Below are 58,238 nucleotides of genomic sequence, written 5' to 3'. Positions count from 1 at the left end.
GCAGTTGGCAAGAAAAGAGAGGCCTGCTGCGCCATTTAGGTCAGCTCCCTGGACAGGATAGAATGCAGGCCATAGCGGTGACAGCCTGAGACTTAACCCCTAGCCCCCCGGGGAAGTCCCGGGGTCATTGGTTTTGATGAGACAGTGAACGTAAAGCCAAGTCAAGGAAACAACTATAGGCATGCTCCAAAGTGTTTCCAACTCAGCAAGAAACTGCTGAGAAGGCAGCAGTCTGTTTTGTGAGTGTCCTGTGCTGGGAGTGTGGTCCTAACACATTTGTTGATATTGTTTGGGTTATCCTTATGTTATTACCAGATGACAATAAATGCTTGGGATTATTTTTATTTAAAAAAAGAATAAGCTGGGCTTCCCTGGTGGCGCAAGGGGTTAAGACACAACCTATGAAGCTGTACGCAGCCACTGCATCATGAGTTTGATCAGGGAGTTACCCACATGGTGCAGCAGACCTCTCCTGTCTTGCCCGCTGCTCCCCTCAGCAGTGTGTTTCAGTCAGTCTGCCTGCTCTGGGTCTCCCTGGTGGTGCAAGGGGTTAAGACATAACCTATGAAGCTGTCTACAGACTCTGCAGCACAAGTTTGATCCCCAGCTGGCCAGGGAGATACCCACATGGTGCAGCAGACCTCTCCTGACTCGCCCATTGTGCCACTCAGCAGTGTACGTAGGTCAATCTGCCTGTTCTGCTCCCCACTCTGTCTCTGGTGAATCCTCTCACCCTCTCGCACCTCTGGCCTATACCCCATTTCTTGTATGCATAAATAAATAAATCTCTAAAAAAAAAAAAAAAAGAATAAGCTGAAAGTGAAGCAGAAAGACAAGGAAGGGGAATACCCCAGTGTCTTAGGAGAGGCTGGAGCAGCCTTAGCCTGAGTTGAAAGCACTGATGATGAGAGGTGCCTGGACTGAAAACATATTTTGGAGGCAGGGCCAAAGCACTTGCTGGATGATTGGATGAAAAAAACAGGCACCCAGAATGACTCATGGGTGTTTTACTTGAGCCACAGGAGAAGATGGAAGGAAGGCATTTAAGGGTAGAAATCAAGATTTCTCTTTGGAACATATAAGTCTGAGATGAAACTGGACATCAAGGGAAATGTCAATGGGCACATGGACATACCGGTCTGGAGTTCGGCCCTAGAAGCTGGGCGTAGGGTCAAGGATCAACAGAAAGGTGACACTTAGCATTATGGATGTAGTGGGGAGAAATATCAGGGTGAGGCCACAGACTTGGGGGTAAAAGACTTCACCAGAGACAGTGAGGAACAGAAAAGAAAGATTTATTGAAATACACTGCTAAGAGAAGCAGCAGGCGAGATGGGAGAGGTCTGCTGGCAAAGGATTTGGGGTGCCCTCTTATAACCTATTTTGGTGGGCTTTTCGTGACTGGAAGAGTCTGCCGGTTGCTATCTGCTGGACATCAGGTTTCAGGGGGCTTTCTGCACAGGAGGTACCATTTGCCCTGTTTCTGCATTTCCTGGAATTCCCTATTGGTCACATGGCCCCATGGCCAGGTCCCCATGGCAACTCTGTGGTTCTCCTTCCTTAACTAGTTTGTCTCCCAGCTTTGTTCAGCTGCACAAAGTGCAGGGCCTGCATTTTAATTTTATTAAATGATACTCCTACAGTAGGGGAGGAAAAAATCCTTTCCTTCTACACTTCTAAGTTTTTTGATAGGGTGCCTGCAACAAAAGGCAGATTAACAAAAAACAAAAAACAAAAAAGATGGGAGTTTAGTAATATGTTCGTCTGACAAAGATGGGGAGAATCCGGAACAAGCAACTCAAGGAGTTGCTACACTGCACTGCAAAGTGTAGTTCATGGGTGAGAAGTGACAGGGGGAAGGAAAGTGGGTTCGGGCTCCCCAGTGTCAGACTGTGCAAAGGTCAATATATGGGAAGAAATGGATGGAGTTAAGTTTGTTTGCAGATTCCTCCCACCTCTGGGCCCGTAAGTCTAGAAGCCTCTCCAGTACAGGAACACTTATGTCCAGACTTGAGACAGAAAGGGGGAGGGCAGAGAGTGCTTCTCTTGCATTGGCTGCTTCTTAATTGCCTTTGGCTAAAAATAATACTTATGTCAAAGAAATAAATTTGGGGGTGACATATACTGCTTTCCTTTAGCATCCAAGGACTATAGAATTACCTAGGAAGAGATCTTAGAAAGTGTGAATGGGGAAGAGAGTACAGCCCTGAGCTGTGGGGTGGGGCTACCCCAAAATGCAGAGGTAGGTCTGGCAGAAGGGGCGCAGCAGTGACACTAGGTGAGTGACACCCACAAGGGAACCATGTAAAAGGATCTGAACTTGATCCCAGGGGCAGTGGGGGTGAGCAGTAGAGAATTCTGGAAATTAAGCCTCATGTGTGGGGTGAATGAGGGTTTAGTCAAAATTTTTATATAAGAATTTTTTATTTATGCTTCTCGCGTATCTGAGTTTGGGGAGTGAGCGTTATCCTCATTAATAATTACATGCCATTTTATATTTACATAATTAATTCTTTTTAAAAGATTTATTTATTTATGCATACAAGAGCTGGGGTACAGGCCAGAGGTGCGGGTGGGGGGGGGGTGAGAGGATTCACCAGAGACAGAGTGGGGAACAGAACAGGCAAATTGACCGAAGTACACTGCTGAGGGGAGAAGCAGGCCAGTCAGGAGAGGTCTGCCACACTATGTGGGTTGCTCCCAGGCCGGCCTGCGGATGGAACTAGTGCTGCAGAGGCTGCGGGCAGCTTCATAGGTTGCATCTTAACCCCTTGCACCAGCAGGGAGGCCCAATATTTACATAATTAATGATGATGAGTTAATTGGTGTTCTGAGGGCAAAGAAGGGGGCAACAAAGATGTCCAGAAGGGGGCTGGCTGCAGATGTTGTGGGATCTTGAGGGAGGCCTGCCTGAGAGACCGCAGAGAGGACAATCCAGTCAGAAGCAGTGAGCCTGACAGAGAGGCTGACAGAAAGAGGCCAACTCAAAACCCCGCGAGAAAGGTAAAAAATCCCCTGAGGAGGCTTGTGGGGAAAATGGGTCTTCAGTGAAAAGAGGGAGTTAATCATTATTTGAAGTTTCAAAAAAGCTCAGGAGACCGACAGACATTTCCCCATGGTGAGCTTCCTGGGAGCCTCAGCTCAGGAGACATTCAAGCGACGCTCTCGCTTCTCACAAGAAGGGTGAGACTCTCCAGCTGGGGTCGTTGTTGGGGACACCCAGGGAGAAGTTATTGAATTCCAGGTGCAACAACAAAGCCAGTGCCCTGGTGTAACAGGGTGGTCCCCAGGAAAGGGAAGGTTCCAGGTTTCCTGCCCCACCCAAGGGAGGGTGGAGCTGAGCAGGGAGAGAAGAAGCTGCAGAGGAGACTGAGGAAAGAAGGAAGTAGGATGGAGAGCCAGGAGGAGACCTGGAGGAGGCACATAGAGCAGAGAGGCATGTGAAGAAACTGCGCTTGCCTTTTGGTGGTGGACTGGGTGACACAGATGTGGGTGAGAGACCCGTGGGGAGGTGACAATGGTGGTTTTTGTCTTAATTTTGATTTTGCTCTTTTCCCTCCAGATTTGTCTGGTTATTTCTGACCCTTTTCTGTGGGTCCCCACTGGAAGATGCTTTAGACTTGTGGCAGGCTTTGGGGACTTGCTCTGGGCCAATCGCATTTGGAGGGAGTTTTACCCACGAGGGGACGGGTAACTTTGGGTGCTTGATTTAGAAACTATATTCTTTGCCTTTCCTGTATTGTTTCCTAATTGTATTAAAGTTCCTTCCCATTAAAGTCTCATTTGTTTTGTGTTGATGCAGCGGATGGCAGAACCCATTTAAAGGAGGCAGGTTTGCCGGGTCTGGGTGCCCCTCTCCCTGCCCTGTAACACTGGGAGCCCCCTCCTTGGCCGTTGCACAGATTTGCAGTCTGGGAAGAGGCTGAGCACAACCTGCTGCCTGCGGGCTAAGCGCCTTTCACCCCCTGATGCCAGTGAGATTTGTCCACAAGGACTCAGCGTCCTTCAGGCCACAGAGAGGGACCCCCCAGCACTGCTCTCCTCTGCGCAGAGACAACACCCACTTTCTTTAGGCCAGATATTAGGAAAGAGAAGGATTTCTCAGAAGGGAACCAGAAACCCCCATTTTGACATCAGTGATTCACTGTTCCTGTCAATATAAACTAAACTCAGACTTCAGTTTGTTGGAACAGCTCTCACAGAGCAAAAGCGGTCACACTGCTTCCTGGGTTCGAATCCTCACTGATTTTCTGATAAACTCTACCCACTGCTGAGACTTTTATTCCAGTCAACACACTGTGGATGCCACAGGCCACTGGAGCCTAGAAGCGGTTGAGATATGCCTCTAGGCGAGACAAGTGCTTGAAAAAACAGTGACAAAACAGAAAACACGGACTGGAGTCTAGCATATAGAACAAGAGCGGAGCTCTCACCTAGTGGGACCGCAGGCCTTACAGACCTTGCAGTGTGATCTTGGCGAGGAGAGAAGGCCCAACTCTTAGCCCATCACCACGCGCACTCTCTCGGCCCATGAGCATCATGGCGCCCACTCATTGCCCTGGGGAAGCCCATTCTGCAGCAGTGACCCACTCCTCATCGGCCCTCCCCCAAAGCAGTGCTGGGGGTTTCTGGCCCATACAGAATGCCCGGTTACGTGCCCACATCTCTGCCCACTCCGATTCCTTATTTCTCCATTTCCCAGGCCTCTCAGCCAGCTCTGCCTCACTTGGTGTGGGCAACTACCTCTTCTTCAGCTTCTCAGAGGCAGCATTGCAACACAAGGTGTCTGTCCTGCACCCTCAGACCCACCCAAACACACCTTCCTGCTTCCCGAAGCCCCACATGCCTCCTGGTTTAGGCCCTTCCTTCCACACACTTCCAGGAGGTTGTGTTGTGACTTGATCTTATGGGTCTGCTGGCCCAGAGAGGAGGAAGATATCCATCTTGAGCAGGACCTGGGCTCTCTAGCAAAACAGATCCTCCACACCATCTTCAAATAAGTAAGAGGCACCAGCCTTTCATGGGTGGGAAGGCGAGGGCCCCTTCTGTAGGCCCGGAGGGTCAAGGAAATCAAGAATTTGCAATTTTCTGGTGCATCAAACCAGAAACCAGTGCCCCATCCAAAGCCTGGGCCACTCACTCCTCCCTTTCAGAGCCCTGAGCTGGACACAGCAGACTAGACAATGTGGAGACACCAACCTTCTCTGCACCTCTGCTGCTCCTCCAAGGAGACCCGGGTGGGGATCTATATCTACGCCTTCAGGGAGTACATCCATGTCATATGGAACATTTTATCGGTGAACAACAAGCCCCAGCCTTTGTCTCTCTGGCCCGAAAGAGCAGTCCCCCAATTCCAAAATTCCTTCCCCCAAAACACTTAAACCTGAGTGGTCATAGCTGCTGATGCATCAGCTTCCATCAGTGTCCCATCCCATTTGCTCATCTGTGCAAGTTTTAGCAGTAGCCCTGGAACTGCTGGCCAGGGCCAAGAGCTCCCCATTCTTGCAGGTGGCCAGGTCTGAAGCCAGCAATTCACTGTAGAGATGCTCCCGGGCCCACATCCAGGACCAGCTATCCAAGGTGGGTATCGCCACTCTGAGATGCTGAGGTTTCTGTGCAGAGGTGATTGGGTGTCCTTACAGAAACAGCACCTGCAAGTGGTAAAGGAAGAAAGGGCAGGTAGAAAAGAGCTGACCTGCAGTACAGTCAACAGAAGTCTCCTTCTGTCCCCTGGGGAGCTCTGGAGCTGGGCATGTCCTTCTGATATGCCCCAAATTGGATAAGGCAGACAAGCCTTTGCGCCTACATGAAGCCGTCTTGGGTGTGCACTGTCCGGGAAGAAGGACTCTAACCGTGGGTGAAATGTCTTTGCTTGACTGAGGACTGTTGCAGAGAGCAGTGAGAGATGGCAGCAAATTCTTGTTAGATCCTGGGCAGCTGGAAGCATAAAGAGCATCCCAGTCCCCAGGGGACAGGTGGCACAGCCCCCTCCAGGCTCCACAAAGCTGGGCCAGGATGGTTCCCTGCTCGCCAGCTGACCCCATCATCTCTCCAAGTGAGCAACTGACTGAAAAAGAAGTCTCCTCACCATCTCCAGTTATACCCCTCGCCCCCTTCTCTCAAGTCAGTATATTATTTTCCTACCAAAATTTTTTTCTAAAGTCAATTTTATTGTTTCTCCCCAATTTTGTATTTATGGTGTCTTTCAGTGTTTTTTCATAAAAAATTACTTCCTAAAATAGGCCATCAAAAACAAAAAAAAATTAGTTCTATAATCTGGGGCTCTATAAAGTATAAAATTCATTGTTGTTTTAAAAATTGAAAACTGCTCTCAAAAAATGTTACCAGTTCAAAGGAGGTACAGAAATGAATCATGCAGTTTTTAATAATCGTCAGTAGAGGGAGTAATATTACAAAGAAATAACACAGACAGCCCTGCAGTCTGAGCCTAAACACACTTGAGACACGTGTCCACTAACCATCTGTACAATCTGTCTGGTCAGTGTGCGCATGCACCGTAAAACTCAGAGACACTTTCTATTGGAAATAGAAGATTAGACATTAAAATGCTAACATGAGCTTGAAATTGGACCTTTCCCCCAAAGAGTTTGGAACATGTGAGGTATTTGGTTTGTGTTTTTGTTTTTGTTTTTTTTAAGATATATTTATTTATACAAGAACGGGGGTATAGGCCAGATGTGCGGGAGGGTGACAAGATTCACCAGAGACAGAGTGGGGAACAGAACAGGCAGACTGACGAAATATACTGCTGAGAAGAGCAGCGGGAGAGGCAGGAGAGGTCTGCTGAGCCATGTGGGAGTCTCGCCGGCAGGTCAGGATCAAACCCGGCTGCAGAGGCTGAGGACAGCTTCACAGTGCAGCGCTCAACCGCGTGCAGCGCTCAACCGCCTGCGCCACCAGGGAGGCCCTGGTTTTGTTTTTAAGATTTATTTTATATATTTATTAATATAAGAACTGAGATCCAGGCTAGAGGTGCAGGGGGTGAGAGGATTCCCCACAGACAGAGTGGGAGCACAACAGGCAGATCTACTGAAATCACTACTAAGGGGAGCAGTGGACAAGACAGGAGAGGTCTGCAGCACCATGTGGGTTAGCTCTCTGGTGGGTGATCAAACTCTTGCTGCAGTGGCTATGGATAGCCTCATAATGCTGAGACTTAACCCCGTGAGCCACCAGGGAGGCCCACATGTGAGGTATTTGTGCAGTAATTCTAGTGGCTTCACAGATAGGGTGTGACTTTTCCAGCTGAGGAAGAGAAAATCAAGTCTCTGATCTATGAATTCCCATCCTACTTTAACCTTCTGTGACCTACGAAATGTGACATTTGGCATATGAAGCATAAGAGCATACTTCACGGAGGCAATCTTAGAAAGCCATTAGTTGTGAGTTATTTTTAAATGCCTTTGTAGTAAATGGAGAGAGGACAGAAACTGTAAGGAGTTTAGCATCTCTGGATTTCTTAAAGATTTATTTATTTATGCACACAAGAACTGGGGTACAGGCCAGAGGTGTGGGGGGTGAGAGGATTCACCAGAGACAGAGTGGGGAACAGAACAGGCAGATTGACTGAAATACACTGCTGAGGGGAGCAGCGGGCGAGCCAGGAGAGGTCTGCTGCGCCATGTGGGCAGCTCCCTGGCCGGCTGGGTATCTAACTCGTGCTGCAGAGGCTGTGGACAGCTGCACAGTGCTGTGCTTAACCCATTGCGCCACCAGGGAGGCCTCTGTTAAACAAGTTTAATGGCATTTGATTGCATTCTGGAAAGGTCTGAGATTCTGAGAGACTGTGAGGTCATACTGTTCAAGGTCATTCTATTAACTAGTCCTTCTAGATATTAAAACATTATATATCCACAATAATTCACATGGGCAGTAAGGAAAAAATGAGGGCAAGGAGGGAGGGAGAGTGGAAGGGAGGAAGAAAAGTACATTTCAGTGAGACAGAATAGAGAGCACAGAATCAAGCATTGGATTTTAAAAGAACTGAGTAGATAATAATCACTCCTCAACAGGAAAGAGGAAAATTGCTCTATTTGTTGCATAAATCATGTTTTAATGTAATCTATTTGGTGACCTAAAAATTACAAATTCCAGGGCCTCCCTGGTGGTGCAAGGGGTTAAAGGACCGCACCATGAAGCAATCCACAGCCTCAGCAGCATGAGTTCGATCCCCGGCTGGCCAGGGAGCAACTCACATGGCAAGGCAGATATCTCCTGTCTCGTCCCCCGTATCTCTGGCCTGCACCCCAGCTCTTGTATGCATGAATAAATAAATCTTAAAAAAAATTGCAAATTCCAGACAGTATCAGATAGAAAACAGAAATCAACATGAACATTTATCTTCTCTTTGAATGGGAAAGGACTTAAATAATTAAATACAAGATGTCACTGTTCATTTGACAGTTTAAACATTTAATACGTTATGTATTATTAAACATAGAGCACAAAACAGTTGAAAAATTTAACAGAGGGTTAATATCCTTTATATGCAAAGAGTTCAGGTAGCCGTCTGTCTGCCCACCTGTGACTACGCAGGTGCTTTCTTTCACCAACTCTCTCCTCTGCAGGGCAGCAGCTTCCTGCCTGCCGGTGACCTGCACCATGCCAGGACTTCTCTTCACTGGCCTCCCTCAGCAGAGGCAGCTCTCCTCAAGGCCACCCGCTTGCAACCATGCAGGCTTCTCTCAGCAAACCTGTCCTTTTTGGGGCAGGAACTTGTGTCTATGCAAGTGTCTTTTACTTTTCTGTCCCTTTTCTAATAAACCTGCTCTTTAAATATTTTTTTTAAAAAAAGTTCATATAATAAATTACTAAGAAAAACACTAAGATCCCCAATAAGAGAGTGAACAAATTATATCAAAAGGTTTCCCAGAAGAGGAAACACAAACAGAATAGAGACGTGACCAGGGGCAGGGGAGTGAAGGGGACAGGACATGGGCATTTGGTAGAGGATGAACAAAGCATGTGCACATATGAAGGGGCAAAATAAGCCATGAAATTGACTGACAAAAAAATTTGAGGATAAACAGAAACAAAAATGTTTTTAAAAGGAAAAAGAGGGCCTCCCTGGTGGCGCAAGGGGTTAAGCACAGCACTATAAAGCAATCCGCAGCCTCTGTAGCACAAGTTTGATCCCCGGCCATCCAGGGAGCTACCAATGTGGTGCAGCAGACCTCTCCTGTCTTGTCCACTGCTCCCCTCAGCAGCGGATTTCAGTCAGTCTGCCTGTTCTGTTCCCCACTCTGTCTCTGGTAAATCCCCTCCCCCACACACACACCTCTGGCCTCTACCCCAGCTCTTGTATGCATAAATAAAAGGAAAAAGAACTTATTCATGGTCTGAGTTGTCTACTGAAAATAGCATGTTCAGAGAGGTGATTTGGGTCTTTAAGGGGAAACAAAGGTGGAAATGTCAGATTGCATTTGGGATACCAAACTTTAATGTAGGGCCTCCCTGGTGGCACAAGGGGTTAAGCACAGCACTATGAAGCTATCTGCAGACTTGGCAGCACGAGTTCGATCCCAGGCTGGCCGGGGAGCAACCCACATGGCGCAGGCAGACCTCTCCTGTCTTGCCCACTGCTCCCTTCAGTGGTGTATTTCAGTCTGCCTGTTCTGCTCCCCACTCTGTCTCTGGTGAATCCTCTCACCCCACCCCACCCCTGTACCTCTGGCCTGTACCCCAGTTCTTGTATGCATAAATAAATCTTTAAAAAAAAAACTTTCAGGTAGTGTAATGTTCATAAAAGATCTCATGAATTGAAAAAGGGAAACACGAAGGAAAACTATCAAGCACAGGACCGAGCATCAACTTATAATGTCAACCATGGACTTTGGATGGCACAGATGTGTCAGGGTGGGCTTGTCAGCTAGAACAAATGTCCCCTCAGCTGGGGGTGCTGGGATTGGGGAGGTCAGGCATGTGGTATGATCCATTTGTACAGGGGCATTCTCCATCTTTCTCTGAATTTTGCTGTGAAACTAAAACTGCTCAAAAAATATCTTGGAGAAAAGTTAACCTTTCTAGAGAGCAAATAAAAGCAAAAATTTTAAATGGTAAAATGCCCACTTTTCCTGTGAAATTGCGAAGACTCAGTGGTGATGAAGGTGTAACATAAGTGCTTTCACCTATTTCTGATGGAGTGAAAGTAACATTCCTGGAAAGCCACTTAACACTCTCAAGCATGTTTATCTTTTTTTTTTTTATTTTTTTTTTTTTTTTTTTTTTTTTTTTAATAGAGGCATGCTTTTTTTTTTTTTATTTATTTGTTTGCTGGTTTGTTTTTGTTTGTTTTGTTTATACATGCACTGGGTACAGTCAGAAGCGCGGGAGGGTGAGAGAATTCACCAGAGCCAGAGCGGGGAGCAGAGCAGGCAGAAGGACCGAAGTACACTGCTGAGGGGAGCAGCGGGCGGCAGGAGAGGTCTGCGCGCCATGCGGGACCCTCCTCCGGTGTCCGGGGAGCAGCTGGGGATCGAACCGGCGCCACAGAGGCCGCGCGCAGCTTCGCAACCCAGCGCTCAACCGCTGCGCCACCGGGGAGGCCCTATCTTTTTTTTTTTTAAGATTTATTTACTTATGCATACAAGAAATAGGACACAGGTCAAAGGTGTGGGGGTGAGAGGATTCTTCAGAGATAGAGTGGGGAACAGAACAGACAGATTGACTGAAATACACTGCTAAGGGGAGCAGAGGGTAAGTCAGGAGAGGTCTGCTACGCCATCTGGGTAGCTCTCTGGCAGGGGATCAACTCGTGCTACAGTGACTGCTGAAAGCTTCAGAGGTTGTGTCTCAACCCCTTGCACCACCAGGGAGTCCCACGTGTTTATCTTTTAATCCAGTTTGTCTACATAATACTAACATATTGCTGCTTAAGAAGCACCCCCAAATTTACCAACTTATAGGACAATATCATTTTTAATTGAAATGTCATATAATATTGTACAAATTGAAGATAAACCACATGCTAATTTGACAGATTTATATGTAATATGATTGCCACTGTAGCAATAATTAGTATCTCTAGCACATTACATAATTATCATTTTCTTTTAGTGGTCGGAATAATTGAGTTCTCGCCTCTTACAATATCATTGCCTCAATACAATATCATTGCCTATGCCCACTAGAAACAGTGGATTTATTATCTGACATATTTCTCAGATAGGAAGCTTTGCAGCAACCCAGCTAAATGATTCATTATTATCCAAAGGAAACACTATTTAATCATGTATTCATTGTTTTAGATTATTCTGGAAAATGTTTATGCCATGGTATTCTGCAATGAACGAAAATGGTTTATAATTATAATACTGAACACTATAATATGCGAGGAATTGTTCTGCATTACATGTAATAATGAACTTCATCATCACAATAACCCTACAAAGTAGATCACTAGTACTAGTCCATATTCCAGCTGGGTGATGAGTAAATCACCCAGATTACCATAATGAGAAAGTGGAAAAGTCAGAACTCAAGCCTAGATTCTGATCATATTAACCGCAAAGCTATTGCTGCTTCTATATAGTATCATCCTATCATGTAACATGTGTGTTATTTCCATATTTCTGTGATTATATATATGTTCATATGGAAAAAGGACAAGGATCTCCTTGGAGGCCTAGGGGTTATCTCAGCACTACACCAAGGCCCACTGAGATGACCTGAGTTTGACCCCAGGCCAGGGAGGTGACCCACATGGCCAGACCCTCCTGTCTTGCCTGCTGCTCCCCTCAGCAGTGTATTTCAGTCAATCTGTCAGTTCTGACCCACACTCTTGTCTCTGGGGAATCCTCTTGTAACAGGGTGGTGCCCAGGAAAAGGGGAAGTTCCAGGTTCCCTGTCCCATCCATGGGAGGGTGGAGCTGAGCAGGAAGGAGGAGAAGCTGGAGAGGAAACTGGAAAAGGAAGGAAGGAGGATGGGGAGCCAGAAGGAGACCTGGAGGAGGCACGTGGAGCAGAGAGACATGTGAAGAAGCTGCACTTGCTTCTTGGTCCTGAACTGGGTGAAACAGATGTGGGTGAGAGACCCGTGGGGAGGTTAACAATGGCAGCTTTTACATGGATTTGATTTTGCTCTTTTCCTCCCAAACATATCTGGCTGTTTCTGACCCTATTTGATGGGTTCCCACTGAAAGGTGCTTTAGACTTGTGGCAGGCTTTCAGGCCTTGCCCTGGGCCAATCCCCCTTGGGTAGAATTTAAACCAGGAGGGGATGGGTAACCTTGGGTGCTTGATTTAGAAACAATTATATTCTTTGTCTTTTATTTGTATTGTTCACTAATTGTATTAAAGTTTCTTTCCATTAAAGGTCTTACATGTTTTTGCTTGATGCAGCGAATTGTAGAACCTAGTTAGAGCAGGCAGGTTTGGGGGTTCTGGGGTGCCCCTCCCTCCCCTGTAACACTCACCCCCACAACTCTGGCCTACACCCCAGTTTTTGTATGTGTAAACAAATAAAAATCAATCTTTAAAAAAATAATAATCCTTTCAAGGAAATACTAACACCACCAAGGCCCTGTGCCTAAATCCTGGTGATGAAGGGGCGTTGCTGAAATGACTTCTTTTCCACTGAACACACTGCACAGTCATGTTGTAGGGGGAGGGATGTGTTAGTCAGAGTGCACGAATGACGTGCACACTTATAAAAAAAGAATGCCGTCTATTTTTAGAGTGCTTTGTTCAGTTTGCAATGCTCACTCACATCGTCATTAACTTGATAAGCCTCTCACTTCTGCAACTAACCCGGCATTTATATCAGCCAAGATGTCTGGCAAATAACCTTTGTTAGCCTGGAGACCCAACAAGGCCTAGTTTTTCCAGGGCACGTGGTTGTATATCAGTCGAGCAAAGCAACCAACTGTACACGTGCCTCACAGGCAGGGTCTGAGAGAACTGAAATGGGGTTGAAAAGCATCTTTTCCTTTTCTGCTAAGCGGTCATAATTTTAACTGTTTTCTTTCCAAAGCTTCCTCTGCACAGCCATGAAAACACTAGGCTTAAGCCCGTGGAGGGGAAGCAAGTAAGGGCCTCATTCTTTAAAGGTGCATTTACCCTCCAGGTCAGGTTGCAAGGACCAAAAGTCCCTGCAAAGTTGAAAATGGAGCTTAGGGTTGAAATTGCCTAACTATCTTAGCTATTCAGCTTTCCTCAGTGAAACTTGGTGGAAGGGTCTATTTTTATTATTTCTTGGCAAATATTAAAGCATCGTATGGTATATAGCAAAAACTAAGTAATTTTCCCTTTTGGGGGGAGGGGTACCAATTACCATACTGCCTGTTCTATATTCTCTTTGCTATTTAAGAAAACATGAAGATATTGCCAGGGAGTAGAGGCTGTTATTCTGAATCTCAATGACAAAGCCACCTCTTTTGAGGGTGTATAAGCAAGAAAAAGGAGGAAATGGGGTATTTTTCCAAGGGTTTAGGAATGGTTATGTGCATAGGAATAAAGGAAAGAGGCATTAATTTAAATTGCAGAGCTAATGCCTTCAAAACAAAGGTGTCATGGGAAAACCAATGAAAACTTTTTTTTTAATACTTGATAGATCTGGTTTGTCAGATTTAACTGATTCATCACCAAATCTCCCCTTTCTTACAAAGCAACCAGGTGCAATGTGGCAGGGAAGACCAACATGACCTAGGACGTGTCCCACCGGCTCCAAACGTGAGATTCCAACTCAACAGCAAACTAAACTGCCAGGAGCTTCATGTTCCAAATGACCACAGTCAATGGAAAAAGGGCCAATTTCACAACACCTTTCACTCAATAACTTCAGATCAAACAATGGGCTAATTAAAATGTTCTTAATTATTGATGAAATTCATATGTAATCACCAAAAACCCCAAATAGCCAAAGCTCTCCTGAAAAAAAAGAAGGGAATGGAGGCATCACACTCCCAGACTTCAAACTATACTACAAAGCCATAATCATCAAAACTGCATAGAATTGGAACAAGAACAGACACACAGACCAATGGAACCAAATAGAAAATCCAGAAATAAACCCACAAATTTACGGTCAACTAATCTTTGACAAAGGAGCAAAGAATATGCATTGGAACAAAGAAAGTTTGTTCAATAAATGGTGCTGGGAAAACTGGGTGGCTACATGCAAAAGAGTGAAGCTTGACCACTACCTCACACCATACACAAAAAACAACTCAAAATGGATTAAAGAACTAGACATAAGACCTGAAACCATAAAATACATAGAAGGAAATATAGGCAGAACACTCCATGATATGCACATCAAAGACATCTTTACAGACACATCACCCAAAGCAGTGATAGTGAAGGCAAAGATAAACAGCTGGGACTACGTCAAATTAAAGAGCTTCTGCACAGCAAAAGAGACAATAACAAAAACAAAGAGAAACCCCACCAACTGGGAGAACATTTTTGCACACAACACTAATGATAAAGGACTGATCACAAAAATCTACAAAGAGCTGATGAGACTCAACAACAACATAGAAAATAATCCAGTCAAAAAAATGGGCAGAAGAGCTAAAAAGAAACTTTTCTGAAGAGGAAATGCAAATGGCCAACAGGCATATGAAAAAATGTTCAACATCACTTGTAATCAGGGAAATGCAAATCAAAACTACCATGAGATACCATCTCACACCAGTGAGAATGGCACATATTAAAAAAACTAGCAACAACAAATGTTGGCGAGGGTGTGGAGAAAAAGGAACTCTCCTGCACTGTTGGTGGGAGTGCAAACTGGTCCAACCACTATGGAGAGCTGTGTGGAGATTTCTTGACCTACTAAACATAGAGCTTCCATATGATCCAGCAATTCCACTCCTAGGTATTTACCCAAAGGACACAGAAACATCAATTCCAAAGAGCACCTGCACCCCTATGTTTATAGCAGCACTGTTTACAATAGCTAAGCTTTGGAAACAACCCAAATGCCCAAAAATAGATGACTGGATCAAGAAGATGGGGTACGGGGCCTCCCCGGTGGCGCAGCGGTTGAGCGCTGGGTTGCGAAGCTGCCCGCGGCCTCGGCGGCGCCGGTTCGATCCCCGGCTGCTCCCCGGCCACCGGAGGAGGATCCCACATGGTGCGCAGATCTCTCCTGCCACCCGCTGCTCCCCTCAGCAGTGTACTTCAGTCCTTCTGCCTGCTCTGCTCCCCACTCTGGCTCTGGTGAATTCTCTCGCCTTCCCGCGCTTCTGACTGTACCCAGTGCATGTATAAACAAAACAAACAAACAAATATAATAAATTAATAAATAAAAACATGCCTCTATTAAAAAAAAAAAAAAAAAAAAAAAAAGAGATGGGGTACGTATACACCATGGAATATTACTCAGCATTCAAAAAAGATAAACACATGCAATTTGCAGCAACATGGATGGTGCTGGAAGGGATCATGCTCAGGGAAATAAGCCAGAAAGAAAAAGGAAAATACTGGATGGTCTCACTCATAGCAGGAATCTAGAAAACCTAAATAAGGGACCAGGAAAAAGAATAACTATAAGAAAGAAAATATCAAAATCAACAAACAACTATGAACTAGACACACTCTATGGGGGGGAGAGGGGGTGAGGAAAGGAGAGACTGGGGTCAAAATAAGGGGGTTGTAATTGTATGGGGAATATAAAAATAAAATTTAAATAAAATAAAAGAAGTAAAAAAAATAAGTAAAATGTTGTTCTTGAAATTATATGCTTATATTACTTGACAGGGAATTGTGCAAGGAGATATTATGAAAGTTCTGAAAATGAAAACACTTCTGTCTAGGTCCTGGAGGAACAGTGAAAAAGAAGAACTGTTACGGAGCAGCCCCGATATAAAACGGGTTGCCTGACTGTGCGTCCTCACCCGCGCGCTTAAAAGGGACTTAATACTCCACTGCAGGCACACACAAAAGGTTAATAAAAGATTTATTCACAAAGGAAGGAGAAATGAGGAAATGTACAACTCAGGGAGAAAAGTGGGAGATAAAGTCTTAAATGTGTCCTACCCGTTTCGCGATCTGCAATCCCAAATGGCCCTCTGAGAGCTGGCGGTGAGCCAATAACCGTGAAGCCAAGAGGCGAGAGCCCCCAAGGCCCGTGTGTCTGGTTTTATACCAACCCTGGCTGCTTAACTCCACCCTTAGGTCCCAGCAATCCTCCCTTTGGTGGTGATGGGATTTGTCTTTCCCAATGTCCTGATGGCTTTGGTCTGGAGTGGGGGCGGAGTCCACAAAGCCTGCATGGAATTAGCTCAGGACATCCTTTCCCCCTAACAGTAAGGCAATAATAGCCTTAACAAAATACAATAGGGCCCCACTGGCTGTGTCATTGTGCTTATTTACAAGTCAGTTGTCTTGGAGTCTGTGTTAGCACATCAGTCGGTATCTGGCATATGGCTGGTGCTTAAGAAGTAGCTCCTGTTGGGGCCTCCCTAGTGGCACAGGGGTTAAAGTCTCAGTTCAGCGTTATCAAGCTATTGCCAGCCACTGCAGCATGAGTTCTATCCCCAGCCAGGGAGCTACCCACATGGAACTGCAGACCTATCCTGTCTCACCCGCTGCTCCCCTCAGCAGTGTATTTCAGTAGATCTGCCTATTCTGCTCTCCACTCTGTCTCTGGTGAATCTGCTCACCACATCCTCCACCCCCTACCTCCCTACCCCCAGCCAATGATGTGGTTTTTGGAGTCAGTGGGTTTGGAGTGTGGCGTCCTTAGGTTTACTCTGGGAAAGGTTTCACCAGAGCTTCCCTTTCAGAGGCAAGCGGCGAGTTTCCCAGGCAAGTTTATATTTAAAGAACAAGTTTATTAGGAAGAGGGGACAGAAGAATGAAGGACACTTGCATAGACACAAGCAGGCAGAAAGCTGCCCCAAGAAAGACACGTTTGCTGAGAAAGGCCTGCATGGTTGCAGGCGGGTGGCCTTTGTTGTGCCCAACGTCGACCAGTGCAGCCCCCAAGGACACACAGACAGCTGATGCAAGAACACAAAGGAGTTTATTACGGGCTCGAGACTGGGCTCTCGACACACACCGATGTAACGGCGGAGGTCAGGAGCCCTAAACAAAGGGAACAGGATCTTATATAGGGGTACAAGTAGATTTCTAAAAATTAAATCATGTTGGCAATCATTCGTTAGTTACACAGGCATCATTCATTGGTTACACAGGTGCATTTCCTAACAACGGTGGGTACACAGTTATTTTATGGCTAGTTTGACCCCATTAGTGGCCCTCATTGCTCGGTCCTATTTTATGGCCAGTTAGACCCGTTACTCGGCTCTGCTGTGGCTGGCCGTCTGAGATAAGACCAGAGTGGGGTGGGGGTCATAAACCCTCTTTGGAATGCAGGCTATTTAGTCTTGAGTAAGCAAAACTTGAAATACTAAGATGGTGGTTATACACAAGATGGAGGAATAGTGGCTAAGTCTCACAGCCTTGAGGAGAGCGGCCTTTGCTGAGGGAGGTCAGTGAAGAGAAGCCCCGGCAGGTACAGGTCACGGGCAGGCAGGAAGCTGCTGCCCTGCAAGGGAGAAAGTTGGTGAAAAGAAGCACCTGCATGGTCACAGGTGGGCAGATGGAGTGCTGCCCGGTGCCACTGCAGAGACTGCACTGATACAGTCTTCTTCTGTTTGGGAGGGGCTCACTCCTGCGTGGAGTGGCCTGTTTGCTGCTGATTTTGGATAACTATGCAGAATCTGAAAGGGATGGGAATTTCACAATGGGCCCATTCTTTATATCTTTACCTTTGGGGTCTGTGCTCCAGACACTCCCTACAGCGGTCTGACACCTGCTTGGGTCTTATGCCTTGTGATAAGGCACTGGCGCTAAGGATCATGATTCTATAGCTGGGTTAATGGTTACATTAATCCCCTCTACCCCTACCTCCAGCTCTTGGCATTGTGTGAGCCTGGTGTTAGTTTTGTGATGCCTCCTTTAGGTTTTCTATTGTTTCCTCCATCACCCCCCACCTCTGACCTACATCACAGTTCTTGTACGCATAATTAAATAAAAATAAATCTTAAAAAACAAAAAAGAATCCTTGAATGAATAAATGTTAAGTGATAGTTATGTTCCTGGGCCTATAGCTGGAAAGAAACTTGATGTGCTTTGTCATGGTTAGGCCATAATGCCCAACTATTGAATTAAACACTAATCTAAATGAAGATATTTTAAAAAATAGTATTAACATTTACAATTAATTAAGTATTCTGGGTGAGCCTCACCCAGTCAGTTAAAAGGCATTAAGAAAAGGAGGGCCTCCCTGGTGGTGCAGAGGTTAAGTCTGAGTGCCATCAAGCTATTGCCAGGTCCCAGGCCTGAGTTCATTCCCTGCCAGGGAGCTGACCCACATGGCACAGAAGACCTTTCTTGTCTTGCCCGCTGCTCCCCTCAGCAGTGGATTTCAGTCGATCTGCCTGTTCTACTCTCTACTTTGTCTCTGGTGAATCCTCTTGTTAGGGGGAAAAGGATGTCCCAAAGCAAATTGCGCGCGGGTGAGGACCCACAGCCAGGAACCCGTTTAATATCGGGGTTGCTCGTTAACACTCTCATCCCCAGCACCTCTGACCTTTACCCAGTTCTTGTATGCATAAATAAATAAAATCTTTAAAAAAAAAAAAAGAGAGAGGCACCTGCAATCACAGGTGGGCAGGTGATCTGCCTTGTAATTCTCAATTAAAATATGGTTATTTATAGTCATCCTAGTTGTTATGAAGTGGCATCTCAGTGTGGTTTTGATTTCCATTTCCCAATGACTAATGAAGTAGAACAACTTTTCACGTTTAGTTGCCATTTGTATATATTCCCTAAAGAAATATGTTTATTCAAAACTGTGGCACATTCTTTTTTTTCCCCAAAGATTTATTTATTATTACAAGAACTGGGGTACAGGCCAGAGGTGTGGAAAGGTGAGAGGATTCACCTGAGACAGAGCGGAAACAGGACAGGCAGATCTACTGAAACACACTGCTGAGGGGAGCAGTGGGTGAGTCAGGAGAAGTCTGTTGCGCCATGTAGGTAGCTCCCTGCGAGGGGATTGAACTTGCGCTGCAGAAGCTTTGGACAGCTTCACAGCGCTATGTTCTAGACACTGTGCCATTATCAGAAATTTGATATCCAAATGTTTCCCCCCATTCTATGGTTTATCTTTCCATTTCTCAATAGTGTTTTTTATAGTACGAAAGTTTTAAATTTTTATGAAGTTCAACTTATTTTCTATTTTATTTTGTTCCTTATTCTTTGGGGGCCATATTAAAACAAACAACTGTCACCTCATCCAAGGCCATGAAGATTTATACCTATGTTTCCTTCTAAGAGTTTTATGGTTTTAGTGCTTACATTTAAGACTTTGATCCATTGTGAGTGAATTTTTTTATATTGGTGTGAGGTAACAGTCCATACCCATTCCTCATATCACTAAATCTTACACAATTGTATGTATCTATTGATACTTTGAGCATATTCCTACAAAGTGTATAATGATACTTCTGTATTTTTATTTTATTTATTTATTTTTAAATAAAAATTTTTAAAGGTTTATTTATTTATTTATACAAGCACTGGGTACAGTCAGAAGCACAGGAGGGTGAGAGAATTCACCAGAGCCAGACTGGGGAACAGAACAGGCAGACTGACAAAATACACTGCTGAGGGGAGCAGCGGGCACAGCAGGAGAGGTCTGTCGCGCCATGTGGGACCCTCGCCAGCAGCTGGGGATCGAACTGGCACTGCAGAGGCTGCAGGCAGCTTCTCAGCCCAGTGTTTAACCACTGCACCACCAGGGGAGACCCTGTGTTTTTATTTTTTTTAAAGATTTGTTTATTTTTACACAAGAACGGGGGTACAGGCCAGAGGCATGGGGGCGGGGTGAGAGTATTCACCAGAGACAGAGCGGGGAACAGAACAGGCAGACTGATGAAATACACTATTGAGGGCAGCAGCAGGCGAGACAGGAGAGGTCTGCTGCGCCATGTGAGATTCTCATTGGCCGGCTGGGATCGAACCTGCGTTGCAGAGGCTGCGGACAGCTTCACAGTGCAGCCCTCAACCCCCTGCACCACCAGGGAGGCCCACTTCTGTCGTTTTTTTTTAAAATATTTATTTATTTATGCATACAAGAGCTGGGGTACAGGCCAGAGGCGTGGGGGTGGGGTGAGAGTATTCACCAGAGACAGAGTGGGGAACACAACAGGCAGACTGACCGAAGTACACTGCTGAGGGGAGCAGTGGGTGAGACAGGAGAGGTCTGCTGCGCCATGTGGGTTGCTCCCTGGCCAGCTGGGGATCAAAGTTGTGCTACAGAGGCTGCGGACAGCTTCATAGGTTACATCTTAACCCCTTGTGCCAACAAGGAGGCCCTTCTGTGTTTATTTTTACAGCTTTGTTTATGCATGCATGCAAGAATTGGGGTACAGGCCAGAGGTGTGGGGGGTGAGAGGATTCAGCAGAGACAGAGTGGGGAGCAGAAGAGGCAGATCTACTGAAATCTACTGCTGGAGGTGAGATAAGAGAGATCTGCGGAGGGCCTCCCCGGTGGCGCAGCGGTTGAGCGCTGGGTTGCGAAGCTGCCTGCGGACTTTGCAGTGCCAGTTCGATCCCCGGCTGCTCCCCGGCCACTGGAGGAGGGTCCCACATGGCGCGCAGACCTCTCCTGCCGCCCGCTGCTCCCCTCAGCAGTGTACTTCGATCCTTCTGCCTGCTCTGCTCCCCGCTCTGGCTCTGGTGAATTCTCTCACCCTCCCGCGCTTCTGACTGTACCCAATGCATGTACAAAAAAACAAACAAATGAATACATAAATAAATAAATAAAAATACATGCCTCTCTTAAAAAAAAAAAAAAAAAGAGAGATCTGCGGAGCCATTTGGGTCAACTCCCTGGCCAGCTCAGGCTGCAGTGGCTGGCAATAGCTTGATAGCACTGAGACTTAAACCCTTGCGCCATCAGGGAGACCCATGGTTGCTTTTTATATATCCCTCAGAAAACTCAGATCCAGAACACATACAAAATTCTTACAATATCAATGAGAGACACTATCATAGGAAAAGATTTCACAAGAGGATATGTGAATTGCCACTATACATATGGAAGTCTCAACTGATCAATCATAGGCATATTGATTAAGACAAAAAGGTGGAGGTCTCCCTGGTGGCCTAGGGGTTAAGTCTCAGTGCTATCAACACTGTGGCCTGAGTTCAATCCCCGGCCAGGGAGCTAACCCACACAGGGCACAGCAGACCTACCCTGTGTCACCCACTGCACCCCCTAACAGTGGATTTCAATCAATCTGCCTTTTCTGCTCCCCACAACTCTCTCTCTGGTGAATCCTCTCACCCCCTGCACCTCTTGCCTACACCCCAGTTCTTCTATGCAAAAATAAAATTAAAAAGTAAATAAATAAAATCTTTTTTTAAAAAAAGAGAAAAAGGCAATCAGAATGCCTGAAAAGATGTAGAACTCCCAGTATTGAAATACCTGGTACTCTCCTACCTGCTAGGGAGTAACTGACATGAACACTAGGGAGAGCCACTTGCCACTATCTACCAGAACTAAACAAGCACATATGCTATGATACAATGATTCCACTTTCCATTTACACTCAACAGAAATTCATCCACATGATCACCAAAAGACAAGCATTAGAATGTTCATTGAAGGGCCTCCCTGGTGACGCACGGGGTTAAGCACAGCACTGTGAAGCTATCCACAGCTTCTGCAGCACGAGTTCGATCTCCAGCAGGCTAGGGAGCTACCTACATGGTGCAGCAGACCTCTCCTATCTCGCCCACTGTTCCCCTCAGCAGTGTATTTCAGTCAGTCTGCCTGGTCTGTTCCCCACTCTGTCTCTGGTGAATCCCCTCACCACCGCACCTCTGGCCTGTACCCCAGTTCTTGTATGCATAAATAAATACATCTTAAAAAAAATATTCACTGAAGCTGCTCAAATATCTATGGAAAGACTGCATGATGAAACATCACTCAGTAGAATGATCTAAAAAGATGCAAAATATAGATGAATCTCACACCAAAAAAGCCATAGAGAAAAGAGTACAGGTGCTACAATTTCTTTATTTACATAAAGTACATCTACATTGTCAGAAGTCAGGGGAAGAGAGTCACTGGAAGTTACATGGGTATGCTTGGTTCTTAAACTTCATCACATCCGGAACAGTACATTTATATGACTGTGCCCTTCTCTTTGTGTATTATACTTTGATGAAACATTTGAAAATAAATGTACTGGGAAGTTTAATTTTTTAGTGGCTAGATTCTTTATAAATGCTTTTAAAATTATTTTTTAAGTTTATTGGATTTCTACTTACAAAATTTTTGGTACTGACACCAAGATTGTTTCTTACTAGCTGGCCTTTTGAGTCTTTTTTCTCATCTGTAAAATGAGAACACCAGTAGAGTTTGTGAAATAGTCTAGTTTCAAAGTAGAGTTGATCTGAAAAAGCAATGTGATTTTGGGGGGGAGGGGCATAGAAGAACTGGGGTGTAGGCCAGAGCTGCAGGGGATGAGAGGATTTATCAGAGACAGAGTGAAGAGCAGCAGAGGCAAATTGGCTAAAATCCCTTGCTGAGGGGAACAGCAGGCAAGACAGGAGAGGTCTGCTGTAGCTTATGTGGGTCAGTTCCCTGGCAGAGCATTGAACTTGGCTGCCGTGGCAACAGCTCTGAGACTCAACCCCTAGGCCACCAGGGAGGCCCCAATGTGATTTTTAAAGGACTTTGCATGGTGCCCTGGCACAAAATGCTCAATAATTGGCAATGTGATACCTGCCCTTAGCCCAGTGGGCCTAGTTTAGAATCCCTGCCATGAGACAACCGGCACCCTGTACTTAACCCTCCTCATCCTTACTCTGTATCTTCTAAGGCCATAAGACACTTGAAGACAGGGCTATAATCCACAATGATGTTCCTGCTGCCTGCTTCAGCATCTGGTATAGAATAAGAACTTGGTATTTACTCAACTGGTAATTGAATAAATTTCTGAAACTTTGCAATATTATATTATTGCCGAGTTCTGAAATCATTCATTTTCCCTGAAGCAAGGTTTCTTGTTTTCTATTATCCACAAATTTCTACCAAAATGTTCTCATTTGATTCTGTGCCAAGGGGAACCTCTTTCCACTGTTTTCATATTCCTTATTACATGTCACATCAGGATTCCCTACCCTCCTCTCTCAACCTTCCTTATAGAACCTCACAAGGAATTTTATCTGTCCTGGCCCATTTCAGTACCCTCAGTAGTTCTGTCATGTAGATATTTACCCTTGATGAATACAGCAGTATGGTCATTTTCTATGAAGCTTCAACATGCTTAAGAAAAAATAATCTGGGGCCTCCCGGTGGTACAGCGGTTGAGCGCTGGGTTGAGAAGCTGCCCACAGCCTCTGCAGCACCGGTTCGGTCCCCAGCTGCCAGCGAGGGTCCCACATGGCGCGACAGACCTCTCCTGTCACTCCCGCTGCTCCCCTCTGCATGTATTTCATCAGTCTGCCTGTTCTGTTCCCCACTCTGGCTCTGGTGAATCCTCTCACCCTTCCACGCTTCTGACTGTACCCAGTGCTTGTATAAATAAATAAATAAATAAATAAATAAATCTTTTTAAAAAAAAAAGAATTTGGATTAAGAATTGTGGATTGGGCCTCCCTGTTGGCCTAGGGGTTGAGTCTCAGCTCTACCACTGTGAAGGCCTGTTTGATTCCTAGGCCTCCATAGGGTGCAGCAGACCTCTCCTGTTTCGCCCTCTGCTCCCTTCAACAGTGTATTTCAGTAGATCCGTCTGTTCTGCTCACCACTCTGTCTCTGCGGAATCCTCTAAAGCCCCACCCCACCCCTCCTCTGGCCTACACCCATGTTCCTGTGTGCATTAATTAAAAAAAAAAAAAAAAATTGTGGTTATTCAACTGAATAGAAGGCAAAGGGGAAAAAAAAAATCTGTAAGTCCCCAGGTAAAGTCAGGTTCCCCTCCCCCTTTTACACTAATGAGAAGGTACTAACAGCACCCCCAAGGGAGACTATCCCATTCTGAAAAACATACCAGGCTGTGTGATAAAGGCAGGGCCAGGATACACCACACTGTGGGAGAGGAAACAACCGTTTGATAAGTGTGTAATACAAGACAGTTCAGGCAACTGTTAATTCTCCATCTCCCTCAGATGCAGGAAAAGCCATGAGCCTGCTGTCTCTAATATTTAACCAAAATGATCTCTTGGACTTGAAAATAAAGATCCCAACTCCCAAACTCTCTATCACTCTCTGATCTCTAGAATGTGATCTTAAGTTATTTTGAAAGCAAACTTTTGTCACTGACATGCAATGCAGAAGTACCCAACTCTTCTCCAAATCTTTTTGACCTCTTTCCAGTAAATAAACAAGTATGTATCCCTTTTTAAAAAAAGAATGATATATAGGTAGCACCTGTATTAAGTGTATTAGTATTAAGTGTACATCATAAAACATAAAGATAGGAGGAAAAGAACAGAAATAGGAGTTCTAATTTTTACTTTGTATACCTCAGTGGGTCAGCCTTGCCATCTACTTTGTAAGCCACAGCTGGAAAGACAAACTGCATTCAGAAGCTGGTCCACACCAGGTTCAGGAGAGGGCTGGGTAACTTCTGGTCTCAATTATGTGGCATCAACTTAATCTCCAAAATACACTGAGCAACCAGGCTGTGGCCACAACATTTGTGATGTCCAGGAATTGAGTCCCACATAGCATGTATTAATCCACAACAGCAGTCTTCTGGGATAAGGGCTTTTGTAGAAAGAAAACACAAGTAGGTTTTCTTTGTCTTTTATGATCATTTAAAATCAATTGCAGAAAACCGTAAGGGTCAGCCTTTAGTTCTTATACAAGATTAAACTTATCTTAGTCTTAAGGACATAGATTCTCCAAACATTTTAAGTTTCTAAGGCTTACATTTAGTTAAGTGTCTCTGGCTATGTTCCTCACTTTGGATGAAGCTATGGATTAGTGGGGTGACATTTAGCAGAGGGTCAGCCTATAAAGTTGTGACTAGTGCCACCTTGTGGTCATTCACGTGGCAATAGCAGTAAGGGAAGCAAGGTGGCCAAGAAAAGCTACTGCTTAAAACAGCAACAAAGAGCTTCCTTCTAACAAATGGACAGACTGTCATACCAGCAGGCTCTACAAACAGCAGGAAATGTCTCTCTGACCCCATCGCTGGCTTATTTGGAAAAGAAAAAGCACATCACATAGACCCACAATCTGTCTAAAGGGGAGTTTAGATGCATGTCCCTGAATACTAGAGTCAAATGCACCTTGAACTTGTGTGTCCTCATTGGGGTGTCTTCAGCACTAGCATGGGGGGACACCTCTTTCCAGGGTGAATGGTGCCCCCTAGGAGTCCTCCTAGGCCAGGCTTACCAGCCATAACAGGCCACCTGGTCTGGTTAAAAATCGAACTAGGGATTTTAAGCAGAGGCTGAGTGGTGTCACTGCATTACAGTGTGGTCAGAACTGGCCGCAAGGGCTGTTTAGCACAGGCACACGACACCCTTCAAGAATCACCCCAGGCACCTACATTGGCCACGCCCTGGCTTCAGCACACTTCTGTACAGATAATCACATCTGGCACCCCTTCATGTCCTCTATACCATTTCCTAATCTTTGATTCACATGGCACCAAGGTATTATCGCAGAGTGAATACATTTCCTCCTCTAATCCTTGAAACTTAAACTGTAGGGATTTTTTTCTGGGGTGGGAGGGGTGTCTTCATGTGAATTATTTGAGACCTCCCTTTGTTGTAACTGTAAATAGGAAAGACGTTTCCTTGCTATGCATCCAGTAAGGCCTCAGACTCAAGACACATCACAAGATGGCACCTCCATCCCTGGGTCCCTACTAGGTAGGCCCTGTGAATACGGGTTCATTTTATTCCTCAAACTGTTTGCTGTTATATGATCCTTTTCTTTTTTTTTTTTTTTAAGATTTATTTATTGATGCATATAAGAACTGGGGTACAGGCCAGAGGTGCAGGGGGTGAGAGGGTAAGACAAAGTGGGGAGCAAAACAGGTAGATTGACTGAAATACACTGCTGAGGGGAGCAGCAGGTTAATCAGGAGAGGTCTGCTGTGCCATGTGGGTTAGCACCCTGGCCAGGGATCAAATTCTTGCTGCAGTGGCTGTGGAGAGCTTCATAGTACTGCATCTTAACCCCTTTGTGATACCAGGGAGGTCCCTATTCTTGTTTTTGTAAGAAATGAGCTCCAAAAAAATTTATCAAGAGTTCATAAAGCTATGAATAGCCAAACCATGACTTGAGAGTCTTTTAACTCCAGTTCACTTGTTTAACCAATTTGAGCCAAAATAAGCCCTCCCCCAACCCACCTCATCTGTATTTCTGAATGGAAACCAGAGGAAGCAACAGTCGCATGCAAGTTAAGTACACCTTCCTAAGTTGATGCTAAAGGACTTAAGGATTCAAGTCACATGATTTCTCAAGTGTCCAGGGGCATTTAGGGGACTTAGTGGGGCCTTGGATAAATGTGCTGAGAGAACTCTTAAAGACAGTTTGTTTCAATTATTAATTTACAGAAGGAAAAATGTAGTTCGAGATAGAATGATCCGGCAAACACCATCTTAACCAAGTGATCCATCTTTGTGTCACCAACATTGGGGACAACTGGGTGTGATGCAGTAAGAGCTCCACCACAAAACCTACACTGCATCCTTGACAAAAAGTGTAACCCAAGTCCCAGGATATGCGACAGTATACAATTTGGATACCTCAAAAAGTTCAATGTCATAAAAACAGAAAGCAGGTAGATTATACCAGATTAAAACAGGAGAGGCATAGACCAAAGTAGGCACCAGCCTTGACTACACCCTAGACCAGGGAAGTTTTCAAAGACAAAATTGGGGGAACATCAGGGTAATTCATTCCATACAGATCGGTATTAGGTATTATTCAGTCACTTGAGGGGTGGCATTTGTGTCGTGGCTGCAGGTAGGACAGTCTTATGCTCATGTACTTGGGGTGAAGTGCCACGATAAAGAACACAGGTAGAAGGACCAGTGGGTGGATCTAGGTGAAGGGGACACTGCTTCACTTCCCTTTCAACTTTTCTGGATATGTTTCAAAATTAAAAACTTCTTCATTCTTGAATGAAACATCAACACTGCCGGCATAATCCACTCTTCTGTGAACTTGACTTCTGAAAACACAAAGTAGTAACCAGTCAATATTTACCATGTTAGGCTCTGGGAGCTGTAGTGGTGGAAAAATCAGGTCCCTGTTTCCGGGAACCTGCTTAGCGTATAATCATGTTGGGGGCTGGGGTAATTCTGGAAGGCTCCCCAAGTAGCCTGAAGCCTAAGCAGGGACTGCCTACAGGGTGGAGGAATGGAGAGTGGGTCTGTTGGAGAATGACGGGAATGAGCATTCCTGCTGCTCCCCTCCTACTGTTTGCACACAGCCTATCAAATAGCCTGTCTCCTGCTACTATTAACCACTCCCTTTCCTCACCCTTCAGACCTTGGGGCAGCAAAGGACACAGTCAAAAAAATGAAAAGGCAACATAGTGAATGGGAGAAAGCATTTGCAAATCATGTTAAGTGTAAAAGATTATTATCCAAAAGGGCCTCCCCTGGTGGCGCAGGCGGTTGAGCACCGCACTGTGAAGCTGTTTGCAGCCTCTGCAGCGCAGGTTCAATTCCGGCCGGCCGGCGAGGGTCCCACATGGCGCGGCAGACCTCTCCTGTCTCGCCCTCTGCTCCCCTCAGCAGTGTATTTCATCAGTCTGTCTGTTCTATTGCCTGCTCTGTCTCTGGTGAATCCTCTCACCCTCCCGCGCATCTGGCCTATACCCTGGTTCTTGTATAAACAAATAAATATTTAAATATATATAAAGAATTCATTCAACAGCAAAAACAAAAACAAAAACAAAAAAACACACACAATTAAAATAGGCAAGAGATCTGAGACATTTAAGATTGGCTACACAAGATTGCCAAAAGATATATGAAAGGATGCTAATCATCATTTACTAGGGAAATGAAATAAAAACCACGACAAATTCCCTTATACCTGTTAGAATAGCTGTTATCAAAGATACAAGAAATGGCAAGTGCTGATCAAATCATGGGAAAAGTAACTCCTGTAACATTGATGGGAAATTCAATTGGCATGACCACTATGGAAAGCAGGAAAGTTCCCAAAAAAATTAAAAACAGAACTACCACGTGATCCAATAGTTCCATCTCTGAGTATATCAAAAACAAAAAACAGGGCCTTCATGGTGACCTGGGGGTTAAGTCTCAGTGCTATCACTGACAAGGCCTGAGTTTGATCCTTGGCCAGGGAGCTAGCCCACAGGGCATAGCAGACCTCTGTCTTGCCCGCTGCTCCCCATTCTGGCTCCGGGGAATCCTCTCACCACCAGCCCTGTACCTCTGCCCTTGTACCCTGTAACCTACCCCAGTTCTTCTACATAAAAAACAACAAAAAACTGATAAAACACTGCCTCACATTTTCTAGGAGTAATATTTACAATAGCAAAGTTATGGAAACAAGTTAAGTGCCCACTGATGGATGAATGGATAAAGAAAGTGTGTCAACAAACACATTATACAAATGGACTATTACTCAGCCATTAAAAAAGAACAAAACCTTGCCACCTGCAGTAACATGGAGTATTGTGCTTAGTGAAGTAAGGAGGAAGAAAAATAGCATATGGTCTCTTGTGTGAGATCTTAAAAGAACCAAACAAGTCAAGAAAAAAACCCCAGGGCCTCCCCTGGTGGCACAGCAGTTGAGTGCTGGGCTGCCCGCAGCCTCTGCAGCGCTGGTTCGATCCCCGGCTGCTGGTGAGGATCCCACAGTGTGACAGACCTCTCCTGTCTTGCCCGCTGCTCCCCTCAGCAGTGTATTTTGTCAGTCTGCCTGTTCTGTTCCCTGCTCTGGCTCTGGTGAATTCTCTCACCCTCCCGTGCTTCTAACTATACCCAATGCTTGTATAAATAAATAAATAAATCTAAAAAAAAAAAAAAAGAAAAAGAAAAAAAACCCAGCTCAGATACATAGAACATATTGTTTCCAGAGGCCAGGGGGCTTGTGGAGTCATATGGGGAAAGACTGACAGGTACAAGATTCCAGTTACAAGAAACTAGGTCCAGGGATGTTATGTATAGCATGGTAAATTTAAGTAATAATACTGCACTGAACATGTGAAAATTGCTCTGAAAATAATCTTCTAAGTTCTCATCACACAAAAAAATTTCTAAGTGTGAGGTGATGTATTAACTACACTTGCCATATCATTTAGCAATAATACAAATATTGAATCAGTATGTGTTACACCTGAAATTAAAGTTATATGCAATTATACCTCCATCAAAACAAAAACCAGCATTGGAAGCACATTAAAGCTAATATAAACTTTGAAAGTATTGAGCATTAAAGTTCTAAAGAGGGAATTATCTTCTCCCTTCACAGACACTAAGACAAAGGGCAGGCTTGACAAAATCTTTTCAGTGTCTGTGATCTGAAAGGACGAGCTCTTACACTGAGCTCTTACACTGAAGTCGCTATTAAGTATGTCCAAGGACCTCTACTCAACATAACAAGCTGTTTCCAACCAGGGTGTAAGATATTTGAAACCTCCAACATTCTCATCACAATGAGTAACCTAACTCCACAGCTCAAGAAATTGTTCAACAGAAGCCTCAGATCCCTTTCTTTGCAAACATGAGCCTGTGAAATGATCTAGCTTTGATCCAATTTGGCTTTCTCCTCCCTTCCCAGTTCAGTGAACATCACACAATAATGGCTGGGGCAGCACAAAGCTGAATCTGGGCCTCCAGGGGCCGCTTCTCGGGCTCCCAGCAGAGCCAGCGGCAGATCCTGATGCCCCTCAGCTATGTATATATAGGATATCCAGTTGTTTCATGAAACTTCCTGAAGGCAGATTGCTACACTCACAGGAATATGTAACATGTACTTTCAACATCATCAAAATTTTAACACTTAATGAACTGATTCAGGGTAAAGTAAGCGTTCCGTCAGGGCAGAATCTGCTCCTTGTTTTGGGCCTTTAGAAAAGATGAGGGCACCCCTCTAAGACCCATTGCAGGGACAGGGTCCAATGGGACATCAACAGCTTTAGGATGAAAAAGCAGGTTTTAAGTTAAGGTATGTGAACTCCTTGCACCTCCACTTACTCACCTGTGAATTTTCTTTGAACTTTGAAAGGTTGTTCAAACAATATTTAAAATGGCCTGGCCCATAGTAGGAATTTGTAACCCCCCCTGCCACAGTGTTTGATGCTTAACACCCTTCACTTGAAAGCTGGCAGGACCTGAGAAGGCCTGGTCCTGAGACCGCTGGCTAGATGCAGTCAGCCCTGCCCTGGCAGACACACCCACTGACCCCTCCACGGGAATAGACCTCCAGCCAGAAGTCCGGCCTTTCCCTCCCACGCCACAGGAAATTAATGCTGCAACCATCTGAGTTAAGTTTGGAATGGATGACTCTCAAATCACGTCAAAAGAATGCTGTGTAGGTGACACCCTGCTATGGCTTTAGACCTGGAGCCACTGACCCAGCAAAGCTGTGCCTGGACAGAGACAGAAACAACTTTCCTTGGAGTCACCCAATCTGTGATTTATCACAAATCTGCTAACTTCACAGATTCGGTGGTTTTTAACCACCTAGACGACCCACAAGCAGATTTAAAACACAACCTGTGAAACATTTGGTTAACAGGGTATACCTTTCCCACATAATAATCTTTTAAAACACTCTGATAGTGGAGGTCTCCCTGGTGGCGCAGGGGTTTAAGACGCAACCTATGAAGCTGTCCACTGCAGCACGAGTTCAATCCCTGGCTGGCCAGAGAGCAACCCCCATGGTACAGCAGACCTTTCCTGTCTAGCCCGCTGCTCCCCTCAGCAGTATACTTTGGTCACTACAGTGTACTTTGCCTGTTCTGTTCCCCACTGTCTCTGGTGAACCCTCTCACCCCCCACACCTCTGGCCTGTACCCCAGTTCTTATATGCATAAATCTTTAAAAAATAAAACTGATATTGATTGTAATTCTTTGCATTCTCCTAACTCTGTGAAGTAAATATTCTGTGACTTATTTCACAGAAGTCCAGAGGCTCATGAAGGCCACGTGACTCCAACAGCAAGGAAAGGGCAGAGCCAGGACTAAAGCACAAGGTCGGATTCGAACACCAAACCACCTTCCCCGTGACCTACTTCTCTAAGTCTCAGTGTTACCCCCACCAAGTCCAAAGACAATCACAAGAAAACCACATTATACACATTAGACACTGGAGACGTTCTTCCATTGTTAAAACCATCTTATCCACTAGGTTAATTATTGTGCATGTCAATTATAATGTCTTTTAAAGTCTGTATTTCTCAGTAAAGACAATGTTCTTTATCTCATTAAATCAAATATCTGTGAAGGCCAAAACACCAGTTGTTCTTACCTAAGAATACCTTTTAAACAAATCCACAAAACAGCTTTTTATTTTCTAATAAGACTAAATTTATTCAATACCCTAGTAAAAGTTTTGATTATAAGTATCCAACAGTATAAAAAGTACAAAACAGATTTATAGATTTCTAATATATTAATACAAAGTGCATGACTACATACAGTACATCCTACAGGCAAAGAGAGGTGGAAGGGGGAAAGACGACTGTGGTTGAGGTCTAGTAATAAATAAATAAATACAGAAGTAGAGATGATCCATATTATAGTATATTCTACCACCAATACTGCGCCAAGATGTACAAAAAAAAAAAAAAACCATTTAAAATAACTGAGGAAGATGATAATGGCTGGGACCCTTGTGCACCCCCCAGGCTGGGAGAGCTGACACGCCCACCCACTGTGTAGGCCGTACATATGGCGGCTTGTAGTTTTTCCATAAGGAATATAAAAATTTAAGTTTAGATTAAGAACTATAAAACTATAGATGCCCATAAAAAGTGGCTCACTCCTTATGTTATTTATACTATCCAATGTTTAAAATCCAGTTTAAAAAATAAGCACTGAGTCAGATTACTATACGGTAGGCAAATGATGCTCATATCATGAAAAGTCTCAACTGTTGATATATTTTTCCTGAACTTTTAGAAAAGAGGCAATGAGAGTACTTTGGTTTGGGTTCAAGTAAGAAGCTTTCAGTGAAGACTTTGGAACTGAAGAGCTCCACGTTCAAGTTTTATGTATCATCTAACATCTCAATGTTCAGAAAGCCTTACTAAAAGAAACCAAACCAAAACCAACCCACACTCAGCATTAACACACACCTCTTTCCTTTTAGTAAAATTCTACTTTGAGTGAAAACAAAAACAAAAACAAAACCCCAAACCCCTAATAGCTTAAAACAACAAACACCCACTCTACACAGATAAAACCTTCACAAAGGTCAACTGAAGTAATCCAGAGATAAAACTGAATTGTGCAGGTTTCAATGAAGTTGCTAGTCCTGTGACACAAAGTCAATTATGTGCGCTCTCAGCAAGGCCTTGGAGAACGTGCCTTGAGGAGCAGTAACCTTTGTGCATACCACCCTGAAAACTTGCATGTTATTTTTCAGATAATTGGACTTTTAATAGAGCGTGTTCTTTACCACGGGGTTTACATGTTGGCGCTGCTCACTCGGGACTGCTTAGTATACAGACTTGACATTTCTCCAGGAGGAGCTTGAGTCTGCTTAGAAGTTTAATATAAGATCTTTATCAGATATTGGAGGGAGGTGACACAGGACACAAAGTATACAGTCCAAGTTATCTCTCTGTATACTCAGAAATGACTCCTGCAAGGTCTTTGTACCAGAGAGCTTAGTCTGTCCTGCTTAATATTCAGTAGTACAGGTTTGAATCATCAGAACCTTGGCCAAGACCTTAGTATTTCCACGTTATTAACTATTACCTCTAGGACAAGTCCACGGTACTGAATTATGACAAATTTATTATCACAAAGGAAAACAAGTGTAGCCAGCCATCTTAAAAAATGCCCCAACCACTGCTTCAATATAGAAAGACTAAAACTACATACATTTATCATACAACAAATCCCACCTCTGACCCCTGAAATTCCCCTAGTTTCATTCATTAGAAGGGGATTTAAAAAAAAAAAAAGACTTAAAGAGCACTTTACAGCAGCATTCAGCTTTCCTATGAAATACTCAGCCTCTTAAATATTATGTACATCTCTCTCTTTCTTTTAGTAAGCTAGAAACTGGCTTAAAGAGTTTGTGAACCTGGAGGAAAAATAACCCATTCAAAACTATTCTAGAAATTGTCTTTTGGCAGAATAGCAGGTATCCAAGTTAAAAACAGGAGGGTCATTTTGTTGCTTTGTTTTCTTTCCAAAATGTAAATCATGCTTGTTCCCCTTCTACAAAACCTCAGTCACCACTCCTGTGTGGGGCTGGGCAGAGGCTCCGGCCCCTGCACCTCCGGTTTCTCTGCAGCTGCTTTCTTGTTGCTGCAGCAAGGCTTGAAGAGATGCGTGTCGATGAGCACTTCCCCGAAACGACCTTTGTAGATAATCCCACAACAAATTTTCTGTCTAAAAGAAAAAAAAAAGGAGAACAAAGTACAATAGTAAGGCAGAGTAGGAATATCAAAAGAAAAATTTAAAAATTACTCATTTTAATGAGTACAACGTGATCAAATCACATCCAGATGACAGGGAATAACCTGGTCCCAAAAATCCCACACTAGAGTCCTGTCCAGCATAAAGGGGGGTAAAGACTGAGACAGCAGTTTCCAAAGTGGCTCTGAAAGGCTGTAAACTATTTCCTACCAAAACACCAACTTTGAAGAAAAACAGTCACCATAAACAGGTAGACAATGCTGACTTTAAGTAAATGCAGAATATATCAAAAAATACACAATTATCAAATATACATAAAAGATTTAGCCCCTTATATGCCCCTCTCCAAACCCACCTTTTCTCCTTCTTGCCTTAATTTTAGGTTTATCATTCCCCCTTCCTCTTTACACTTCATGGTTTTATCACATTTGAATCTGCTTTGCTTATAAATATGAACACACGGGTCTCCTTGGTAGTGCAGGGGTAAAAGACAACGCTATTAAGCTATTGCCAGCATGAGTTCGATCCCTGGTCAGCCAGGGAGCTGACCCAGATGGCGCAGCAGACTTCCCCTGCTTCTCCCGCTGCTCCCTTCAGCAATGTGTTTCAGTAGATAGGCCTGTTCTGCTCCCCACTCTCTCTGGTGAATCCTCTCACTCCCTGCACCTCTGGCTTAAAGCCCAGTTCTTATATGCATAAATAAATAAATCTTTTTAAAAATATATAAATAAATATGAATACACACCCACAAAGTTTACCTTTGAACAACTAGAGTGGGGTTGGGGCATCAAACCCTACCCATTCAAAGTTGAAAATCCCACTATAACTTTAGTCAGCCCCAAAACTTAATAGCTGCTGTTGACTGGAACTCTTATAAATAATTGTCAATTAACACATATTTTACATGTTTTATGTGTAATATACTGTATTCTCACAACAAACTGAGTGTTAAAGAAAATCATAAAAGAGATCACATTAACAGTGCTGTACTCTTTTCGTCAATACCAGTTTACCTGTCTGTTTATAAGAAAATCTGTATCTAAGTGGACCCATTCAGCTCAAGCTCGAATTGGTCAAAAGCTAATCTATAAACCTGTTATAGACATATAGATATAAAATCACATACATACATACATGCATACATACATACATACATACATATATAAAAACACATATGCAATCACACTGCTATGGTTTTTTTCAGCTTATTAAGGAGGCTCACACATATTGTTAGACCATTTATTTTAACCCACATGGAGTAATCCACCATGTGAACATGGTAGTCTATTTATGATGAGGCAGTTTCTGCTACTACAAATACATTGCACACACCGGGAGATGTCCTCTTAGGTTATGTTGCTGGGCTGCAGGAGTGGGAGCATCTTCAACTCTGACTTATCAGCATGGTTTTTTTTTTTAACCAACAGTGTTCTTATCACCTCAGACACTCCAAAATTTGGCAATATTTCATTTTTGCCAATCTAGTGGCTGTAGAAATGGCATTTCATATAGAGATCTTAATTTCTATCTCCCTGATTATCTAAAAGGTTGAAGACATCTTCATGGGCTTTTTATTTTTTTTTTAATTTTTTATTATTTTTTTTAAATAATAAATTTTATTTTTATATTCCCCATACAATTGCAACCCTCCCATTCTGACCCCAATCCCTCCCCTCGGGCTTTTTATTTTTTAAAAAAGATTTTATTTATTGTTGTGTAGAAGAACTGGGGTGCAGGCCAGAGGTGTGGAGGGTGAGAGGATTCACCAGAGACAGACTGGGGAGCAGAACAGGCAGATCTACTGAAATACACTGCCAAGGAGTCTACTGTGCCACAGGTGGATTACCTCCCTGGCAGGGGCTCGAACTCAGGCCATTGTGGTGATAACACTGATAGTGCTGAGACTTAATCCCTAAGCCACCAGGGAGGCCCCTTCATGGGTTATTTAATGGACTGTTCCTTCCACATGATATCTACTTTCTCAAACCTTGTGCTCATTTTCACATTGGTGTTTCTGTTTTCCCTTTGTAGGAGTTTGTATATTCTTGATACACCCTTAGTTGCATGTATGCATTAGATTATTTCTTTATAGTGTCGTGTGAGGAATAAAAGTTCATCACTGTAATGCATCAAACTTGGTGTTTGCTTTTGCATTTAATGCTATCACTCAGCTGTGCTGGTCTTCCCCACACCTCCCAGCTTCTACACTATTTATTTCTACCTGCATCTCTAGGATGTCCTTGCTTGAATTTTTCCTTGTATTGGGTTTCATTGAGTTTTCGGCTAGATTACCATTTTACTCTTTTGTAAAGAAGCATTAAAGACAGTAATAACTTATCCTCTACCCACTTCTTTAACTTCACATATTTATAGTGTTTTTTTATAGTATATTTAAAATTTATATTATACTTGCTTGCTGAACTCACAGCTTAATTTAAAAACATTTATATTATCACTTTGTTTTACTATGTATATTTAAAATTTTTTCTTTTCTAGAGGCTTTACAATCTTTATTATTAATCATTTAGAAGTTACATAGTTAATGCAATTCTGAAGTTTTTCAATGTATTTACTGTCAACATTGCAAAGGCTATAAGGACACAAACTCTGAATATAATACTATTACCTTTATACTTTTTTTTAAAGATTTATTTATGCATACAAGAACTGAGGTATAGGGCAGAAGTGCGGGGGGTGAGAAGATTCACCAGAGACCAAGCACAGGTGGATCCAACAGAACAGGTGGATCTACTGAGATACACTGCTGAGGGGAGCAGGGGGCGAAACAGGAGAGGTCTGCTATGCCATGTGGGTAGCTTCTTGGCCAGCCAGGGATTGAACTCGTACTGCAGAGGCTGCGGATAGCTTCACAGTGCTGTGCTTAAACCCCTTGCGCCACCAGGGAGGCCCTATTACCTTTACACTTAATGTTACTGTTATCATGTAATTTTTTTTTAAAATCCCACAACTATTTTCATTTTAAATAATGTTTGTTTTATGTTTATGCTATGTATTTTTTTTAAAGATTTTTTTTAAATTTATGCATACAAGAATGGGGGGGGGGGGAAATAGGCCAGAGGTGCAGGGCAGGGGAAGGATTCACCAAACACAAAGTGAGAACAGGTGGATCTACTGAAATCCACTGCTGAGGGGAGCAGCAGGTGAGAAAGGAGAAGTCTGCTGCTCCATGTGTTTGAGCTCCCAGGCTGGAGATCGAACTCATGCCACAGCGGCTGTCCACAACTTCATAGCGCTATTACTTTAACCTGTGAGCCACCAGGGAGGCCCATGCTATATATTATGTTTATTATTTTTATGCTTGTTATGACATTATTTAGCAATGTTTGTTTAAATTTACCAAAATATTTGCTTCTTTGTTCATCCTCAGAATTTGAATCTGGGATCTTTTTCCTACCCATAGAATTTTTGTAATTAAGGTTAGTTGGAAACAAAATCTGTTTCTTCCCTAGTCAAAATGTCTATGCCCTTCTTCACAATTTCTGCTACGTATGTATAATTCTAGCTGGAGTTATTATTTCTTGGCCATTGAAGTATAATCTATTGCTTTTTGGCTTTCTTTGTTCATGCTAAGAGCTCAAAGTTCTTTGTGGCCTTGTTTTCTTGAAAATAACACCTACTATCTCACTGCTTAGAGATGTATTTCGTCTTTCAAGTTTTATGGATCCTGTGTCTATTGGTGAATGTTTTTTACCTCTAAGATGACTGCTTATGTCAGTCTTCCCAAATCTGCACCAGAAAATCCTTAATCATTTTCTCTTTCCCAGGGTTTTTTAACTATTCATTTAGCATTTGGTCTGATTCCTTACTTATTTGTACACTAATCTGTGACATTTTTAAAAATGTAGAAATTGTATTCCTAGGAGACCCCTGCTTATTTTTTTTTGTGTGGGAAAGTTGGTCCGAATGAATACGTAGTCTAGGAAAATTATAGGAAATTTAGGGCCTCTGATGTGATTTTTACTGTATATCAATTTTAAAAGGACAAACACACAAAATTCCAACTCGCAGCTCAATTCTTGCCTAATCCACCTCCAACCATGTGTGCTACCAGCTGTTTGCCAAATGCCACTTTATGTAGGAAACTGTTGCCTGTGATTAAGAGGCTTGCTGGTGAGCGACATTGTCTGTTGCTTGTACCTTTTCCAGTATGTGAGGTCTAGGAAGGAAAATACGGGCGTTCGGTTAGAGCCAGAAGCCATCTCTGTGTCGGAGCCATCATCTGACTGGTTACTGTAACAGGGAGACTGGGCAGGGGAGGCACTTGAGGTGGTGCTGTGAGCATCAGAATCTGGAAGAGGAGATAGGTACAATCCCATTTATATGCAGTCGCAGCTCAGCCCCAGCATACAACAGTGCACAAATTAGCAAAAAGAATAAAGGAATTTATTTTCTACTCACTGCTGATATTTGAAGATTTTGTACTAAAATGTTTCTAAAAGAAAATGAGGACTTAAACTTTCAGGAAGATAAAAGCAGACTAACTTTTCCCTATTCCTAACTAAATAGAACTAAAAACTGTGCATATTACGTAACAATAAACCTAAAGACTGAAAAGTGACAATAGCTAGGGAAGAGCTCAAGAGGTAAGAAAGGATACAGAGGTGAGGGGTTCCTAGTATTTATGGTTTTTCTTTTGTCACATAAATCTGTCTTGGAGCTGAAGCCAGCAACCCAAATACACCAAATATGAAGAAAGGCAAAAAAAAGCCTGCTCTCTCTAGCAAAGGCCCAGGAAAGAGGCCGCCTAACAAGACAGAAAACTTTTATTGAATAATAACCATTCTATTCTACTCAAACACCACAAAAAAAGTCCCAACCCCACCCACCCCAGCAGGGCCAAGAGTGTTTGCAGGGGAGGGTTGGGGTGGGGTGTTAGGGCATCTAGATTGCTACCCTCAGAGAGGATGAAGTGGCCCCCCACAAGGACCGGCACCCCCACCCCACCCAACTCAGATGTCAGAGAAGGCGAGGAGCTGACTGGGGAAGCTTCCTTCTAACATTGTGTGGGAGCAACAAGGTGGTGGTCCTCCTACCTCCCCCTGCTGAAGGGATCAAAAATAACTACTTAAAAGCAGGTTTAAATGAGATCCAGCATCTCATAACAATAATTTTAGAAGTAAAAATATCACAGCCAGAACCAGGAACACCTCAAACTGAATGAAAAGGTCAGCAGATATCAACACCAAGATGATGGGGATATTTGGATTGTCTGACAATAATTTTGTTTCAATACTTGAAACAAAACAATCTCTGCGAGTAGGAAGTCTTAAAAGAAAAAAAAGGTGGGGGGGGGAGCAGAACCAAATTTGAAATTCACACCGAATTTTGTTTCAATAAACCAAACAAAAAGTTCAGTGGATGGACTCCCGAGCATAATGGAGGGGATGGAGGTTACAATCAGTGAACTGGAAGAATAGAAATTACCCAAGCGAACAACACAGAAAAACAAACAGAGCATTAGAGAACTCTAACAAAAAAAAAATCTACATACATGCCACTGCAATCCTGGAAGTAGAAAAGGAAGGGAGTGGAGGTGAAAAAGCACTCAGAGAAATAAAACGGCTGAGAATTTGCTAAATTTGGTAGGAGACCGAAACCAAGGAACTGAGCAAACCCCTGGGGATATACCCGAAGAAATCACTGCCAAGACACATCCTAGTTAACGTCCGGAAACTAAAGACAAAGAAAAAAATCTTGAAAGCAACTGAAGAAAAATGACACCTTACCTGTAGAGGGAAACAACTGATCAGAATTTTAAAAAGAATAAAGGCAATTCATCAAATATATAAGCTCAACATGATTTAGTGATTTTGCCCTCAGAAGACTTCATATAAACTTACAAGTCAGGAAAATGAACTCTTTGGTTGCTCTCCCTGCACTATGAGGCCTGTAGCACAGCACTATCACAAACAGGGTCGCACCTACCACACCCTACCTTAGCTAACCACCCACCCCCATCATGGACAGAGCAATCCAAGTCAGTCGGCCAATCCAATATCATTAAGTGCTTATGGAACATCAAACCAGGTATCATCCTGCATAGGAACAAACAGACTGGGGGAAAAATCCCACAAAAATGGGTCTTAAAAGAGCTCATAGTATTTTGTATTATCAAAAAGTCACATAAAACATCAAAAGATTAGTTGTCTGAAACAAAGAGAACACCATTAATGTTTAATATGTCGATTTACTTCCAATATGTGATTAGCATAATTTCATAAAAAACAAAATCCTCAAGAATAGCAGGCTTTAAAGGAGCAAGTCTATGACATGTTTAAGACCTCCCAAATGAACAGAGCAGCTGTCAGTGAATGAACCACCTTAAAAAAGTACTTGCTATCTTTGGACTCATTCAAAACTAGAGTTATTTTTGAACATTTTCGACCTGTGAAAGTGGCAATTTTGTGTGTCTTACTCCAATATCTGCACTACTGCAGTATACAACTGATTATTTATAAATGTCACGATTTTGCGTGTCTTACTCCAATATCTGCAATACTATTGCGGTACACAACTGATTACCTACAAATGTCACGAGGAAAAAAAAAAAAAACCTCTAAAATGTAGGCCTGGAAACACTTCAAATAAGTGTGATTGTTTAAAACCTTCAACATTAGCCAGGATTTGGAAAGCCATTAACGGCGTGGTCAGATGGCATGGAGCAGGCAGGACAGAGTAGCATGCCAAGCCTCAGTAGCCAAACATAGACACAAGCATGGGTTGCTCAGCCCCACATCCTCTGTCGAAGGTGGCTTCCAAGACTTGCTAGGGATATTGAACTATATTCCATAACAACTGGAAATCAATTCAGGTTTTAGGAAGAAGGATGAGCTAAAGAGAAGAGCTAACGCTGACAGAGGTGGGAAGGAGCATAGGTCAGGATTAGCGGGATACAGGCAAGGAGTGGTCTCACGAGACAGGGCCCTGAGCCAGCATTCGCAGCACTCCTGGGAGCAGCTCAGCCTCCAACCTCTCCACATGAAGCTTTATCGTAAAAATCTAAAGTGGTACTGGACATACTCCATTAGGTAAGGCAAAAGGCAGTCAGCTATCATTGTCCTTATAATTAAAGGGAGGAGCTAAGAAGGCAAGTTTGAATAATCAATCCCTCTAACCTTCAAGAGGCAGGAGAAAATTACTAGTTCCCAAATGTTCATTAACACTTTCAGTGAAAACGGAGGTTAGAGTTACAGCTGTTTTCTGGTTGTTTTTTTTCACCCCCTGGTGATAATTGCTTAAGAAAGTAACACATCAAAATACATACCCATTTCAATTTCACTTTACCTAAATACTTTGCTGCAGATGTATTCAAATGTTTTGGCCAAATATCTAATTAACACAGTGCCAGAATAATTGTAGGGAGCACCTGCTTACTCAAAAGCAGTGAAGACACATGGTCTGGGAAAATTTAGGGTCCCAGGGACAATGGTTATACTGTTCCAGAGACCAACGTGGTGCTGCAGAAAGACCGTGGCAGCTTTGAAATTTGACAAACCTACAGACAAATTCATCTCTAGCACTCACTAACTAACCTAGGGTGAGGTAAGCCCTCGCTCCGTCTCCTAGTGTAATCTCAAATCAGAAAGCACTGAGATAATTAATTGCTCAGGTAAAATGCTTGGTAAAGACACCAAAATGCTCTAGAGATGATTGTTCTTCCTTCCTCACAGTACATTCACCTTTCTCCATGATTCTAAAACAAGCGGACAACTGTCTGTCTAGACTGATAGTATTTTGTCTAATAAGGTCCTATAAAATTTATTTTAATCCTGAAAACCCCCCATACAGGTTAACAGCCCTTACCCACAATTCTGAAAAAGATCTAAAATTATTAAAAGTTTATAAGCGACTGATTTGGTCATAAAATCTGGCCTTGACCTGAATACTGAGCCAAACCCAACCAGACTATTTACTTATAAGTTTACTTATTACACTTACATGGATACTACATTTTTGCTGCAGAAATACTAATGTGGGGCCTCCCCGGTGGCGCAGCGGTTGAGCGCTGGGTTGCGAAGCTGCCTAGGCCTCTGCAGCGCCGGTTCGATCCCCGGCTGCTCCCCGGCCACCGGAGGAGGGTCCCACATGGCGCACAGACCTCTCCTGCCGCCCGCTGCTCCCTCAGCAGTGTACTTCGGTCCCTCTGCCTGCTCTGCTCCCCGCTCTGGCTCTGGTGAATTCTCTCACCCTCCCGCGCTTCTGACTGTACCCAGTGCTTGTATAAATAAATAAATAAATAAATCTTTAAAAAAAAAAAAAAAAAAAAGAAATACTAATGTGTCTGACTCAACAGTGCTGATTCCCATCACCCCACAGTAACACAAATATTATATAATGACACTATGTGCACTGTATATCCTTTTCAAAATCTGAATTCCCAAATACAGATATATCACTACAGGTACCTCTACTCATCCCCAAGGAAGACTTCCTGTAAGACTACATGAGCTTGATACTCCTTTGTCATTCCTTCCCGATTTCATCATTCCATACAACAATGCCCCTTAAATCAAGATGTCCAGAGATCAGAATGGTCTCAGCACAATCAGAAGTGGCCAGTTAATGAAATAAAGATGAATTCTCCAAGTCAACACTGCCTTCAACACTCTCATTTTTAAAATAAATAAAAAACACATACCATATATTACCCCAGACAAAAATGAAAACAGAACAATATTCTCAAGTGAAATCTCGTATTTCAGTATCCAACTTACTGTGACGTTTAAATTCCTTCTGCAGTTTACTGATCTGGGTGCTTTTCATCCTGTTTCCAGACAGAGTTTTGACTTTCTTTGGTTTCAGTGTAGTCTTCAGACTGGGCCCTGCCCTTGCATCTACCACCTGGAAGAAAATGCTGAATATTTAATACCATTAAAAAATGACGCGTGCATGTTCCTTTGATTCAGACAAATGCCTGTTTGAAAGAGACAAATCTGACAAGTTTTCTAGTCACAGTGTTTGACAGCCATGCTCACTTTTAATCACCACATGGCCATTAAAGAGCCATTTACCTAGCGTTTTTTTTTTTTCCCTTTGAAGTAAACAAGAGAAGGAGTCTGTTGGACAAAAAATTTTAGTAGATTTACATACGGTGAGAATGATGCAAGTGAAGGAAAATAAAGTCTGACCTTTCTACGGGGTAATATTCTGCATTTCACAGAAAATTTTTATATACTTTTAATTCTGCCACCATTCCAAAGCAGCAAGGGGACTATGTTTGCTACTCCAATTTTAAGGTGAAGTAAATTAAATTATGTCTTTCGCCATATTTTGCTAAGATAGTAAATAGGCGAAGGTGGGTGGGAAGGGGACAAGACTGAAGTCAAGGGTTCCAGACCCATGCTCTATGCTCTTTTCCAGCACCTTCCATCCCCAAGTGAGGCAAGTGCTGGCAACGGCATGCATGCCACAGTATACTCCCCCCACGCCCGCTCCATTTCTCATGCACTCACATTTACTATTTGCAGATTTCTGCCCTTATGTAAAAAGGTTGCCATCACTTGCAGAAAATACAATTTGGGTCTTTTCCAGCTATTAAAGTAAAAAAACTCAACTTTGTAAGCTAACAAACCCACAAAAACCTACCACAATAATGTAAATCGTCACCAAAGGACAGAGTAAGGCTAGCATAGGAAAAAAGGTAAAGGAAATAATGCATGCCTACATAAAAACAAGTATTTTGTATAATTTTGTAACTTCTCAAAGTTAGCATGCGGGAAAAAATAAGACTAAAAAGTGCTGCTCTGGTCACTAAAATATTTTATGAACAATTTGAGGACATGAGGAAACAGAGGCACAGAGAACACATTACACAGCAATCTGATCTCAACTAGATGTAAGTACAGAGAATAAACCAGCATGAATGTGTCCTAAGAGATGAAACGGGATCCACGTCTAACTAGCAAGAGGATTTGCTGAACTGAACCTACAAATTGTGAAATGTACATGGTGAATCTCCAAAATGGGCCTAGAGGAAAGAGCCTCAGGGAAATGCTAGCCACACTGTTTTGCTCCCAAGCACGACAAAGAATTAAGTGACTTATCTTGGCAACAACTACTGCCTCTCTTTATTCTTTTCAGACTTTTCCACCCTAGGGATAGACTATTTCCTCTATTAAGAGGGAAAACTGAAGTTACCATAATTACAATAGAAGTATAATTGAGAAAGACAAAAGATAAACTAACATGATTCCAGTTTTTTTTGGATCCTGCCGGTAATTTCTTCCATCTTTTCACAAGCAAAACACAGGCATTGCAGATGTCTCCTGAGCGAGTCTCATGCAACCTGTAAGAGAACAACAGAGCCTTTGTGAGTCCTCTGTCCAGGAAAAGAATTCCTGTAAGTACATTTCTTTTAGAAAATATGACCACCACTTCTAGTTTGTAGATGCTATTTCTAACTATCCTAGAGGATCATCCACTGTTTCTGTGGTATAGTTCAGAAATTAACTTCAGGTCTACATCTAATGAAGCAGTTCTACGTACTCCAATTTGGTCACTTTGAAATACAGGTTGTTTTAAAATTAAACAGTAAAATGTAATGCCCAGGGGACACCCCGGTTACCGTGGTTTAATAAACAATGCCATTCAATAAGTCTTTCCTGTAATGTACAGACACTTCGCAGGCAACCAAATCACACTTTAAGTAAAACAAAATACCATGATATTCTAGTTTCACAACAAACAAAACCAAAGCAGCATCAGAATTTTTAAAAAGTGAGTGTGTGTACAAAAAACTATGAACCAGAGACACTTTTTGGGGGGTGGGGGGCGGGAGGGGAGGGATTGGGGTCAGAATGGGGGGGTTGCAATTGTATGGGGAATATAAAAATAAAATTTATTATTAAAAAAAAAGTGAGTGTGGGGGGGTGTTGAGGGAGGAATCTCTAGATCTAGTTAAAGCTGTTTTTTAATTATATCTGAGGAACTTTCATTTACCACACTTTTCCTATACTATAAACACACGCAGAAAAATACTAGTATTTGCGATGTGTACAACTGAAAATGAAGACATTGAGAAAAATGCAATTTAAAAAGTCAAGACTGGTATATTCTTTCACAACCTTCAAAATATACGCTGATTAAATAAAGTGGTTGGATGGAGACTATTATAAGAAAAAATGAAGCTGATCTTTAAAAGATCCCTTTATATATTCTGAAATCAACAACAAAGGGTTTGGTTACAACTACAAGGGGCTTCAACCATTAATCTGGTCATAGGTACTCATGATCTGGGAAAGGACAGGCTGTCAGCACTTCTTGATCCCGCCATAAGCAGGCCCCTTCAAACAGTCTAGACTGAAATACAAGGGATTGGAATTACTAGCACTTTGCTCCAGGCACCTCTCTGGGAAATAGTTCCATATGCTGTGATCTTTCTCATTCTAAGAATGGCACAAACATCAGATGACCTTACCCAAAACAGCTCTGGAAGTCCTTTTCATAACGTTTACTGTCAGTGAATCGAGAACTAGAGGACTTAGCTCTGCAAATACAGCAGCCCTCTATACTTCGGTACATCTTTGGCTTGTGAAAACCAAACATCTTTTCTTCTGGGCAATAGTCTGTAAAGCCAAGGGAATTAACACAGTTTTGTTGAGGGTTATAAACAAGAAACCATTAAGAGAGTTCTGTTTCCCCCTTCCCAACAACTTGGTATTACTGACCAATCCAGACAGGGGCTCTGGAGAAGAGTCCCTGCACCTGCCTACATTCTTGCCACCAGCAAGGCAAGCACATAAAACTCACCAAACAGCTCAGTTATTTAACCAGGCCTCTCACCTCCGTCCACCCTCTTGGCAAACATTTACTCTAAAAATGGGGCAAAGGAGGCATTTTTAAGGCATAAAATGTAACGCCACTCCTAAAAATCCTGTAAAACAGCAAAATCAGGCACAAAGGATGCACCCTAAAATTTAAAGCAAGGCACTCCCTTGTTTTGCACTTTGCATGAATGTGATTCCCCCTTTGGGGAAGTCTGAGCATTTACATGACCACTATTAACACTGCACACTGAAGCAGCTCAGTCTCCTATCAGCCCACACTCCTTTGCCCTATGGGAAATTAGCGGGGATTTCTCCTGTGACAAATGGGACATTCTAAGCAGGCAAGTTGGCCCTGAATTGAAACTACTGAGAGGAGGATACAAAACTCACACAAACCCAGGGTTAGCACTGAAGGATAATAATTTCATAAATCATTGAAACACACTAAGAATGTGCTCATGCTAACTGACCAGTGGTCTGGCCCTCAGTTGTTACAGGTGACGATCTGTGACTGAGAGCACTAATAGTAGAGGCACAAGTCCAAGAAATGTGGAGGAAAAAACTGTTCCCCCAATCAAAAACAAAAAAAACAAAAAACAAAAACAACAACAAAAATTACCCCTCAACATCAAGGAAGGAAGGGAGAAGCAGCTCTGAGGCTGGATGCAGCAAATGTGTAGCTGATAGTGAACGTGCACCTTGTAAGTCATCCAGAACATGCAAACCAAAGGCCAGCCCCACCAGAACATCTGTACTAAGAGGTGATAAAAAGGCAATGGGCATATAACAAAACCCCAATTGCACCTGGAACAGGACAAATCCAGAGTAGGGGTGTACATGTAAGGGCCTAGCCAAAATGATCAAAAAGCATTCTATAAAGTATCTGTAAGAGAAAATTATTAATGTAAATTTGTACCCATAATTTTAGGAGTTACAACCGCAGAACAACATCCTATTAAAACAGAAATACAGGGCCTCCCAGGTGGCAGCGGATTGAGCACAGCGCTGTGTAGCTGTCCGCATTGTCCGCAGCACTGGTTTGATTCCTGCCTGGCCTGGGGAGATTCCCACATGGCGTGACAGACCTCTCCTGTCTCGCCTGCTGTTCCCCTCAGCAGCGTATTTCGATCATTGTGCCTTTTCTGTTCCCTGCTCTGTCTCTGGTGGATTCTCTCACCCTCCCACGCCTCTGGCCTGTACCCCAGTGCTTGTATAAATAAATAAATCTTTGAAAAAAAAAAAACCAACAGAGAAATACACTCAAATATGTATGAGCACAACAAAAACTCCAATATTTGTCTTAGATGATGTCTTCCTGTCGCTATTCCATTTCAATTCTGGTGAGGATACTAGCACTAATACTTACAAAAGTCATTCAGAAATAGCCAAATATCCAGGCTTTGTATATGCTTGAGAGTGAGGGATTCTAAAATATGGACAGAGGATTTCTAAGTTGTCCTTAAGAAAATATTTTACTAGCAAATAATTAGCTAAACCCCGAAGTTTTCCTTTTAAACAAGGGCTATTGTTCATCAAAAGTTCTTCGGGGGCCTGCCTGGTGGTGCAATGGGGTGCAAGGGGTTAAGGACAGCACTGTGAAGCCATTCGCAGCTGCTCTGTCTTCCAGCCAAGGAGCTACCCACATGGCACAGCAGAACTCCCATCTCGCCCTATGCTCTCTTCAGCAGTGTATTTCAGTCAGTCTGCCTCTTCTGTTCCCCACTCTGTCTCTGCTGAATCCTCGCTCTCTCTCTGTCTCTCTGTCTCTCTCTCTCTCTCATACCCACCCTGGCACCATTGGCCTGTACCCCAGTTCTTGTATGCATAAATATATCTTTTTTAAAAAAAGTTCTTCAATTGTTTTGTTGGCGGGACAGTAGGCAAATAGGGAGACAGCACGCCAGAAGGCCACTGACGCATTTTAATCAAGTCTAAACTAACAGTTACTTCCATTTAAGGATTGTTTAAACAAGAAAACAAAATATTCCTAGTTGATTAAGATAACCATTTTTCATTAGATGAAATGCCTAGGAACTTATTTTTTTTTGAGTGGAAAAATGAGGAAGGCATTCTATAAATAGCCAGAATAAGGTGGGGAGACATCTAATAAAATGAAGCAGATAATTTTTCTTCAATCTAACAAACCCACGAGATAAATGAAAAGAAAATGGCCTCCAGAAGAAAATAGTATGTGATCCTTTGAAAAAAATCCCAAGGTTAAATGACAGAATAAAAACTTTTTTTAAAAAGTGCTGAGACCGTAAGTTATTACTTTTAATGTGTATTCCTGTTTTCAGGCAAAAAATGTAACACAACTCCTCTACCCTTGCACCAGCCTATGGGCTCTCCAGGCTCCCCTAGAGCCCTCCATTACCATCAAGAAGGTCAAAAGTCCACAGTTCCTCTTACAGCACTGGCTTCATCAATAGTGCTAGGAAACTACAGCCTCCCTTCTCAGCAGACAAAGAAAGTACAGCAAGAAAGGCCGGTTCATTCCATTAATACACAGGCCCAATCCTCTTACAGCAGACAGATTCCTATCTCTGCCTCCCCACCACCCCCTCCTTCTCCTCCCTAGCACACTTGCTGTCAGAACTCTCCGGAACATCTGGGGAGAGTTGCTCCACCTTCACTGAGGCTGGTTTGGACTAGCAGACTACTGAGGTAGTAGATGGCTGTAGCTAAGTACTGAAGTGGTGAAGTGGCTTTCCTGCTCAGCAGCAGCAATTACAAACCAAGTGTTCACCCTCAACAGCACTAATTTTTTGCAGGGATCTCCCCAAAACATTCCATTCTTGAGTTTGACTGTTAATTGCCTTAGACATCAGGGAAAATAAATAGCTGATGTTTTCTAATTGACAGTCCTTTCCCACTTTGTGACTTTGTGTTTGTCCTGACAAAATTCTTCTGCCTAAACATCTGATATCTAATCCTGAGGCATGGCCTCTGCCAGGCAGGGCTAGAAGCACACACCTGTCTGCAGCACCGCACCCTTGAATGGAGGCTTACTTTGCACACCTAGGAACCCTTTTCTGAGCTTATTCCCGCACTAGAGAGGCACCTGGGAATCTGCAGAGAATCCACAGAGGTTTCTTTTTGGGCTTTGTTTACAGTCAAGCAGCAGTCAGCAGTTAACCATTTTGAGCTTTGGGGAGCCTGGAGGTCAACTGCAAGTACTTCCACAAAACACTAATGTTTTTTTAAAAACCTGCCAAATTTCTGGAGCAAAACTAGGACACAAAATGGTCACTCACCGATTTGAGTAGGTGGGGGGTTGAATTGGCACATAACTGTAAATTAAGGATCTGTTGTTTCTATAAACCTTGTATCTTTAGATTCTTCTTTCCCATCCCACATTTCTGCATTATTAAAGGATTCCCCCACAATAATACTGTCCACTATGATACTGTCCACTATGAAACTGTGACTTCAGTTTCTACTCTCACAGGCATCAGCATCACATCATTTAGTACTGTTTTAATAGGAGGAAGCTAATACCATCTGAGTGGTTCCAGACAAGACCTGACCCCATACAATCTCAACCTTAATCATGTTTGGGGAAAACAAGAAAATTAAGCTTTGTGCTAAAGCCAAAAATCAGAAAAGACTTAAATTGCTGATTAAAAACTGTTATTTATCATCTAAAATTAGATAGGTAATGGCTGCAAAATTTAATATACTAAAGGTCACTGAATTGTACATATATATTTTTTAAAGATTTATTTTTATTTATTTATACAAGCAGTGGGTACAGTCAGAAGTGCGGGAGGGTGAGAGAATTCACCAGAGCCAGAGCGGGAAGCAGAGCAGGCAGAAGACCGAAGTACACTGCTGAGGGGAGCAGCGGGCCACAGGAGAGAGGTCTGCGCGCCATGTGGGACCCTCCTCTGGTGGCCGGGGATCGGTGGCCAGGGAGCAACCGGGGATCGAACCGGCGCTGCAGATGCCACGGGCAGCTTCGCAACCCAGCGCTCAACCGCTGCGCCACTCGGGAGGCCCTGAATTGTATATTTTAAGAGTGAATTTTATGATGTGAATTACATCTCAATAAGCTTGCCTTGAACAAAAAATGTAGAGCAGGCTAGAAATTCTCTTTACTCACCTTTGTGTAGCTTCAGCATCTAGAACAGTGCCAATCAGTAGTGTGTTGACTAAGCTTTTAAACAGCTGCCATTTGTATAGCTAGTCATTTTATAAAGCACTTTCACAGACATTATTTCTTTGTCTACTGTCAGCCAAACAGCTACAAATTTTTAAACACTGTAATGGTTAACGACAAATCAACCATGCTAAAATTACTGTTCTGTCCAATTTAATTCAATCACCCTAAGTTAAAAAGATTAAATAGCTAAGTCAGCAAAAGTCACCAGAAAAAAATAATATAATCATAATAAAATCAGACAACAAAAAGTGAATTTTTAAAATGCAATAATTAACCCTAAACATGTTTTGATCCATTGGTTGGGGTTTCTTCTACAGTCTTACAACCTAAATTTCATATAAATCTAATATTCACTTATTACAGCATGGGAAATGCAACTGTGGTGTTCAAAGAAGGTAGCCCATTGTCTACGAAGGATACAGAAAGAGCCTATTCTGGGCCTCCCTGGTGGCGCAAGGGGTTAAGCAATCTGCAGCCTCTGCACCATGAGTTCGATCCCCAGCTGGCCAGGGAGCAACCCACATGGCACGGCAGACCTCTCCTGTCTCGCCTTCTGCTCCCCTCAGCAGGGTATTTCTGTCAGTCTGCCTGTTCTGTTCCCCATCTCTGGTGAATCCTCTCACCCCCATCTCTGACCTTTACCCCAGCTCTTGTTTGCAAAAATAAATAAATCTTAATAAATAAAAGTTAAAAAAAAAAGAGCCTACTCTAACCTGACCAAAGCAATCATGAAGCCAAACAGCAGGAACATGTCTAATTTTGCATTTAATTCAGCACACATGTTTGCTGAATGCAAATATAACATAGATGGGAAAGAAAAGCAACAAACAGTTCTGAAGGGATGCTATTTAAGAAGGTTTATAATAACTCTAAGCTTAAAAATGATCTCATAAACTTTAACAATATCAAACTTCAATCAAGAAACAGAACAGTGAAACACAAGTTTTAGTATTGTTAGTACTCCTTTTGTAAAATATGGAATCCAGAGACAATGAGGTAAGAACTTAATTCTGCAGGGTAGTTTGTCACTTAAAACTTCTGTGTGCCAATTTAAAATTTAAGGAAACGGAGAGGGTATCTTCTGGTAAATGGAACACCTATTAGGCTTCCTTTAATTGGTATGCACTGAAGGACAGTGACAGTTACTACAGTGTCATAAACAACTCTCCCATTTAAGCTCTCTAGATTGCTTTTGGATAAGGTTTTTTTACACTCAAAAATGTCTTTTAAACTCAAAATGTCACTGGATGGACTAGACAGAGGAAAAGAGAAAAAAGTATGCCAAGAGTGACTGCTCAGCTTGAGAGTTCACTTCACAACTTGTTCATGCCATCTTGGGAAATAAAATTCTACAGGCACATAGGAAGGTGCAATTCCAAACTAAAGCATTCCTAGGCTAAAATTAAAACATTTGTCAATTCTTGATAGAACAACACCCTAAAGCTTCTAGTCACCAAATTTTTATTTCTATAATCCAACTGATTTAGACCTTAAAAAAAAAAGAAGAAAAGAGGGGCCTCCCTGGTGGCACAAGGCATTAAGACGCAACCCATGAAGCTGTGCACAACCTCTGCAGCTCGAGTTCGATTCCTGAGTTCTATCTCCGGCTGGCCAGGGAGCAACCCACATGGCACAGCAGACCTCTCCTGACTGGCCTGCTGCTCCCCTCAGTACTGTGTACTTTGGTCAATCTGCCTGTTCTGTTCTCCACTCTGTCTCTGGTGAATCTTCTCAGCCCCAACACTTCTGGCCTGTACCCCAGCTCTTGTATGCATAAATAAATCACTCCTTTTAAAAAAGAGGATACTGGAAAGACCCCTCAATGTACCAGGATTCTTGAAGTACTGAAATTAATGCTGCCTTCACACCACAGTCTATTTCAACCCTTAAAAGAATGCAACGGATCTATAAATGCACACAGTGGGGGAATACTGAGTATGACCCAGGCAGCATATGATGATGCAAGGTGAATGTTTTTTAAAATGTTGAACATGTTCTGAAACATGAGACCTTAAATACAAAAAAAATGACTTTAATTTTTAAAAACTAGTAAATAATGGTTGCCTCTGAGGTTTCCAAGAACGAAGGATGCTTGCTTTCACTTTACCCCTTTCTACATTGCTTTTTCTTTTACACAAGAGCACCACTAACCCAAAGCCACACTATACACATCTGACCTTCTTGAAGAGAAATAGTAAGGGAGGCTTAAACTAACTCCCTCAAAGACACAGGGAGAGATGCACCCTGGGAAACAGATTCCACAGGGTGAGAGCACTGATAGAGTGGGAAGGATTAGAACAGACCCAGAGCAGATGGGAAGGAAACTGCAGAGAAGAGACAAGCAGAAGATTTTTAAAGTGGGAAGGAAGTAGCGGAGGCCAGAAAAAAGGAACCCTGCAACCTAAGACAACTGTGAAGGGAAGGAGCTGCATTTCTTTAGAGCAGAATTTTAATGACAGGATGAGGGGAGGGAGAGGAAGAGAAATAAACATGAAAACACTGGTGATCAAAAGCGAGAAGCAAACCCGAGTCAATGGTATGCTACACCTTTAATGAGTGTAGGTACAGGGTTCAGTAAACACCTACAGTATAACTGGACCAGCAACACCCTTGGAAAAGGGTCAAACGGGACTCAGGGCTCTGCATTCTCCAGCTGCCAGGCCACGTGGTCACAGGGTCCCCAACAGAGTAGATTCATCAGCACACAGGAAAAGTCACAGAGCAGTAAGGCACCATTACTTCCTCTTACCTGTTTCTAGCTAGATGCAAGCTACATCCTAGCAGAAGAGGTACTAAATTTACTCACTTTTATGGGACAAATTTAAACTGAGACAGGAGTAGCTGACTCCCTCATGTGCCAACAACAGCTTCTCCAAACTCGCACATTGTCTCAGATACCACAAGGTTATATATTCGTGCCTGTGGTTATCTATGGAGTCCACCCTTAGCTCTTCAGTTGGGAAAGCTACATAGTCAAAGATAAAAATCACAAATCCAAGGTTGTCTGGATTTTACAGAGTGTAACAACACTAGGTCTCCTATTTTGTGTGAAAAAATACTGGTCACCCCAATTCTAGATTAAGAGCGATTCCAGAAGACGCAAAAGTTGTAATAAAAGTTGAGGAGATAGTAGTGCTCACCAAATAGGAAATGTAAATAGTGTGAATCTGGTGAAAAGACAGTGGAATGAGTCAACTCTGGATCTATTTCTGGTTTTGTCTTTCTAAGTGAACAGGAAGTCACTTTTAACTTTATTTGCCCCCTCTAATATTAGGGGCAAATTCAGTGAGATTTCTTTTACTTTCCAGAGATGCTGCAAAGCAAGAGCATGAAAATACCAGCATATGGGAACCGTTACTTCCTTGAATGTACAAGACTTGCACATTATAGAAATATAAACTATCTCTGGACATGTCCAACAAATTAAACAACGGGTAAAAATCATTTCTGGAAAGTTAAGTCTAGGTGTGTGGGGAAAGAGGAAGTCCTTTCAGGGAGGTGATAAAACTGGACCATATTACTTTCTGTGGGACTATTCTCCCATTTCTCATGTATGACCAAAAACATTCATGAAGGGGTAATGCTAGCTAGCATACAACTGGTCTGACCCAAACCTCAGGAAAGTTCCTTAAGCTCTCTCTGTCCCTTCCATTACCTCATCTACAATGCAATCTCCTGAATAACTATATAACACCCCCCAGGACTGGAAGAAATGCACTAAAAGTAGACTATATAATACCTCTGCAAACATGTTCTTCCTGTGTTCACCCATGTTGGTTATCATCCATGCAGTCACATAAAAAAACCTGGAAGTTAACTGAGCTCTTCCTTCTCACACCCTCTGCAAGGCCCTGCCATGTCCTGTCTTCCTTCACTCCTCTGGCTCATGCTCGCCCCTCCCCAGTGCTTGTCCCTGCCAGTCAGTCTCATAACTGACTTTCCTGCATCCTCCAAACAGGTGCTGTCTTTCTGACGTTCAAATATTCATCATCCCTTGCAAGGTACAGTACTGGCTTCAGTATACTATCTGGACAGTCTGGCAAGAAATGCTAAGCTTTTCAGGAGCTGTGCCTGCCTACCAGCTGTTCCAAATCTGGAATTCTGGTAGTCAAGTGGTACCAACTTGACTAGCTAGCTAAGTCTCTCATAGGGTTTTATTTCTATCTGAGATAGTTTCCCCTCCAGCACTCTGACCCGGAAAATTCCTTAAGAATTACTTCTATGGGCCTCCCCAGTGGCGCAGCAGTTGAGCGCTGGGTTGCAACGCTGCCCACAGCCTCTACAGCACCGGTTTGATCCCCGGCTGCTCCCCGCCACCAGAGGAGGGTGCCACATGGCGCGCAGACCTCTCCTGCCGCCCGCTGCTCCCCTCAGCAGTGTACTTCGGTCCTTCTGCCTGCTCTGCTCCCCGCTCTGGCTCTGGTGAATTCTCTCACCCTCCCGCGCTTCTGACTGTACCCAGTGCTTGTATAAATAAATAAATAAATATTAAAAAAAAAAAAAAGAATTACTTCTAAAACACCTTTCCATACCTTTACTGGAACACTTAGCACACAGGAGGACTTCACAAACTTGTTTATCATCCCCTCTACTCTATGATAACCTTGTACAGGGCAAGGGCTAAGTCTTACGTGACCATCAGATGCTGACTGTACAGAACACACAGAAAAGGGAGAATCGGCTAACTACCCACCAAAATAGTTTATTTAAGGGCACGGAATGGGAAATGGTCTCCACAATAAATATATGAATTTAAAAACTAATTCCTTGAAAGGCATCATTTCCCTTAAAATTTAGTTTATAGACTTGCAGAAAACAACTGTGACATTAAAATTTCTAGGAAATGGAAACCGAATTATTTCTTTAATAGAGAAGATCACTAGTAAACAAAGGCTTTCATAATAACGGGTATAAAAAAGGTCTTACTTCAAGCACGCATGGGTAGGGGAAGAGGGAGATTAGGAGCATGGTATGGGCAGAAATCATCTCAAAATGAGAGCTACTTAAACTCAGCATACATTAACATTTATCAAACTAAAATGACATCAGGCCACGTCAAACCTATAATAGGTAGAAACAACAAATACAAAGCTGGGAGAGCAAATTACTTTAGTTCTGTTGCAACTTTTGTGCATGAATATATAATAGCAAATGTGCTCAAGACTTCTGTATTTCTGGAAGTAAAAGAAAACCTCCCTCCCAGAAAACAAACTCCCTTCTTTTAGACTAGAAGCATTTCCATAACAGAAAACCTTAAAAGCAGATTCAATTATAGAGAAACTGAAGATCTAAGATACAAAATATTTTCAAAACACAACAACCCCCCCCCCCCAGCCAAAACAAGTGTGGGAAATCCCAGACACCCTTGTGGGCAAGAGAAATCAGAAGAAAGAAAATGGCATTTTCCAGATTTCCACAGGACTTTTTGATGTAAAATAGCTGAATCAGAACTGGAGGGCAGTGTTTTCCCAGAACCAGTTTCTGAAGGTGGGGGAGGGGGGGGCCAAGACATTCCTTCTACTCAAAAGTAAAGTGAATGTTTCCTAGGGCAGGTCACTGATCCAGGTCTGAGTTTTGTCTTTTGTTTAAGTCTACTTCCCAAAGTTGTCAGGACAACAACAGCCAATATTTACCACACACATTACTTCCTCAATTATTTACAATCCTATGAACTAGGTATTAATACTATTTCACAAATGAGAAAACTGCATGATCGGGGGTTTGGAATCTAGGCCGAGACCTCTAAACAACTAAACTAATATGTGTTTCTCATCCTTTCCTCCCAGCAGTTCTTAAGGGAAAAACAAAATGTCCTACTTTTAAAGCAACCTACTATGTGCACGGCATTGTAAAAAACTTGGTGCTAACAGTCTTACAAAATTGATTTACATTTCAAATAAGCTTAAGCTTTCTCGATGAAAATGATTGTAAATGGGAAAAAATTGACCATCCAGGTTCCAGATCTACAGAATATCGTGCAACAGAGGCCCTGAGACCTCTGTCCACCAAGGTTCTAGAACATCCTATCCAACTTTTTACCCCCAACCTCCCACTTTAAGTAATGTAAGAAAAGATACAGCAGAGACCTTGTCTGTCTCAGACATTCGACTCATTCACCTTGATGAGCCAAATGTCCATTGCACATATCATCTAATATTTAAAACAGAAACCATTAAACTCTGTGTTGCATTTGTAATTTCCCACAATATTGAAATTGTAGCTGAAACTCAGCTATAAAATACTAATAAAAACAAATCAAAGACAGTGCATTTGCAAGTACCTCATATGCATTTCAAATACACGACTCTGAAAATTAACTGCCTAAGTAAAGCCATAAAGCTACTAAATCCAAAAATTTTCATTTTCTTGGCGTGTCCCTATTCACTTCAGAAATGTATTGTTATTAATATTGATTGCCTTTAGGTACTTGTAATATGGTCAGCCACAAACTCGGGAGAGATGAGTTTATTTAATAAAATAAAGCACAGAACTGATTTCAATTTGTATGGATTTTTCGCGGCATTTGTGGACCCGGCATCTACAGATACTTTTCGGTAAAGACGCTTTCACATTCTATCCCTTAAACACGATCCAAATGCCAGGAAAATCGGGCAAGAAGCAACAGACATGGCGCTGCTTATCCGGATGTCTAGACTGCAGGCAAACCCGAAATACCAAAGAAGCATCCATGTGTCAAACTAGCATAATTTTTGAGCTATGCCTGGGGCCAAATACCAAAAAAATAAATAAATAAATAAGTTCGCTTGAAAAAGAAAATCTTAGGAGGGGTAAGCAGAAGGTCAACCCCAGCGCACAGGAACTAGGAAGCAGCGAGGCGGCTGGGCTAGCCACTACCCGGTGTCACACCCCCCAGCCGCTTCCTCCCCAGCCCCCACACAGAATCTCCCAGAAAGGCCCAACTCCCTTCGAGCTGCTTCTTCAAGGTCATCCTAAGATAAAGCAGAGAACAATCACCAAACGTAGAGCCAGGCAAGCCTTAAGGACACCAAGAAAGAAGCGCCCCTGACCCCCCACCAAACCACTATATAGATACGTGAGATCGCGTCAGGTTTTGCTAAACTCCTCCAGAAACAAACTCCGGGCTTCAACTTACTCTAGCTGGAGCAACTAATAAACGTGCTCGGTTTTGAAACAAACCGTAAGGCTTTTCAAGTCTGGCAAACTACCGTTCAAAAACAGGTGCTTTCGGTGTACTTTTAAGAGCAAGGTCAAATGCATCTCTTTTTATCGTGGAAAGGAGAAGGGGGCAGAAGTTCTCCCCGAGCCGCGGAGCGGATAGCGGGGGGCCCTGCGTGGCCCGCGGCGCTGCCGCCCCGTCTCCCGAGCGCCCGCGTCGCCGGGGCTGAGAGGAAATAAACACAAAGCGGGCGGCGCGGGTCCCCGCCACCGGGACCGACCGCGCGCCGCGCCGCGCCGCCCCGGGAAAGCACCCGGACCCAAACAGCCCTGCCCCGCCCGGCCCCTCCACGCCACACACACAAAGAAGCGGCGGCGCGCGCCGTCCGGTCGGGAGCTCCAGCCCCGCGCGGGCTTTCGGGGTGGTCGGGCGGGGCGGGGTGCGGGCCGGGGGCTCGCCGCCCCCCACGGCGGCCCCGGAGGCGGCAGGACGCCTCCCCGCCCCCCGCGCGCGGGCCGACCGGCGCCCCGACCGCTCGGCCGCGAGGAAAGTTGGGGCGCCCCGCGGGGCGCTCCGGCCTCCTCACCTGCGAGAAACGCCGTCGGCCGCGCGGCCCCTCCGCCCGGCCTGACGTAATTCAAACATGGCAACAGCCCGCCGCCCGCGGCGGCCCGGGGCCCCGCGCGGCCCCCCGAAGTTCCCGGCGCGGCGGGACAAAGCCCCGCGCCGCCCGCCGCCCGCACACGCGGCCCTTTGTCTCCCGCCCGCGGCGCTGCCCCCGCGCTGCGGCGGCCGTCGGGGGCTTCCGTCAGGGGCCGCGCCGGGGCCCGGCCGCCGCCGCCCGCACCCGCCCGGCCGGGGGCCCGCCGCCGCCCCGCGGGCCCCGCGGCCGCCGAGCACGTGGCCTGTCACGCCGCGCACAAAAAGAAGGGGGCCGAGGCCCCGCGCCCCGCACGCGCCCCCGCGGGCGCCCCGCGCCGCCCGGCGGACCGCGCTCGGGCGGCGGGCGGGCGCGCCGCTCATTGTCCGCCCGGCGCGGCCCCACGCGGCCAGCCGGGCCCACCGCCCCGGGACCATTGTCACCTCAGCGCCGCCGCGCGCAGCGCGGCCGTTGCCGGCGCAGCTCGCCCCCGGCCGACTTTCTTCCGGCCCCGCCGGCCGACCGCCCGCCGAGGCCCGCGCCGCCCCCCGCTCCGGCCAGGCCGCCGCCAAACTTCGAGAGCGCGTGTGAGGAGACGGCGGACGCGCCGCACCCGCCTCGCCGCGCCGGAGCCCGCGGGCCACCCACCTTCCAGAGGCCGCGGCTCCACGCGCGCTGCGCTCCCCGAGCCGCCGACTGCACGCCAGGCCGCCCCCGCGCCCGCTCCGCCGCCGCCCTCCGCGCCTGGAACACGGTCCCCCGCACTTCTGCAGTTGCCACCGCGGCGGGGAAGGTGTAGCCGCCGCTCTCGCTCTGCGCACGCGCGCCTCCCGGTACCACATTCTCCTGAATCGAGCTCGTTTGCATACGGGCGCGCGCGCGCTGGGGGCGGGGCGGGGGAAGGCCCCGCGGCCGCGCTCGCTCCCG

The 58,238-nt window shown here is 44.0% G+C and overlaps 1 protein-coding gene across 3 annotated transcripts; it reads right to left on the bottom strand.

Moving 5' to 3' along the window:
* Positions 1–33,373: 33,373 nt before the first annotated feature.
* On the bottom strand, positions 33,374–58,027 carry SINHCAF (SIN3-HDAC complex associated factor). 3 transcript variants are annotated; one of them, XM_037514078.2, is made up of 6 exons: positions 57,960–58,027; positions 45,023–45,170; positions 43,792–43,891; positions 42,321–42,447; positions 37,744–37,894; positions 33,374–33,558 (listed from the first exon to the last, which is right to left on the bottom strand). In XM_037514078.2, exons 2-6 carry the CDS (start codon positions 45,148–45,150, stop codon positions 33,399–33,401), a joined length of 666 nt encoding a protein of 221 aa, XP_037369975.1. In that variant the 5' UTR covers positions 45,151–45,170; positions 57,960–58,027; the 3' UTR covers positions 33,374–33,398. The 3 variants fall into 3 exon arrangements, with proteins under 3 accessions (XP_037369975.1, XP_037369974.1, XP_037369973.1); XM_037514077.2 differs by lacking the exon at positions 57,960–58,027 and adding an exon at positions 57,258–57,317; XM_037514076.2 differs by lacking the exon at positions 57,960–58,027 and adding an exon at positions 56,648–56,695.
* Positions 58,028–58,238: the final 211 nt, after the last annotated feature.

The sequence above is a fragment of the Talpa occidentalis genome, unplaced genomic scaffold (genome assembly GCF_014898055.3).
Source record: "Talpa occidentalis isolate TD23 unplaced genomic scaffold, MPIMG_talOcc4v2.1 talOcc4.16, whole genome shotgun sequence".
In the NCBI taxonomy this organism is placed as follows: Eukaryota; Metazoa; Chordata; class Mammalia; order Eulipotyphla; family Talpidae; genus Talpa; species Talpa occidentalis.
The sequence above is the reverse complement of the archived record's forward strand: the minus strand, read 5'-3'. Positions and strand labels throughout refer to the sequence as shown.

Bases quoted from the DNA above. Each gene is read 5' to 3' on its own strand.
- SINHCAF (XM_037514078.2), bottom strand. From the start codon at position 45,150: ATGTTTGGTTTTCACAAGCCAAAGATGTACCGAAGTATAGAGGGCTGC. The intron at 42,448-43,791 runs GTTAGTTTATCT...ATTTTCTTCCAG, and splicing joins CCAAAAAAAACTGGAATCAT to GTGGTAGATGCAAGGGCAGG. The intron at 33,559-37,743 runs GTACAAGCAACA...TTTTTCTTTTAG, and splicing joins GACCTCACATACTGGAAAAG to ACAGAAAATTTGTTGTGGGA.